The sequence below is a fragment of the Rosa chinensis genome, chromosome 1, assembly GCF_002994745.2.
Source record: "Rosa chinensis cultivar Old Blush chromosome 1, RchiOBHm-V2, whole genome shotgun sequence".
Lineage (NCBI taxonomy): Eukaryota > Viridiplantae > Streptophyta > Magnoliopsida > Rosales > Rosaceae > Rosa > Rosa chinensis.
Genome location: NC_037088.1, coordinates 41,890,727 through 41,962,815, shown reverse-complemented (window position 1 = coordinate 41,962,815; position 72,089 = coordinate 41,890,727). Strand labels below are relative to the sequence as shown.

General features: G+C 39.1%; 3 protein-coding genes, 1 long non-coding RNA gene and 1 other non-coding gene across 9 annotated transcripts; 2 read left to right on the top strand and 3 right to left on the bottom strand.

The window, feature by feature from the left end:
• Positions 1 to 18,024: 18,024 nt before the first annotated feature.
• Positions 18,025 to 20,307, bottom strand: LOC112182744 (zinc finger protein ZAT1). 2 transcript variants are annotated; one of them, XM_040512657.1, is made up of 2 exons: positions 20,071 to 20,307; positions 18,026 to 19,836 (listed from the first exon to the last, which is right to left on the bottom strand). In XM_040512657.1, the coding sequence occupies exon 2, from the start codon at positions 19,762 to 19,764 to the stop codon at positions 18,340 to 18,342; it is 1,425 nt and encodes a 474-aa protein (XP_040368591.1). In that variant the 5' UTR covers positions 19,765 to 19,836; positions 20,071 to 20,307; the 3' UTR covers positions 18,026 to 18,339. The 2 variants fall into 2 exon arrangements, with proteins under 2 accessions (XP_024177050.1, XP_040368591.1); XM_024321282.2 differs by lacking the exon at positions 20,071 to 20,307 and having other exon boundaries at positions 18,025 to 20,022.
• A 19,674-nt stretch (positions 20,308 to 39,981) lies between these two features.
• On the bottom strand, positions 39,982 to 42,364 carry LOC112167077. Its single transcript, XM_024304041.1, has 2 exons — positions 42,348 to 42,364; positions 39,982 to 41,119 (listed from the first exon to the last, which is right to left on the bottom strand). The coding sequence occupies exons 1-2, from the start codon at positions 42,362 to 42,364 to the stop codon at positions 39,982 to 39,984; spliced, it is 1,155 nt and encodes a 384-aa protein (XP_024159809.1).
• Positions 40,430 to 40,536, top strand: LOC112183166. The gene has a single exon (XR_002929757.1). It is a non-coding gene; the product is annotated as a small nucleolar RNA R71 (small nucleolar RNA).
• A 5,622-nt stretch (positions 42,365 to 47,986) lies between the features above and the next one.
• Positions 47,987 to 64,212, top strand: LOC121050643. 4 transcript variants are annotated; one of them, XR_005803566.1, is made up of 4 exons: positions 47,987 to 48,671; positions 49,149 to 49,238; positions 54,367 to 60,546; positions 64,157 to 64,212. It is a non-coding gene; the product is annotated as an uncharacterized LOC121050643 (long non-coding RNA). The 4 variants fall into 4 exon arrangements; XR_005803567.1 differs by lacking the exon at positions 64,157 to 64,212 and having other exon boundaries at positions 54,367 to 54,452; positions 54,836 to 60,861; XR_005803568.1 differs by lacking the exon at positions 64,157 to 64,212 and having other exon boundaries at positions 54,367 to 58,677; positions 58,764 to 60,861.
• Positions 64,213 to 68,871: 4,659 nt separating this feature from the next.
• On the bottom strand, positions 68,872 to 70,277 carry LOC112181846 (expansin-B18). The gene is made up of 4 exons (XM_024320243.2): positions 70,016 to 70,277; positions 69,802 to 69,914; positions 69,463 to 69,656; positions 68,872 to 69,291 (listed from the first exon to the last, which is right to left on the bottom strand). Exons 1-4 carry the CDS (start codon positions 70,242 to 70,244, stop codon positions 68,967 to 68,969), a joined length of 861 nt encoding a protein of 286 aa, XP_024176011.1. The 5' UTR covers positions 70,245 to 70,277; the 3' UTR covers positions 68,872 to 68,966.
• Between the last annotated feature and the right edge of the window lie 1,812 nt (positions 70,278 to 72,089).

Genomic DNA, 72,089 nt, shown 5'->3' with positions numbered 1-72,089 from the left:
CTAGTCTAAATAGGCATGTAATAATTATTTCAAATGTCATACTCTAAATCTTTTTTTAAGGGGCTATTACATAGAGAAACATTATACAACGGGAACATAAAGTGATAAAACCAGAACCCCGTATAAAAAAGTTTACAAATCATCTAAAATGATGTCTTCTTGCATTTCTTGAAGCAAAATCATCAATTATCTTTTTCATAGTCAACATTTGCTAACATATTTCTTTCAATGGTTAAAATAGTTAATCCATTCAGCCTATCTTGAGTCATGTAGTCCGCATATAAGATTTTAATAATTTTAATTTCAAAAAACTTGATTTTAATAATTTTAATTTGAAAAAAAATTCTTTCAACTGATGCTACCGTCATCGGTATAGTCAATAAAATCATGTAGACAACCATAACACTTGGAAACATATCCATTTTCTTTGCAAACTCCATAATTTAAATGGATGTCCAAGGCCTATCTGTTTCATATGCCTCATTTGGCATCATCTCCTGCAAAATTTGTAACTCCATAAGCAAATATTTCGCATCAATATTAAAACCCTCACCACTTCTCAAAGCAGTTTCAAGATTCAAACAACAGCTTTTCAATTTTGATCGAGACTAACTTGCAAATCTAACTTCACCTAATATTGAAAATTTAAAACTGATGAATGAGCAAGTTGTTAGAAATCACTTTGAATAATAATTGATAAACACTGGAGCATAGAATAATACTTGAAAATCTGAAATTGAGTAAATGTTGCAACCAATTTAAAGAAAAAATTTGTTGGGTTTCAAGATTTGGGACTTGAGAGAGAGAGAGAGAGACTTTTGCCGAAACTATTCTTTTCACTAGCTGCTACGATGAAGTGAAGAAGAAAGAGGAGGAAGAGGAGAATCTGGAGAGATGGAGAAGAATGGTTGCGGGCTTGCGGCTAAGTGGAAAGAGATGGGAGTATATAAAGTATACTTAAATTATTAAAAAGAAAAAAAGAACAAAGAAAGAGAAGCGATTAAAAAGATATTATAGGAGTGTATAGGGTATGTTTTGTATTTTATTAGAGAAAAAGATTTTATATAGCATAAAGTATAATTAAAAAGAAAAAAAGAACAAAGAAGGAGAAAAAGATGGGGTAGTACGGTGCTGGCAGAGAGACATAGAGAAATGGGAGTGAAGGAGTCCATAGGGCATAGGCTAGGGTTTTGACTGTTTTGTATTTTATAATAAAAAATTTATTAGAGAAAACTATAGTATAGAGAAATGGGAGAGAAATCCGGTGCCCCATCATTCTTGGGCCCTGGGCTGTCGCCAACATTGCCCATGGGCAAGGCCGGCCCTGCTGAGTACCCATTTCACCTTTGGTATTCAAAAAAGTTGCCTATAAATATTAATGATTGAGATCCACTGAATTTGCTGATTCACTTGTACTGCTGATGCATATAATAATTTTAAACAATGGGAAGTGAATGACATTGTCACATTTCTTTTCTTTGTCAAACAATGGGAAGATGTTTGTTAATCAATAATCAACAATTACATCATTTTCATTTACTTGAACCAACCAACTCAAAATAATTGTTCATTTTTTTTTGAATCAATCCATAAATGATTGTCATTACTTACGCCAAAATAACCGTTACATACCCCTCTGCTGCCATTAACTAGACAGATAAGGGGTTTGGGGGTACCACGATGGTACATAGGTATAAACCATTCATTATACATTCAGTGCTCACTTAAAAATAAGCGAGCCTATAAGCTATCCTAACAAATAGGTTAAGTAAAACTATTCTCATTAGCGTTTTGAAGATGGTTATTGCCTTTGGTCCCTAGGGAATTATTAGAAAGAAGACAAGCTAACTAAATTAGGAATCCACTATGGCCTAAAGGAAAGGATAAAGCCCAAAGCCCAAAGCCCAATAAGGCTGGCCTTGACCATTCCTAGCCTTTGCTCCTCTGCGCAAGACTGTCTCCATGCGACGCTACTCACCCTCATCACGGCAAAAATCTTTCCACTCCTACAGACGAACCGCCACCACGTTGCTTTGATGCCACCACCAGAAAGCCTCCATAGCACCTACGTAGTAGTCACATATCCAAACGGATTCAGACCCCTACATACCAACCACCAGTCGGCTTTGACTCTGCCGTCCTTGCCGCTTCTGCCTCCTGGAAAAATTGGAACAATCCAACTCGCCATGCCTCCAACCACAATCCAGTTACTAGTATCAAAGCAAAACGACATGTCTTGTGACCGAGCTGCTTCAGATCGGAAAAGATGCCAGCCCATTCACTACCGACTCTAAGTTTACCGATCTCCAACTGGAAGCAATAGCAATTCCCATCCGGCAGCAATACAATGACAATGAGGCCACCGCCACACAGATGTTGATCACCACCTGACGAGATTATCTAGATCTGATCGCTCTCTAGCAGTGCACTATGATGCTAGGGTTTTTTTTTTGAAAAAAAAAAAAAAACTGATTGTTCAATATACTAAATCACGTTGAAGATATAATGTTTGCATTCAAATAATCAATTGAATTGGAAACCATTTAGTTATCCAATTGTATGAAACGAACAAGCAAATGAAAGGAATCAAGAAGATATTTGTTGAATACTGTTAGCTCCCGTTTTCTCGGAGCACCCAGGCCAAAACTCTAGGTTTTATGCAGAAGCACGGCGGCGGTTCTGAGGATCCTTCGGTTGTGAGAAGGATGCTTTGGCGTCGAGTCTTCAGAGCCTGTGAGTGAAGCAGCGGTGGTAGATCTCGAGCTCAGCTTTTGGCATTACGTACCCTCGGTTTTTGGGTGAGTAATCACAAGAGACCTTGCAGTGGAGAGGTAGTACTGATGCCTGAGATTGGAGGCCCTGCATTTGTCTGTCGGAGGGGCGAGCAGATCTTCCTTCACTCGAACTAGGTCGTGTTTATAGCGGTGGAATACCAGAGATTGGAGGCAACCTGAGATTGGAGGCGTTGCGTTGGTCTACCGGAGGGGCAAGTGGATCTTCCTTGACTCGAACTAGGTCGTGTTTGTAGCGGCGGAATACCAACAGGTATGGTACGCAATATGGAGGCTGAGATTGGAGGCGTTGAGTTGGTCTACCGGAGGGGCAAGTGGATCTTCCTTGACTCGAACTAGGTCGTGTTTGTAGCGGCGGAATACCAACAGGTATGGTACGCAATATGGAGGCCATGGCTGTTAGGGGAGGACGACTACCGGACTAACTCGACAGTAGCGGCGGCTCCGGCAGTATCATTAGGGTTCCGGTTCTAGCTGGTCTGGGTGTGGGGGTAGTGGGTTGGGCTCTATGCTTCGGCTCATTTTTCCCTCCTCACTTCGGCCTGGGCTCATTTGGGCTAGTTTTCTAGTTGTGCTTGGTGTGGGCCGGCCTAGTACTTAGCATTTGTTTTAGAGTCTGGTGCTATGTAAGTTAGCTTCTCTAGTTGTACACCAATTGAGGTCTCTAGACGAGTAGGGTTGCTATAGTAAGAACTTAGATAGTTTGGGTTTTGAACATTTAGCTAGGCACTTTAAAAGTGTGCATATTTTACAATGAGGGTCACTTGTCATTTGTTTGGTGGTTTGTGCCATCTAGTATGGTTGGTATGAAACAACATGTGATGTATGTGCCTTCTGGCCATGGATAAATTAATGAAGTTATTGTTCAAGGAAAACCTAATTTGTGTTTAGCCCAAACTCTAGGTTACTTGACCTAGTGGTAATAGGATTTAATTAGAAGGATCTAGAATCCTAATCAATGTAGAATTACTTTCCTTGTATGATTGAGATTCTATGCATTGTAATCCTCTATATAAAGAGGCCCCTATTATCAATGAGAATACACAGCGATTATCTCTCAATTTCTGATTCCCTAAAACACGTTATCAGCACGAGCACGAGCCCTAACCCTAGCCCTAAAAACCAAAACTCTTCTCACTAAAACAGCCGCAAGCTCCTAGCCCTTGCTAGCCATGCCGTAAGCTGCCCCTGCAGCCCTTGCGCACCCATGTGCCACCTACTGCCCATGCAGCATTGCGGCACTCCTGCTGCCCCTGCAGCATAGCAGCTCGCTCGTTCTTGTGCAGATCAGCCTGCTTTCACGCCCCGAAACGTCTTGTTCGGGACCTCTGATCAAAATACTTTATTCATCAAAGTTGTTCATATATATCTCCTCTATCTGACCTCAAAATTTCAGCCCTATTGAAAATTTTTTGAGACCTGTAAAGTATTCAAGGTGGGAGCTGTTCAGCATGCTCGTTCCTGTGCATATCAGTCAGTTTTCAAGCCCCGAAACTTCTATTTCGGATTTTCAGATCAAAATTCTTCCTTCATCAAAGTTGTTCACCTAGGTCTCTTCTTTCTGACTTCCAAATTTCAGCCCTATTGGAGACATTTTGTAACCTGTACACCAATCGGAGTGGGAGCTATTTAGAAGCGAATCTGCTCCGAATTTCAACAAGTTTGATTCGCCTAGAACTGAAGCTTGTTTGCAATCCTACAATGAGGATCGAATGCGATCCGCAATCCTAAGAGGTATGGTTTACTAAAAGTTCCCGTTTTTGAGTTTTTATTTCAATTTCTCTTCTTTTTCTCGGGGACTTGCAACCTCCCTTCTTCTACCCCCCTTTCTTCATTATAGGGGAGACCAAATTAAGCCGAACTGTGGGGGTTCGTGCTCACTCCAAGCTTAGAGCTTGTTGAGATCTCCAAACTTAGAGTTTGTAGAGAATTTATGATCGACCACTTACATCATTGTTTCGATCTAATCCAAAACCTCTCTTGGAATCGGATTTTCCTGGAAGCGACTACGCTCGGAAAAATCCCTAATTTCTTGGAAGCGACTACGCTCAGAAATTTAATAAGTTTTTCGTGGTAGCCCTTTTCGCTCCGAAACTAACCCTAATTTCTTGTTCACTTTCAGGATGAGTAACCTGAACAAATTGGACTTTGCTCCATTGGGAACAACTGGTTCTAGATATCACAGGTGGGTTCGTGATATCCGCCAGCATCTCAAGGCTGTAGGAATCTTGAATATGATTCTCGAGCCTAGCCAGGACGTGATAACTGTTGAGCAAGCTCAAGCTTTGGAAGCAAATAGAGCAGCCTTAGAGGCAAATAAGGCGAAAGTCATCATCCTAATGACTCGTCATATGGATGATTCGCTCCAGTATGAGTATATGAATGAAGAAGACCCTAGAAGGCTGTGGGTCTCACTCGAAGAAAGATTTGGCAACGTCCGTGACTCCTTGCTTCCTGACCTAGAAGTGAGATGGCATAGCCTCCGCTTCTGTGATTTCAAGTCAGTTCTTGACTATAACTCGGAAGCACTTCGCATTAAATCCTTAATGGAATTCTGTGGTAAAGAGATCACAGATGCGATGTTGATTGAGAAGACTCTCGCTACCTTCCCCGTCTCTGCATTGATGGTTGCTAAGAACTATCGAATCGATGTTTATGCAAGACGGATCACAAGGTTTCATGAGCTCATTGGAGCTATGAATGTCGCTGAAAAGCATGACAATATCCTTGTGAAGAACTATAATTCAAGATCCGCGGGAACAGAGCATATTCCGGAATCCAATTATAGTCGCACCTCTAAGAGAGGGCGCCAAGAGCGAAACCCTAATCTTAGGTATGCTTCTGGACATTCTGATCCATATAATCGCTCTACTTGGGAAGGTAACCGCCAAAATAGGCGAACATGGAACCGAAGAGGTAAACGTGGAAAGAGAGAGGGAGGCAACACCTCTGGCCATGTTGGTGGCGCCACCAACACTAAGAGCCATCTAAATGACGCTTTCAAAGTGCCTCAATCAATGGAGTTCGAGCAAAGAGATGTATGTTCTCGATGTGGAGTGTCTGAGCATTGGGCACACATTTGTAGAGCTCGTGAAGAACTTGTCACCGCCTACAAAGCATATTGTGAAGCAAGAGAAGCTCACTATGTGGAACAAGAAGATCAAGAAGATGATCTAGAGTGAAGGGTTGCAGACTACAAATCTGGCTGGAATCAATAGATCGCCAATTCTGTTTAAGTCTTTATTTTCTAAGAGATGTAGGCGATTGCCATATTACCTTTATTGGATTAGATTTTCTTTGATCATAGAAACGATGATGTACTCCGTTGGCTTATGAATAAAATTTCGAGTTGTTTCCATTATGACTCCATTTTGATTCTGAGCATATGACTTTGTGACTACGATGGCTAGGCCATCAATATTAATTCAAGGACATGGAATAGCCCAAGTTCCACTTGCCAAATGGCACCTTGATTACAGCTGTCACATAAACTCTCTACGCTCTTAGGGCAAATCGTACCCTATGAATAGCCAACGAATTCCATGCGACAATGCATGTAGAGAACGGAAATGAGTTCCTTTGCATTGCCTCTAATGATTGCGAACAAAGACGCATCTTAGAGAAGTTTATGTGTTTCTCTAGTGGACTCTATGTCACTATTCGAGCTATTAATCCAATAAAAATTATGAGAGAAGATCTCTCGGATTTAGACACATATTGGCTTTGTCACGACAGGATCGATCATCCTAGTCATGATATGAGGATCCGTCTACAAAGACTTCACACAGACATCTTTACAAAGCCCATTCCTTAGGGAAATTAGGACTGAGACCGTCCTCTGCAAAGGATATGACAATACTCATTCTGTTCTTACAAATAATCCGTAGGGATTTTGTGGATTGATTCAACCAACTTGCGGACGCTTAAATATTTCATGATATTGGTTGACACGCAAACACGCTGGTCACGTGTTGTGCCATTGTCCACCTATAAATGCTGCTTACGCTACACTCCTAGCTCATATCATATGACAATGGGCTTACTCCCCAGATCATCCTATTCAGTCAATTGGATTTGACTATGCTAGAGAGTTTACATCGAAAGACTTTCGATGGATATTGCAATGGGCTTGATGTTGGACATCACATTCCCATGTACATACCCAATTGGTCTCGCGGAAACGACTACGATGGTAGTCCGAACATTGGTAATGCGCACCAATCTTCTTACATCTGCTTGGGGTGATGCAATATCGCATGCAGCTATGCAAATTCGTCTATGACCTACCGCCACTCAATGTACCTATGCGTTACAGCTAGTGACTGGGTACACATATTTTGTACTTACGCACATTTGAGTGAGCTATTTATGTGCCCATTGCGCCGCCACAGCGCGCTATGATAGATCCTTACAGACGAATAGGCAACTACGTTGGATTTGAGACTCCAACCATCGTCCGCCACTTAATACCCTTGCTAGGCGATCTCCTTATCGCTAGATTTGCGGATGTCACTTTGATGAGACAGTCTTCCCGTAGTTCGGGGGAGATAAGAACACGAATGGTCAACAGAAATGACAGAAATTGTCGTGGCCTGTCCCCACTATGTCTCATCTCGATCCCTATTAAAGTGACGAAATCACACAAATATGCTGCAAACATGCCTGCAAGGAAGGATGTCCCTACGAGAGGACGTAGCGCCACCCTACACAGAGGTAGGCATGGCGCCAACGCCAAAGAGAGTGGCACTCTGGCGTTACAGGCCATGGCCCCAGCTAAGATGCTTGGGAGGTCCGTGGGTTCGAAGGATACTTTGGCACATTCCAATCCTTTGATCATCGACACTCAAAATCCGTCTCATGAGTATCTTCCAGGTTATGGTTATCGTTGGGGGACGCCTCAACGTCAGAACCTATTCCTGAGAATATAGAGCTCTATGAAAATTACACTAGTGTACATGAGACGTGGGATAGAAACTCCATCATAATTGGTGATGTAGTTGCGTATTTTGTTGCGCATGAGTTTGTTGAGTCAGATGATATCGAACCACGCTCAGTTGATGAATGAATACCAACGTAGAGAGTTTTTGGCCTAAATGGAAAGATGCGATCCAGGTTAAGATGGATTCTCTAACGAAGAGGAAGGTTTTCGAGCTAGAGATGCCAACACCTCCTAACATAAAACCTGTTGACTAATGGGTCTTCGTTAGAAAGCGTGATGAGAAAAAGAGATGGCAATCTCGCCTTATGGCGCAAGGCTTCTCACAAAACGCCCTGGAATCGACTACGATGAGACATATTCTCTCGTAATGGATGTCATTGCACTCCACTACCCTGTCAGTTTGGTAGTTTCCAAATAACTGAACATGCAGCTTACAAATATGGTCACTACGTATCTCTATAGGGATCTAGATACAGAATATACATGAAGGTTCATGGCGAACTTCATTTACCCAAGTCAAGTGGCTCTAGACCATGGAGCGCGTTTACAATAAGGTTGAAACGCTCACTAAAGTGACTACTTGATTGGGAAGGGATATGCCCACGCGTTTCTATGACAAGTTTGGGATTTTATCGCGGTTCATGTTGGACATGATCTTCATTAGAAGTCTTTAAAGAGTTAAGGGAAACCGCTGAACACTTGAAATCCGAGTTTGAGATGAAGGATTTTGGGAAAACACGATTATGTCTCGGTTTGGAACTTGAGCATCATGTCGATAGATGCTTAGGCATTTTGACAAGGTCAAGCTTTCAAGCACACCCATGATCGTCCGTAGTCTTGATCCTGAAAAAGATCCTCTTCGTCGAAAGGATGATGACGAAGATGTGCTAGAGGCAGAAGTGCCTTACTTAGTACAATAGGCGCATTATTGTACTTATCCCAATGCACAAGACTGGACATCTCATATGTTGTGAACTTGTTAGCTAGATATAGCTCTGCGCCAATGCTACGCCATTGGATTGGTGTAAAAGATATCTTTCGATACTTGAGATGTATGAGTGATATGGGCTTGTTCTATCCCCATGAAGAGATGATGGATTCGGACCCATCACACACCAGGTACGCCGCCAACCCTGGCTTGCGTCCACTATCCCCATCCCAAAATGACATGTGTTTTGGAAGGTTTTGCTGATGTTGGGTATCTCTCTGACCCACACAAAGGTCATTCCTAATCCGGTTAAGTGTTCACCATGGGAAAAGACCGTGACATCTTGGAGGTCTACAGAATAGACCCTAGTCGCTATATCTTCGAATAATGCAGAGATCATTGATCTTCATGAAGTGGTTCGTGAATGAATATGGATTGGATTCATAGTTACGCATGTTCGAACAATTGTGGTTTGAAGTCTACCACAGATGAGCCTACGAGCATTTAGGATAATGCTGCTTATTTTGAACAAATGAGGCAAGGCTACATCAAAAGCGATAACACCAAGCACAATCAGCAACAACAGACTCTCCTCGAGATCAAAGTGAACTAGATTCAATCTGAGGACAGTGAGGCAGACTTGTTTACTAAGTCATTGCCCAAATCTACGTTCGAGAAACATGTGGCAAGAATTGGCTTGTGGAAATTATCTGAACTCCCATGATCGTAGTCATCAGGGGGAGACGCAGACATCAGGGGGAGATGTCTACATGTTCACCTTGAAACGTGAAGGGTGTGTTGTGCTCTTTTTCCCCTTCGACCGAGATTATTTTTGTCCCACTGGGTTTTTGTTACTCGGCAAGGTTTTTAACGAGGCAACGAGAGAAGCACCGCGTTTGGGCAACACAAGGGGGAGTGTTTAAGGAAAACCTAATTTGTGTTTAGCCCAAACTCTAGGTTACTTGACCTAGTGGTAATAGGATTTAATTAGAAGGATCTAGAATCCTAATCATTGTAGAATTACTTTCCTTGTATGATTGAGATTCTATATATTGTAATCCTCTATATAAAGAGGCCCCTATTATCAATGAGAATACACAGCGATTATCTCTCAATTTCTGATTCCCTAAAACAGTTATCTATTTCCCAAAAAAAAAAAAATCTAATTGTATGAAACAAATGAACCGTCTGTTATAAATATCATATTAATTGCTACCAAAAATTACTTAATTGATTGAAACATTTGGGTGACTAAATGATCTTCATTTGATTATTGTTCCATGGAGATTATCTCTGCATTAAATAGTAATTCCAAAAATATATAATTTTTTTTTACGACATCAGGTTCCATAATATTACGACGTCACTACGACAAGTTAGAGGGTTTTAAGAAACCACTCATAGTACAAATTTAAGCACAATACAGACTACGAAAAGCAGTCCAAATCTCCTAACCAGAAAAACTAAAAACCTTAAGGAACTGCAAGGAAAAATAAAACTTCGTAATCCTACACCATCCAAGAATGAGAACATTCAAGAAATAGATAGAGGACTAGGAAGTGAAAAGCAAAAACAAACAAGCTAAACACCAAAAGAGAAAACGAAAATACAGACCTACACAACCCGAAACAAAGCAACTATAATGAATCATTAATGCCTAAAGATCCAATGGTGTACGTCTCTGCAAGTGTCATAGCCAAAGCTTCTTCGAGTCAATGTAGATCTATAACCCTAGCCTTCTTGAGGTAGGGCATTCAGCCCCTCTGATGACGGCCTCCTAGCATCCACCACTGAAGTGGGAGTAGATACAAGCTTGGGCTTGTTCTGATGACCACGAGGTTTGCCCTTCTTCTTTAGAAGTTTTCCATCAGTTACTGGGACCTCGATTAAGCCATCAGACAGCTTCAGACGCTTCCCGTCCTCGAGCTACTCCTCCTCACGAAGTCTTCTCACACCTTAAACCCTAGATGGGTGCCCAAAAAGACCAGCAACTCCTATAAGTCCAACTAATCCAGAGCCCAGTCCAACAACACTAGTCAACTCAGCAACACTAGACAACCCAACCCAATAGCACATACTAGCCCAACAGCCTTAGTCAAACTCGGCCTAGCAGTCAACCCTAATTTCCTAATTTAAATTTAGGGTTTCCAACCGAAAATCTCAGGCTAGCTTTCTTCGTCCCCGTTGTCTGCATTGCCACAACCTGCAAGACACCAGAAACCAGCACCAGGTCCATCTCAGCCGAACTAGACTCCGGCAGTTCCACAACTAGACCCGATTCCTGCACCGCCATCGTCGTCATCACCAGCTTCCTGTCGCACTCACCACCACTATGGGTGAAGCAGATCCACGACATTTTTCATACTGGAATTCGAGTTCCACCGAAACCTCCAGCAAGAAGCAGACTTTACGCCTAGCCCAGATGCGATGGCGCACATCGTGGATTAGCCTGATTCTTTGGGTGGCTTCCTTGCATCGTAACACCCCTTGATCATCCTTGATAAAAGTACCTAACATGTTGCCAAGTTGGGTGAGAGCCCGATCGTTGCTCATGGCCACTCTCAGACCCTTCATTGCCACCCACACCTCCAGAAAGTACAGAGACACCTCTGCAAGAGCCCCAACGTACACCATCATAATCTGCTAGCAATAACATCGAGTTGCTGTAGTACCATGGGCATCCATGAAGACCACGATGCTTCACCTTTTGCTCCTTGAATTAGAACACGAAGATCTTCCCCCTCATCTTCATGGATCAGGACCCTTTAATTCATCCTCCATGTTCCAGACATTGCCGCCGAACACCGAATAACCATCGGCTTCTTGTTAGCAGATGTCCACATAGGTAAAAAAATGGGTCGCAGATCGTATCCCCGCCCCCAACCAGGCTCACTATAGCCTCCTCCGACAAGGCAAGAGATGCCACCATCCCTTTTGCCACCATCGCTGCACCAATCTCAATCAGTCTTTCAACTAAGAAGAAACTCCTAGCAGAGAAAAAGTTGACTTTAAATACAAAGACTACTTTTTTAGAGAAGAGGCTTTGATAGTCAAACTGGGTGTTATAACTGTTCTTACTAAACTATAACCTGGATATATACATACATATGACAGAGAGTTCGAATGGTGTGTCTGAATTCTTGTTGAATCAACATTTACAGCTATGATAATATGGAAAGGCTATGGACCTAGAGATTAAGTATAAACATGTCGAATTCAGAAGTATCGCAAGCAACCTTTGAAAACGAAATTGAACTAGTTGTCAGTAGATTTCTTACATCTAGGATCGATCCTAAGATCCTTTTGAAAGTGAAAAAAGAAACAAGAAGAGAGGAACTAGTTGACCTAAATTAAGATGCACACGTTAAAAAATTAATGAGCGAACTAGAAGAAAGGAGACAACTTTAATCACATTATGTTGATGTAATAAACAAATTAAAAAAATATATAGCAATTACTAATTTTGCTATTTTTTTTTCCTCTCTAGCCGCACAGTTTTTCCTGATATCTTAGCTACACCAATCAGGCATTAGTCAAGCAGTGTTCGTCCGGTGGAATCCCAGAGTCAATGCAAGCCTTTGGTTGCACGGACGTTGTGAGGCTATTGCAAGACGGGTTGTGGTTACTGGGGTTTTCCTTTGGCCTTTGGGTTTGCTTTGCCTGGAAGGTTGACAATGGTGGTCGTAGGCGTCCATTTCTAGTTTGTTGCAGCTGTGAGACAAGTGAGGTCAAGGGCACCGATTTACGAGACAGAATTTGGTGACGTGGGCTGGGTTGGATCTCCGCTTCAAATCTACACTAGGTGTCAAGGTGGTGATGGTGGTGTTCTTTGCTCTGTGGTGGCGACAGTGGTGTGCACTTGACAGATCTACACAGAGGGGCATACGCTGGGCTAGGCCAACTGTTAGGCCTTGGGCTAGAGCTCTTTGGAACATGTTGGCTGCTGCCTGTTTCAGTTTTTTTTTTTTAATAATTTTTATCTTTCCAATAAATTCCTTCCAATTTTGGGGAGTGTTAGTAGACTTTGGACCAGTCTATGCATTTTGTGTGTGTGTTTTTTCTTTTCTTAGTTAGGTGACAAACGCTTCTGTTTGATCGAGTTTGTCTAGTCCAGCCTATTTGAAGTTCTTATATGAGTCTTCTTAAAATTGTTATATGTTTTCCATACCACAATTGCATGCTCGGTGGACGTAGGTAATAGTCTATATTTTTTCTTCCACGAAGTGCTTTTGTCTAGCTAAACTCAGAGCTTTATTTCTTAAGGAGTAGTTATGTACCAATGTAGGCTTGCATGCCTGTGTTCCTGTATTGGTGAATGTATTGTTCCGAACAATGGTACGTTGTTTTCAATGATAAAATGAACTGTAATTAACAAATTAAGTTACCTTATTGAATCTTTGATGATATATCTCACTCACAACATACATAGTCTTGCTCTAGCTTGACCTCTGAAATAATTTTTTGCATGACAATTGAGTCTTGCTTTTGCCTAAATTGTTTATTTAAAAGGTTTTGCACGCGCGTGCACACACACTAAGGGGGATGTACTGTATATGGAATTAGTGGAATTTTTAAAGAAATCTATGGAATTTTTAAAGAAATCTATGGAATTTAAAAGTCTGAATGTATTCAATATAGACTTTTAGCAGTCCATGAAAGTCTTGGGGTATTCAATTAGGATTTTTAAAGATTTCATGAATTCCACCAAAATCTAAGAGCATTTAATTAGTACTTTTAAAAATGAATGAAAGTACATATGTATTCAAAATATCATTCATATTTATGGAATTAGAAAATCATGGATAATTATGGACTTTGTAGTGTTAACTATACATACCAAACTTCAATAATTTTCTAGTCACCAAACTAAAGATTTGAAAAAGTCTATCAAAGTCCTTCTCTCTGAATTAAATTGGTCCTCCATCATCTCAACGTTTTTTTATACCCAACATGTTCATTGTAGTTGTTGAATGTGATTTTTTTGTTTTTCAATTGTGATACTTAGAACCCTAATAGCAACAAAAATAATTTATGAAACTCTAAAACCCAAATATTGTGGTCTACCCCTAAAACCTTGAATAGTGTTGCTATCAAAATTAAACTAAATTTTGTCTTGTTAATTATTCTCATCGATTTGAATTTATATTATAGTTCAAAGAAAGTTTTAACAATTGAATTTCAATTGATTGATAATAGATCAAGACATTATATTCATGTCTACTCTTTTTATTTTAGTAAGTTTCAATAATGTCAATACTTGTTCTTATTTTACTAGCGGCGCTCTCCTCTCCTAGGGTTTGGTCGAGCACAGAGAGGACTTCCGTCAAGTGTTCGACGGTCTTCTAGCGCTCGTGACATGTGGATATTGAGTTTCGATTTTGTACTGGTTGTTTTCTCGGTGCGCTTGGTGATCGGAATTTAGGTGGAGGTTTCCTGATTCTAATCGGTAGGTGATTGGCGTTGTATACGCTAGTAACATCCGGTCGGTGGGGAGGAGCCCGACACAACAGATCTAGTCTTTGGTGGTTCCGGCTTGGACGGGGCTTGACTGTGGTGGTCTCGGTTGTGGCCAAATCTTGAACCGGGCGGCGAATGATGCTGTGGAAGGGACGCCCGTCGGAAGTCTTGCTGGCAGTGGAGGCATGGCAGGAGACGGCCTATGTTCCTGCTAGGGTTGTTTGTGTGTGGGTTTGGGCCTAGACTCACATATGGGCTACTTGGGCCTGATCTATGGGCTTTGCAGGAGGCTGTATTGCCGCCCTCGCTTATTACTTAGTGGATTGGGATGGCCTGGCCTAAGAATTAGACCTTCTTGGGCTTAGGTCGATTTACGGTCTGCAAGTGCCTATCTATTCAGATTAGGGCTTCTATTGGAGTTGGTAAATATCTTGAATGGTAAGTGCACCCTAAGCGGCTTATGGACAAGGAGTTGCTTCTATTTGTTTTGCTAGGAAATGGCATTCTGTTGGTACCACAATGGCGTGATTGGCTAATTGGAGGTTAGAAGATGATTTTGCCCTAGAAGACACGGAGTTGTTCTTTGTACTATAAGCTCGTTGCTATAGTGAGCTCAAAACAGATCTGTAATGAGTTTGCATTTGTTTGATAGAGTTCGGGATTTATCTGTTTCCTATTCAAGTGCATGTTAGACTCTAGCCCTTTGCTTATGGCTATTCAATCTAATGAAATCAATACCCTTTCAAAAAAAAAAAGATCAAGACATTGACCAATATTGGTATGATATATGTTAATCGGTGAAAACAAAATTGATGAGAATTAACTATAAACATCAAGTAATCTATATTGTATTGTTATGTTGATGGGAGATTAGAAATGTGAACAAACTAGCTAAATAGAGTAATAATTACTCATTTGAGTCAAGTTCTACTAGAAGATACTTGACCATTGAAGAGGGAATGAGTTATTATCTTGTTTTGCATTTGGGCTACATTAGTTTTGTTTTTTGTTTTTATTTTTTTTACTTGCTAGGAAATCTATAGAAGTCATTCATAATAAAATATATAGATTTTCATGAATCAACAAAAAGTCTGTTGCTAAAATAAAAGATTTTAAGAAATCAATAGCAGTCTATCAACTTTTCAAATATTATGTGGACTTTTCAAAAAGTCTGTCATTTAAAAGAAGTCTGCACAAATCCAAATACAATACATCTTCCTAAAGCTCTTATGGAGATTATATAATAGATTAAGAATTTCCAATCCTTCTTGCATTGAGAGGATCCGGCTATCTTTTAGCCCAGAAAGTTCATTAAATTGACTGATTCCATTAAATGACAAGGAGTACTACCAAGGCCCCGAAAATATTGTTGATATTGATTCCAAACTTGTAAATGGAATCTTTTGAACCCTAAGTCTCAATTAGTACACTCTCAACATAAACTTTTACTAGGAGTTTTTTGGTTCGTGTACCATTTGTACATGGTATGAACAAACTTGTACTGGCTACACAGATATACCTCACATGCATGCACAACCAAAGTTCATAGAATCTATCTACCTAAGTAGGCGGCCTCACAACCGTTTCGATGAGCAAGAAATGATGCACATATATAAGATAATTTGGCATTTTCACGAGCAAGAAATCATAAATGTTAAATAATAGTTCATCCATCGATTCCTTAATGAAAATGGCTTATTTTTCATTATGATGGTATGTTTACTTTATAAAAGGTGGTCGTGAAGTGTTCCTATTGAAAAAGTCATGCTTCTAACTTCTGAGCAGTGGCATGCAGTTTTCCTAGGTTGATTCCATTCCAAGATTGGACCCATTGAGTTATGGGAACAAATCCTCTCATGAGCTACCTTCTTACCTGAGCTACCTAAGCTTTCAGGTAGATTATGACACGTGTATAATGTCATATCTAATGTTCTACAATAAATTTAATTTTCATTTTCCTTCTAAAGTTCACTTTTCCTTTGCTATTGCCAATCTCTCTCTCTCTCTCTCCCTCTCCTGCGCCTCTTTCAATTCTTCATTGCCGGAGATCTCTGGCTGCACTGTAAGAAGATGAAGAGGTAGGCTTAGGTTTTGTTAGAGACTGCTAGGCTTCATGGGAGGTGGTTTGGTTTTGTCTGGGATGATTGAATTTGGGATTATGATGAAGACGACGAGCACATGACGCTCCCTATGTTTCTCGCTTCTTCAACACCAACGCAGCAACGCCCCGAGGACCAACTACGATGACGATGATCAGAACTTCTCGGCTGACCGCAACACTAGCAACTCCCCCTCTTAACTTATGTTCTTTCAATTATGTTAAACCTCAATTGAGTTTCTGTTAATGTGCGAAATCTCAGTGGGTTCCTATTAATATGTGAAAATCTCAATTGAGTTTGTGTTAATATGTGAAAATCTCAATTTGGTTTCTTTCAATTGTGTTAAAGCTTGATTGGTTTTTGATGAGGAGCTGAAAAAGTCTGGGTTTGAACTTGAAGAAGACGAAGAAGCAAGTACTTGGTCATAGCATCAAAGGAAGGATTGAAAAAATAAATTAAAAGTAGTGAGAAAAATCTTTATTTTTTAAATAAGGTCCAGTGCGGCTGCCCTCAAATCTTGATTAATGAAACCGCAGAATACATGAGGGGACATAGTGCCTATATCCCAAGTTGCATTAACAGAATTTCCTGAGATAATTATAAGAGTCTTCTCCACTAAAATAATGTATTTTAACAAGCACCAGGTAGGGTAGAGTGTTCTATTGGTTACTAAGTCTTTAATGATTAAGCTCTAGAAATTAAAGAAAAATCATGAATTTCCCATGTGAGCTTATATATAATATATATTGGTTGCACGTTTAAAATATGGTGCGCATGGATTTCTTACCAAGTGTGTTGAGATTAACTCGTCTGTGGTTGAAGAGACTAGAGGAGGACAGTGGTTATTAGCTAGACCTTTCCACAAAGCAGTTGGGGTAAAGCACAAGTGGAGCTAGCTTTTCCTTTTCTGGATAAGCATATGCAGCTAACTGATTAGTAGTCTCTGCAACTTAGTGATCTGCTTAGTAAGTTGATTCTAATTAATGTTAATCATATATATATGTTCAATGTTCGATCTCTTGTTGAACCTACCAATCGGAACAATTGATCATGTAAAAAGACATGTTATAACGTGCATCGTAAATTCACAATCTACCGACATGTAATATTGGGTTAGTGTGTGTCAGGTGCAATGAAAATTAGAATACTATACACATATTATATACATGCATGAATAAAATGTATTCAAAATCCGGAGCTCTTCATGGTATCTCTTAAGTGTACCAAACCCTAAACCTTAATTAAGGATGTTCGTTCTAATACTAAAATTATACCAAAGTGGATCTACTAACTGACTTTGAATAAGCGCGTTGAAAACAAGAACAAATTGTTCGCAGGCTTCAATTATGTTCGTAGTTTTGCTGATCAAAACCAGTTTGACTAATATATACAGTTAGGATCATCTGGTAGTTTAGCACAAGTCACAAGTGAATAGGAAAGTTTTGTCAATCATAAAGCTAGCTCTCAAACAATTCTGACGCGTAGAGACATTTTCTAACAAACGATTTGATTATGGACTACAAACCATGTCCAGTTCTCCAAATTCATTAGTTAGGGAGATAATATTCACAGTATTGTACGAAACATAGGATCACTTGCAACGCTGCTTCACAGGATCCATCACAATTTATCCCAGTTAAGTTTTACTCTGGAAAGTTATCTTCTTCTCTAGGAAATCCTAAGCAGTGTGTGGTATACGTAGTTGAATTGCGTTACACAAACACACACAAAAATCCAAAATAACAATGACTTTGAAGCTTTTTCGATCAACAAGATAATTATGTAATAGGAAATATCATTTGAATACAACAAAATTATAACATGCCTGAACCCGAAGTGGAATATAAGTACTCTGATCCAGTGATAGCTAGTGCACTTAATTACCTTGTTTTTCTCTCTGCTGGAACAGATAAATGTAGGGTTCCTGATGACCCAAAAAAAAAAAAAATGTACATTGAAAAAAGTAAGTACATTTGTAACAAGAATATATATGGGGACTATATATGATGAGCTTGTCGAGTTGATAATTACAGTTTCTTGATTAATACGTACAAAATATATAAAGAAGAAAAAGAGAGTGAGAGAAATTAGAAAATCTCACAGTCCTTGACATGATCAAAATAATTACGGGTCAGCTGCAACATTAGTTGTTGAACCAAGCCCCACTTGCAACCATGGCGAGGAACTCCCACTTGTGTTGATATCCTTTAGTTCACTTAGCTTTGCTAACTTTACCTTACTGTCTGCTTCATCCACCACATTCTGCATTGAGCCACTGCTATTATTGTTGTTATCAACATTATATTCGTCGTTGTTAATAATGTTGTTGTCGTTGTCAATTTGGTTGTGGGAGTGAAGACGATGATGGAGATTGTCCTCCTCTTTTGTCCCCACCCAAGACTGTAAAAAAAAATCTGTAGACACCTCTAGGCTTGATGGATTTGGATTTGTAATCGGACGATCTCTTCTTCCTCCTCCTCCGCCATTCTCATCCGCAGCGGGAGCGGGAAGGTTTAGATCAAGCTTGAGATCGAGTGGATCAGAAGTGGTATCAAACTTAGGCCTTTGTTGGTTCATCATTTGCTGCTCCATGCTTTCTTGAAACTCATGGAACTTGGCCAAAGTGGACGTGTCCGGGGCTGCGTTAGACGTGATCCAATGACACCGCTTGTGCCCGCCCAACGCCTGCCCCGAAGAGAAAATCCGGTGGCATATGGAGCACTCGTGCACCTTCGATTTTCTCTTGGAGGTATAGGCTGACGATGGGCCATTAGACCCGTGGTCGAACTGTAAACTTGAGTTTGGTTTCGAAGGGAAGAACTCTTCGTGGGTAATAACGTCGTCGTCTGCCATACTATCTTCGAGGTGGTCGAGGCGGGCAGCAAAGCAGCCCTTAACCTTCTTGTGGCTGGCCCTATGACCACCCAAGGCTTGATGAGAATTAAAAACTTTCTTGCATGCTTTGCATTCGAACAAACCTTTATTAGCGATCCCTTTTGCCTTGTTGTTGTCTACGACCACCCCACGGGAAATCGGAGCCATATAATTATTCATAGGGTTTCGAATTCGTTCTTCTTCTTTGCTAGCTGAAGCACAAGATTCTTCTGGTTCAGCTTCCATAGGATCAACGGTTGCATTAGATAACATCATTAAGCAGTTGGCTAGATCTTCTTCCTCACTTGATGGGCAATGTGAATTACCAAACGTACCCACTTTTGCTCTCAAGGATCTCTTTCTTTTAGACCACCCGCTGCACCCTCTCCTGTCGTCTTCGTAATCCGGTGATGAGACCAAAGACTCCGCTGCATCGATGGAGCTACTGCATTTTCCGTGTTCGAGAAATGATTTCCAGGATAAGAACTCCTTGCCACAATTTTCGCAATTCCGGCAAGTCTTCAAGCGATTAGGGTTTGTTCTTAAGGCGTACATGCATTTGTTGTTGGTAGAAGGCACGTTGTTGCCTCCGCCGATTTTGTCCTCCCAATCGCTGGGCGGGTCGTCGTCGTCGTCAATCTGGCCGCTCTCATCGCCGATTCCATGCGCCCTCATGTGCCCTCCCAGCGCTCTTCCACACCCGAATCCTTTCTTGCAGATTTTACAGAAGTGTTTGAAGTTTGATTGCTGGTCAACAATCAGAGCCATGAAAATTTACAAGGCCGAATTCACATAAGACCAGAAAATAAAATAAAAATTAAAAAAAGAAAAAAGAAAAAAAAGGATGGAGAAAGAAAGAGAGGGTAGGTATATATGCAGGAGAGGTATGCAGAAGGGTGAGAGGACTTTGATTGTTTGAAGTGTTAGAGGTGTTGTGGGGTAAAAAAAAAAAAAAAAAAAAAAATAAGAGGCTAGGCTTACTGAGTCCTGGTTTTTAGTTGAAGTGTTGGCTCGGATTGAATTTGGTGGATGAGAAAGTGAGCTGGTGGCGACAAGTGGGAGGTGAGAGACTCTTTCTGCTATTGTGGTGGCGCCGCCGGAGGGTCAAAAGCTTAATACAAGGGATGGACGCCCGTACATCCAGACCATACGTACATCTCCGTTCGAGTCTCTCCGTACATATCCACGTGTGTGTTTCTGGGAGAAACATATAGTGAGGGAGTGAGGGAGTGAAGGAGTAGTGAGAGAGATAGAAGGTAAGGCTCTCTCTCTATAGAGAAGGGAGTTTAGTGGTTCTAACTGCCATATACCTATTCATATCGCTTCAATTGCAAGCCAAGAAACAAAGCCAATGCTTCTCCTTGTCTGTCGGTTGGTTCGAGCAGCTTTTTCCACACATTATAAGTAATTATCATTAATTATAGATAATTTTTTATTTATTAACCTACTTTCGTTCTATTTTTGATATATCCAAAGACAGAATATTCCTCACGTAAATTCTATACATACTGTACGGATAATTTTTGTTCATCAAAACCGTACTGATAGTTGACTAGATATATAATTTCATTTTCTAGAGTTTATATATATATATATATATATATATATATATATTTCAATCCACAGATAGATGGAGTCAATAAAGGACGAAGTGGTGTTAGCTCAGTGATTAGAGCACCCACTACCTATGTACGAAGTCATGAGTTCGAATCACCATATGGGGGCAGGAGTGAAACTCTTTGATCATCTTTTACAAAAAATTAAAAAAAAAAAAGATGGAGCCAATGAAGAAACGAATTTTTATCTATAAATTATTTATGCTTGGAGTATTATTAGGATCTTTGAGCTTGTTCTGAGTGTCGGTTAGAGTATCAATTATTCAACTGAACTTCCAACTCATTAATCTACACAGACACACGGTCATCAACTACTAGTTTTTGAAAAAAAAAAAAAAAACTAACTCACATCCACATACATACCCTCGTCTAACTATTTTAAATCTGCTGTTTTCCTTGAGAAAAAGTTAATTAGGTAGCTTCATATTGACAAAACAAAAGATTTTAATGTGTTAGAAACGAGTCTATGATCTTACATTAGCTTAACAAAAAAAAAAAAAAAAGTGTGATTGCAAACATGCTACACTTTCTCAAAACTATTATATAGTATTATGCATTTGAGTTGTGTGATCTTCTAACTCTTTGTTAAAGTTAAAAACAGAAAAAAGAAAAAACATAATTTATGAAAACGTCTCACTTGGCTTAAAGTTAGTTTGAGTAAGAAATCAAATAATTAACCATTATGCATGAATGATTTTCTCAACTTTATTATTTATAGCATTCCAATAAATCATGGAACAAACGGCTTTTTGAGTTTTATTTGTCCCTTTTTATCTTTTAGACTTGCTTCCTCAATAGTTGAGATCTCAACACTACTTGTGGGTCTATGTAGGTGCACTAACTGTTTCAATTAGTCAGTGATCTCCTAGTTAAGCAAAGACATTGCTTTCATAAGTGAAGTGCGTTTAGTCTTTAATCAATATGATTCACTTTGTTTTTGCTTTGATTCAAAGCATATTCACAGAAAGAACTGGCCGTGAGTAGCTAGTGAGAGTGATTAAGCAAACAACACGCTTGGTTCAGCCTAGGTGAAGCAACTCTTATACTTGACCAACTTAGCTGCACCTTACCTGCAAATTAAAGCTCTAAGATAAAGTTCGATAGTCTATTAATCATAAATTGTATGATAGAAACTGCCTGAAGTTACATTTAAAGCAAGGAAGCATCTGTAAACTAAGGCCATGTTTGTTTCCCGGAAAATTGGCATTGGGAAAGGAAACACTTTTCTTTCCTGTGTTTGGGACAGCCATCGGAAGGGAAAGTGTTTCCCAAATGAAGGGAAAAAGTGGAGGAAATTCATTCCCTCCCCTCCCCTCCGGATTCACTTTCCCATGGGAAAGGAAATTGATTCATTTCCTTTCCACCAACCAAACATAGCCTAAGAGTTTTGATTGTTAACTCTGTAACTCATAGGGGTCCCAGGACTTAATTTTTTTTTTTTTTTGTTAAATGCTCTATAAAACAAGAATCAGTTGAAGCGAAAAGAAGTTATAATTTTGGGCCACGTACACTTGACAACCATAGTAAGTAAATAAGTAAGAGAATTGAATTCAAGAAGATTGCGCTCTCGCAGATGCCGGGCATGCCATATAATTCATATAGTTCTGTCCTACTGTAAATTAGTTCAATCAAGTCTTTGTGATTTGATTTGCTTGGTTCTTAAAGAAACCAAGTCTTGCATGGGTTATCTCGTAGTAATATTAATCGATCGATGCTTTGGTCGATCGTGTCATCACATGTTGGGACAAATCAACCAGTACAAGACATGGGTCGACGTCTAACTGGCATGGTCTTTTCAGTGGGAGGTTATTCAAAGTCATGAAGGCCTTCAAATCAGAGCCATTGCTATTTCCTAAGCAAGAAGCTTGAAACATCTCTATTCTTGCTCTTGATCGAATTGTTTGCTATTATTCTATCAATAATGGACTTCAGTTTGTTCTAGACGGTTATTTTCGGCCCCTTATTTTGGAATGTGAATGTTTAAAAGCGGTCAAGCTAATTAATATAAGGTGACCTTGACTACCAACGGATTCAAATGGGAAAAAATTAGGCGTTTGTTGGTGCAATCAGAGGTCTAGGAGGTTCATCTTCAGTCTCGTGAGTACATGTAAAGGTTTGTGCTGTCTCATATACTAATATGAGTTTCACAGCTAAAATCAATTAGTTATAGTTGAAGATGCCTAAATTAAGATCTCTATTTTTCAATGTGGAACAAACATTTTACACTCATACAAAGAAATGACCAACATGTGCACTTCACATTCTAAAAAAGAAATGGACAACATGAGCAAGTTGTCCATTTTTTAAAATTTTTTTTTGTGAGAATGAGAGGTTTCCGAAAGCTAACACTAGCAAAAAGATAGCTGTCCAAAGTATAAGAGAAAGTAGTCGCAAGGTGCGTAAAGAAATCTCTGGGGTTTTTCTAGCTTCTGAAAAACGCATAATATTTCAAATATAGAATAGTGACCAAAAAAATTGGAAGAAAATTAAAGTTCTTTTACATTGGGTTTGAATAAAATGTGACACCCAAAGAAGAAACTTGGGCTTTCTATTAGGTTATAACCACGCCCAAAAAGAAATTTGGACAACATTTTAGAATATTGGAAAATACATTATTCATACATAAAATATCAACAAAACTTGTATTATTGAATTCTTGTTATTGGCACACACTTAAACTATAATATTGAGAAATATATTTTTGCGGGGGTCTCTTTCTCTCTACTGCGCTTGCTGTGGTTTTCAATTAAGCGTTTCTTCCTCCGCCCGGCGGAGCGTCCATTGAAGCTATCGTTAGATGAGCTCTGTCCCGTTGTGGGTGATCATCCTCGGTGTTTGTTCTGGATCACCGGGGATTTGTGGAAGTTGACATGGGAGTTTGTGGTGGCTGCTGGGCTATGGTTTAGCGACTGTGGGTCGGAGTTGCGGATCGGAGGGGGGGCCGGGGTTGTTGACAGCTGTAGCTGGGTCGAGATCGAAGGAGATTGCTCCGGCGGCTATTTTGAGTTGGGACAATCGGTGGATCAAAGGTTTTCGGTTACGAAGCCTTGATCTATATGGATCCTTCTTCTTCTAGTCACTAGGTGGCGGACGCATAAATTTTTGTGAGTGGGGGCAAAAAAAAAGATTGAACAAACAAATATAAAATACTACAATGAATGAAACATAATTTTTCAATCTTTCGACATGGATAATATTTTCATTGAATACATATTCTAACTTCCTAACACATAAACTAACTTTAAATCAATATATTTATTGACACATATTTTATTTCTATCTATTTACCATAAAGTACACTTACTATATTTCCTAGCAAAACAAAAAAATGAAAATACAAAATCATCATGCATTAAAAAGAAACCCACTGTTACCTTTGATAGAGCTCAGACTCCTGACCTCTCAAATGAGAGACCAAAGCCTTACCACCCCACCTTATTACAATTTAATGTTAGTGATCATCATGTAGTTCATAAAAAAGAAGAAGTTAAAACTGATTAATTATGAAATCATGCACATGTGAAACTCTTATAAAGTAGAAATATAAAATTAAGAAGAGAAAGACTTGTGACTTGTAGACAAGTCAAATGGTAGCATAAATTTACACGTGTAAGTTTCCTTAATTTAATTGCATTAATGCTGTGACTCTGTGAGGCAGCATATTACACAATAGTCAAGTCATGGGGCATCATATATATTCCTCTTCTTCTGGGGGAAAAATCGACGAACATAGTATATATATATATATGAAGATGTTGAGCAAATGAAAAAAATTCACTGGGGGCAGCAGCCCCCGCTCGTTCCAACCTGAGTCCGCCACTGGGTGGCGAGACTGTGAACCAATCTACTCCAGTTTGGATCTGGTGGATTCATGCTTTCATCGCTGTTATCAATTTTATCCTTTTGCTAGTACGGGGGAGGCGGCGGTACAAGGGTGGAGGCGGTCCGACAGAGTGGGCGGTGCATCGGAGGCAGCTATGTGGTGGTGGTGGCTCAACAGAACCTGGATTATGTTTGGTTGGTAGGCTGGCAAACTCCCCATGTTGTCTTCCTCAATAGTTGGGCTTGGGCTCTATGTTGGGTCCTGCTTTAGTTTGTTTTAGCATTTTTTTTAATGTTTTTCTGTTGAAATAAGTCCCTATTATTATTGGGTAGGGAGAGTCAGGCTGAAAGTCTATGTGTGCACTCAAAGTGCCTTGTCTGTCCTAGTGAGGAAGTGAGTTCTTATCAAATGGACACAACCTCCTAGTGGCATGATGAAACGAGGTGTCGCTAGAGGTTATTTTGGATGGCAACATAGTGAGAAAGCAAGTTTAATTTTTTTTATGGCTTTGTATGACCTTTACCTTTCTGGTATATCACCGTTGTGAATCAAACAGAGTTGCCCAAATATCTGATATGTCAACCCTTGTTAGTTGGTGTATGTTTGAATAAATATGATTAGTGGGAGTTCTCGTTATTATTCAGGATGTTCTCTCCTTACTAATTGTTCGGAGTTTAGGCTTTACGTCCCACCCCCCCCCTCCCCTTTTGTATTCAACAGTTACATTAATGAAGACTTAAAGACAGCTGCACAAGCTCTTATTTTCAAAAAAAAAAAAAAAATGTCAACAAAACTTAACTATTGCCATGATAATGGAGCGATGCACATCTTGTGAGCCATTACATTTAAAATATAATTGCCAATATATATAATTTTAGTGGGACATCATATTATATATAATTTTTTTATACATCTTGTGAGCCATTAGATTTAAAATATTCAATTTACTGGATTTGTTGTTTGAATAAGGTCAGCACAACTCCAAGTGATCGATGTAGAAAATGAGATGGCATTACATCTTTTCATCACAATTATAATTAGATTAAACTTTTATTTATTAAAAGAAAAAATAAAATCAAAATTTAGAGAATACTCTCATTAGAATTCTGAATGATCAAAAGAGAAGAAAGAAGAAGAAAAATAGCAGAATAATAAGGATGCCAAACGCCATGGAATTTAGATGCTGAAATGATGAGGGATAAAGATGAAGGAGAATATATTCGAGGTGCGGTAAACATGATAGCAGATTAGGTTGCCTCTCTTTCCCACCGGCAGATGTCTTTCTCCGACCCTATCTTCTTTGATTGGTGTAGTTTCCCACAAGCACCCGTCGAGTTGAACCCTATGGAAGCTCCTAGTTGCTAAGATATTCAACCAGGATGGTTCTTGTGTCTTAGCTCTGTGCTCTTATTTCTGAGCAATTTGAATTTTGGAAGATGCTTCGTATTCTGTTGATTATCATTGATTGTAGTTGTCGGGGTCTTTAACCTTAATTCAAACAAAAGAGCTCAGACTTTGTTGCTCTTAAGCATTTAACCCTTTATGTTCAATCATTGTATTCATAAGACTTAGTATCAAGAAATTCAATTTCTTGTTATATTGTTCTCCAACAGCATTCAAAACAATGCGAGTATGAACGAAGTGTTAGAATCAAATATGGACGTGTCACACATTAACATTAAGTATATTGATAATTGAGTTTTTGTCCATTTACCCCATTTCTAGGGATTTTTTTCCCACTTACTCCATTAAGTTTTTTTAATTCCCTCTTACCCAAAACACTCTAAGAGAGTCTTCCCTAATACTCCATTAAGGTTTTTTTTTGTTTTTATTTTTTTAATACCATTTTATCCTCACCCCTTTATTCCTTAGAGAAGAGAGAGAGAAAATGGAAGAGTGAGAAACCATAGGAGACTTCACCAGAGCCCGTCACCACTCACCGGCCTCTGAATTTTGGTCACTAGTTGCCGGATTTCGGCCAACTTTCGCCAGATTCCGGTCACCAGTCGCAGCCCACCGAATTTTTTTGAAAACCTTTATTGGCCCCAATAGACGTCTATTGCCTCCCAATAGAACTTTCAATTAAAAGAATATGAACTAATCTTCATAAAATTAGACAAATAAAACTTTGATTAAAGAAAAAAAATGAAGAGATTACATCAATTCAAAACGTCTATTGGAGGGAGTCTATTGTAAGGCAATAGACGTCTATTGCCCTCCAATAGACATTCAAAACTTTTTTTTCTTTCCTTCTGTCCCATTACTTAAAAAAAAAAAAAAAAAAAATCTTGATTTGGGCACCTAGAAAAACGATCTGGGCACCCACCTCTCCTTCTCATTCCAGTTGCAGCCCCGGGATCAGAGTTGTCTTAAAGCTGTCTTACCGGAGCTGCACGACTCCTAGCTGCACAAAGTCGCAGCCAGTGGCACGATCCATGGCCCCGCCTCACGACGATCGCCGGCTTCTGGGCTGCATCTCCGCCAGATCGGGTCCTCACCAGATCGGTTCTGCAAAACGATGGCAACTGGTGGTTCTGTGTCGTCGATGAGGTCAATCGGAGCAGTAACGACGAGTGGTTGTTCTGTAAAATGATCGAAGCGGCGGGTGGTTCTGCAAAACGATCAGAGTAGAGCTGGGAGCGTCGTCAAGAATTGCCTCCAGGTTATCTAGTCGTTTTTTGGCCATTCTGGTACCCTTCGAGCATTGACGATGGGACAGAGAAGAGAGAGACATGCCGAAGGAGAGAGAGACATGGCTGGAGGAAGTAAGGTAAGTAATCCAGTTCTTGGTCTGTAAGAAAGACTACAATGAAGTGTTACAGTAAGAATCTAACTAGGAAACCTAATCCGATAAGGAATGCTTTAATGAGAAGCTTCTTGAGGTTTAAGTCTCCTATATATATGGATGAATTGGTCCCTGTTGCCACCATGATTATTGCATTAGTTCCGTCCATTGAGAAGCAAGGTTGGTAAGCAACAAAAGGCTATATTCTAGTGATCGCTGTTGTGCAGTTGCAAAGATGGAATCCATGCCAGTAATTGCTGAAGGTAAGTCTTGATTCTTATGTGATTATTGTCAAGCTTGTATGCATATGATTGTGAGCATGTATATGGTTTTACACGAAGCTCCACTTGGGGGTGGGGGTGGATCAGGGCAGGTTCAAAGACTGAGTAGGGGTACATAATGGCGCAGGTTAGATGTACAAGGTGCAAAGTGCATACACAAGGAATGGAGTAGAGACACGGGACACATAATAGATAGGCAGAGTAGTACGGAAGCAACAATAGTCTATGGACAACACCTCATGGTGAATTATCCTCCTCATCCCGGTGCAAGTGATCATTGTGCAATAGCAAAGTTTTTTTCTTCAGATTTCTGGAAGAAAAAGTTGGAAATAAAACTGTTAAAATTATGGAAGGTCCACATATCCTTTGAGGAGGTATGAATAGAATCATTCCAATGTATAACTTAAAGAAGAAGATAACAAGGAAGTATATTCTTTTCGAAATAAAGTTCAATTTGGGATAGACTATATTCTTTCTAAACAATCTACTTTTTGGGCCCAGGACCGGCCTTTTTTTTATGGTTCGAGCCCAAAACCCGTTTTACACCTAACATGGATCGGCCAGTTTCATTTCAGACCCGGCTTCTAGGTTTTCGGGCCCAAATGACCTTAAGGGAAAAAAGAAAAAAAGAATGAAATCGACATCTGTGTTCAAGTAAATCCAGAATATGTGTCTGCCCAAACTCTAGGTTACTTGACCTAGTTGTAATAGGGTTTTGAATTAGAGATATTCTCGGAGATATTCATAGATATCCGATTAATTGTACGATTATCTTTCCTTGTACAACTCTGATTCTATGTCTTGTAATCCTCTATATAAAGAGACCCCTATTATCAATGAAAGCATGACTCAATTCTCTCCTAATTTTAGTTTTCCTTGAACACGTTATCAGCATGACGCCTTAACTCTAAAACCTAATAGCCAAAAGGCTAAATCCTAATACAAAACCTTGAAAACTTTTCGGCCCCCGCCGTACACTTTGAAGGCCTTCACCTCAGGAGTCCAGAACCGGTGGAAGAACAACTAGAACCAGTCGGAAACCTACTGAACCGGCCACCGGAATCTCCAAACCATCCGCAGGAAATATTCCACCGGTTCACCAACTTCTAAATGTCCAATTGCTACTAAATTTTGTCAACAGTAGCATCTTAATCCCAAAATCCGGGAACCGGAAAAACTTTTCCTTGAATTGGTCTTAAATGATCTGAACCGGCAGTCAATAGTAGCTGCACCTTGAACCGGCAGAGAGAAGAAAAGAAAGAGAGAAGAAAAGGAGGCGGACCAGTGAGAAGGAAAGAACACGGCCTAGAGAGAAGAAAGGGACGCGGCCCAAAGAGAAGAAAAGGATGCGGCCCAAGCACTTGACGTAGCCCGAAAGCCCACTGCCACGTCAGCAAGCCGTTAGCAGCCACGTCATCACCGGCGACAGGTCACCGCGTGCAACTTTTCCAGCCACTTTCTGAAGACTTTTCCGGGAACTTTTTCCTGTCAAATTTCCGGCGACCTATTTCGAGGTATTTTTTTACTAAAATTTCCCATTTTTGAAGTTTTTATTTTTATTTTATTTTTTTTCTCGGGGACTTGTAAACTCCCTTCTTCTACCCCCCTTTCTTCATCATAGGGGAGACCTAATTAAGCCGAACTGTGGGGGTTCGTGCTCACTCCAAGCTTGGAGCTTGTTGAGATGTCCAAACTCAGAGTTTGTAGAGAATTTATGATCGACCACTTACGTCATTGTTTCGATCTAATCCAATACCTCTTGGAATTAAATTTCTTGGAAGCGATTATGCTCAGAAATTCCTAATTTCTTAGGAGCGATTACGCTCAGAAATTTTATATGTTTTCGTGGTATCTTTTTTCGCTCAGAAACTAACCATTCTTCTTGTTCTCTTTCAGGATGAGTAACCTGAACAAATTGGACTTTGCTCCATTGGGAACAACTGGCTTTGGATATCACAGGTGGGTTCGTGATGTCCGCCAGCATCTCAAGGCCGATGGAATCCTGGACACGATTATTGAGCCTAGCCAGGACGTGCTAACTGTTGAGCAAGCTTAAGCTTTGGAAGCAAATAGAGCAGCCTTAGAGGCAAATAAGGCGAAACCCATCATCCTAATGACTCGTCATATGGATGATTCGCTCCAGTATGAGTGTATGAATGAAAAAGACCCTAGAAGGCTATGGGTCTCACTCGAAGAAATATTTGGCAACGTCCGTGACTCCCTGCTTCCTGACGTAGAAGTGAGATGGCATCGCCTCCACTTCTGTGATTTCAAGTCAGTTCTTGACTACAACTCTGAAGCACTTTTCATTAAATCCTTAATGGAATTCTGTGGTAAAAAGATCACAGATGCGATGTTGATTGAGATGACTCTCTCTACCTTCCCTGTCTCTACTTTGATGGTTGCTAAAAACTATCGAATCGATGTTACTACAGGACGAATCGCAAGGTTTCATGAGCTCATTGGAGCTATGAATATCCCTGAAAAGCATGACAACATCCTTGTGAAGAACTATAATTCGAGATCCGTGGAAACATGGCATTTTCCGGAATCCAATTACAGTCGTGTATCAAAGAGAGGACGCCAAGAGCGAAACCCTAATCTTAGGGATACTTGTGGATGTTCTAGTCCATATAATTGCTCTACTTGGGAAGGTAACAACCAAAATATGCGAACACGGAACCGAAGAGGTAAACGTGGAAAGAGAGAGGGAGGCAATGCCTCTGGCCATGTTGGTAGCGCCACCAACACTAAGAGCCATCTAAATGATGCTTTCAAAGTGCCTCAATCAATGGAGTCTGAGCAAAGAGATGTATGTTCTCGATGTGGATTATCCGGTCATTGGGCACACGTTTGTAAAGCTCGTGAAGAAATTGTCACCGCCTACAAAGCATATTGTGAAGCAAGAGAAGATCACTATGTGGAACAAGAAGATCAAGAAGATGATCTAGAGTGAAGGGTTGAAGACTACAAATCTGGCTGGGATCAATAGATCGCCAATTCTGTTTAAGTCTTTATTTTTCCAAGAGAAGTAATAGGCAATTGCCATAGACTTTGTAGTAAATGTCATTGGTTTAGTTTTTCTTCACATAGGCTTAGCCAAAATGAGTATGATGTCTAGGAAGGTTTTGAGATAAGTGGTACTTAAGCATGCTTTGCTCCACCGACATCTCTCTACTCAACTGGTCATATTTACTTAGGAGTTACCGAAAGAAGTCAAATGACTACCTTTGTTTTGCATTAACTAGCATTTGGATTAGATTCTCATAATGGTTAAGAGACAATGATGTAACTCTAATTGCTTATGAATAAAATTTCGAGTTTTTTTCATTATGACACCATTTTGATTCTGAGCATATTACTTTGTGACTACGATGGCTGAGGCATCAGTATTAATTCAAGGACATGGAATAGCCCATGTTCTCCCTACCAAATGGCACCTGGATTACTATCACAAAAACTCTCTACGCTCTTAGGGCTGATAGCTAAATTTATAAGCTATTGATTTTCCTTATTCTCCTGCAAATATGTCAATTGTAATATAGGGAAATAAGGGTCTCCCGCAGAGGATTAAGTTAAACTAAAAGCTTCAACAAAAGTCACAAAACGTGACTGCAGTTCCTACTGAACAGAAGTCGAAAAACAAACTAAAAACCTAACCAAAACAACCCAGAAAAATATGAAAATTTACAGAGACGTACTAAACACACAAAGCGTCCAGCACACAAAATTTGGGAATTTTTGGAGTTTTTTTACTATGAGAATAAAATACGTCAAAACAGAGAACAGAAAGAAAAACGAAATTGAAGCAGATTTGAGATTGGTTGATATCAAGATGGTGAAACTAGCTAGGAAGGAAGTATCCACCTCCAAAAATCACACACAACACACTTTGTCCAATTTACTTCCAATTAACTTAGTTGAAGACGCTCAGATTGGCTCGGTACGCTTGAACACAACCTATTACTCTTTCTTACTTTGCACGCTAGGCAGGAAGTGCTCTACACCTAGACTATTCCCAAGCAATGCAACCTAAAGGTACGTTTATTAGATTAAACATGCAGAGATCATTAAGTTTGAAAAGAGTTTGAGCAATCACTAGGCATCGCAAATAACTTAAAGCCTTGCTAAACCTAGGGTTTTGTTTACTTGCTAGTGAAAACTACCAATTACTTCTCTAGACAATTTGAGGAATCCAACTATTGATCCAGGCATCAAACAATCAAAGTATTAGAACCCTAGCATGCATACTAAGTAGGCCTCCAAAGCACACAAACATAGAATTCATCAATGAGAAATCGGTAAACAAAACCTCAACTTTATTAATTGGAAAACAAATTGAATATCAAAGCATGTTATGGATCATGTCTAGGGGCTTCAACTGCCCCCTAACTACTGGAAATTTAGTTACACATAATTGGAATTAAAAACACAAAATAATGAAAAAGGGAGGAAGAAGAAGAGCCAGCTGCTGCAGATTGATCTCCTTTTATATGCTTAGAGGTTAGGAAATCCAAAATCTAAAAGAATTAGGGTTCACGTGCTTAGGTGGAGTTTTCCTATTGGCTCTTGAACTTGATGACTTATTCTAACCATTCACATCGTGCCATTTGTCCATCATGAGTCGGAATATGAAGCACAAACTCGTCTCGGGCTTCTTGGTGTGATTTGGGCCTCGAAACATAAATTCCCGTCCAACCTCAGATTCACGCGCAGCCTGACCTCTTGTACTAAATCTGCCATAACTTTCTCTAGAAAAATGATATTGATGAGCCGTAAAAAGATTCGGAAACTAGACATCTGAGGCTATCCATCAATATAAAGACCATTCTCTGGATCGTTCTGAGCTGGTCTCAGTGCTCTGTCGAATTTAACTGATCTGCACAGGCAGATTTCCCGATTTTGCTTTTCAATCCCTCTTTTACTTCTTTTCTTCTTCTTTACTCCAAGATACCTATAAAACAAATAAACAAAGTAAATAACCAGAAAATACACTAAACTAACAAAGAAAGTATGGAGATTAACGCTATTAACATCGCATAAATATGCTCTTATCAAATACCCCCACACTTAGACTTTGCTAGTCCCTAGCAAACAAAGAACTAACTAGAACAAAAGATACAGACCTAATATCTTCCAAACATCTCAGAGAACTTATAATGCCCACAAGTATGGTCAACAAAATTCACACAACCACATGTCAGAATTCATAACCTCACTTAAAAGCTAATTTATTTTGATAACCATAGTGCTTAAGTTGTAACGTGAACAATCAAACTAGTGCAACAAAGGAGAACCAACTTATTCATGGGTCAAACAAGCGTCAACTCAATTTCTCACAAAGATGCTCTCAATTTCTTTTCACTCATGATTTTCTGACCTAATGTATAAGCATAGATTTCACTCAAGTTATATGTGAGAGGAATGATATAATAAGACAAACAAGTAGCTCACATATGATAACAAGAAAGAAAGGCTTTTTCTGAAATTTTTTTTACATATGATCCCATGATTGGAATGCCAAAACTCGGACGAAAGGCCAGTGACACCATATGCTCACCCCTCCACACAAGTCTCCACAAATTGAATGCACAACTTCAAAGATCAACAAGGTCTTTATTCAGGGTTGTAATGGGGCCAAGGGTTAAGGTTAGAAGAAAGAAAGGATAGGAAATTCAAAGATCCTGAAGAACCTAGTGGAGCGCTAGAAGAACATAAGAGATAAAAGAATCTTGAAACTCTTCAAGGTAATCAATCTTTGAACATGAAGCAAATAAAATTTTTTTTCTCCAAGGCCAGATGTCATCTTTTTGGGCCTTTGCTTCATTCTAACCTTAACAGCTACAACATGAATGTATCAAATCCAAGGAAGTATTTTGCTTTTCGATTCTTTTGATTTTTCTTTTCAAGCATTCTTTCTCTTTCGTTTTCCTTTTTCGGCTATCACATATTTTTTTCTTTGTTTTTTTTTTCGACAGCCATAAACACATACTCTTTTTTTTTTTTTTTCTCTTCCTTGGATTGATGTACAATGAGCTCTCCCACACTTGCTTACAAAAGTACCTTGAACATACATATATCTCTAAAAATATTTGCTCCACTAATTCCTTAGAATAGGGTAAGGATAAATCTATACTAAGCTTAGGGTTAAGGAATTTGTGGTGATGAAACAAAAAGGCTTAATGTAGGCACAAGGGGGTTAACTAGGGGATTGCACATCTTGTATGCATAAAAGGGACACAGGTTAATTTGGCTATGGTGGTAATCCTAGTGCCTTTATCCCTTCCCATCCATCATGCAATTCAACCATACGCTTCAAGAGGCTTTGGGGCAAGTTCTAGCATTTGTCCTTATAAAATATGCAAGTCGAATCCGAGTCTCAACCAAGATGAATAAAAGATGAGATCATGCAACATCCTCGTCAAGAAAATAAGATGATTCTATACTAAGCACTCAGAAAAGAAATAGCACATATACAAGCTCAAAAGCTCACAAGGGTTTAAATCAAGTTTAACCTGTCATAGCATGCATCCATCAATTCTCAAGTGTTACATTAATCCAACCATCAATGTATATAAATCAAGCACAATAATCATCAAAATCTATTAACAATTATTTGAAATCAAGAATCTAACACATGCCTGCAATCCTCTTTTGACCAAAATATAAATCCGAAAGTTCATGCTCATCATAGAGTTGGAAGACTCCTAAGACTCATTGAAAAATAAAACCTAAAACTAGAATGACTCAAAAGCAAATTGACAAATTTGTATTTCCCTCCCCCACACTTAAATTAGACATTGTCCTCAATGTATGGCAATATAACGAACAATGTACAAGGAAAGCATAGAGAAAGAAAAGACAGAAGAGGGCAAGTGAAAAAATAAGAAAGGTTATAGAAAAGCTCCCCCTTGTAGACCTCCCATTGCTCACGACCTTTGGAGAAGACCGAAATTAGACACCATCTTCAAGGCACAAGGCCTTGACTTCCAAAATGTAAGCTCCGTGCTATATGGGCTCCAAAATAAGTGATGATGGGGTGAAATGGAGAGAACAAAGGAAAATTGCACTTTCCAACTTCGCAATTTTGCTTCATGAGGCCAACTTCCAGCCCTTATAACTTCTGCAGGGATAGCCTGATGCATGAGCTGCTACTGGGAGCTGAAAATTGGTGTTACAAGCTGTCTGTACATATGTGGCACGTCTCCTAACTCCAAATAGATTGAAAATGGCAGCCCTGCGAAATTAGAAGAAAAACAGAATTTTGCACAGAAAAGCTGAGAAAATGACCTTTACCCATGCCAACCTCAATTCTGAAGGGTTACGGTGCTCCAATGGAGATGATGCTCTAGATAAATTTTGAAGTAGACATCTCAAGCTTCAAGTACATATAAGGTTTATCCTCATTGGACCCCCGAAAGTATTTCCTGTTTTGCTTTTTATATGACCCAACTGCACAAGTTCCTGTTTTGCTGGACTGACCTTACTGTACTCAAAGTGGAACTGGGAACGCATAAGAACTCCGAATCCAGTTCTGTAAAAACATACAAAAACTAGACTCAGAGATCTTTCTATGCATATATGGTACGTCTGCTGGTTCCATCGGACCTAAAAACGGCAGCCATCCAAAGTTGACTGACTACACAGCCGGCACTCTGTTTTCGAGCAGGAAAGTGCAACTTCCGAGCCTTTCTTAATGGGTACACCTGCACACTTACAAAACACATTAAAACGAACTAACAAGAATAAAATTAAAAAAATAAATAAATAAATAAAAAAATAAAAAGTTTGGGTTGCCTCCCAACGAGCGCTTGTTTTAACGTCTTTTCAGCCTGATGTGTACCAAGAAATTTACTCAAGGGAAGGGGGTTCATGGAGGGGTACATCCTCCACTTCTTGCTCCACAAAGGACTCATAGTAAGGTTTGAGTCGATGCCCATTGACCTTGAATTTCATGCCGGTCTTTTCACTTTGAAGTTCCATTGCACCATGATGAAACACATTAGTGACAACGAATGGACCAATCCAACGTGAACGAAGCTTACCAGGAAATAATTTAAGGCGGGAATGGAAAAGAAGAACTTTTTGTCCAACAACAAAAGTCTTCCTCATTATCATCTTGTCATGAAATGCCTTAGTCTTCTCCTTGTATATCTTAGCACTCTCATAAGCTTCATTGCGAATTTCCTCAAGCTCATTCAATTGAAGTTTTCTATGCAAGCCCGCAACATCCAAGTCCATGTTAAATTTCTTTACCGCCCACCATGCTCGATGTTCCAACTCCACGGGTAAGTGGCATGGCTTGCCATAAACAATTCGGAAGGGTGACATGCCAATGGGAGTTTTGAAGGCAGTCCTATAAGCCCATAGAGCGTCATCCAATCTCAAGCTCCAATCCTTCCAATTTGGCGCCACGGTCTTCTCCAAGATTTGCTTGATCTCACGGTTGGACACTTCTGCTTGCCCGCTTGTTTGAGGATGATATGGTGTAGACACTTTGTGAGTAATATTATACTTTCGAAGAAGAGCTTCAAAGGTCCTATTGCAAAAATGCGATCCTCCATCACTGATTATGGTTCTTGGAGTCCCAAATCTAGAAAAGATGTTAGCTTTAAGGAAATCTGAAACCACTTTAGCATCGTTAGTCCGGGTGGCTTTTGCCTCCACCCATTTAGACACATAATCAACTGCAAGTAAAATGTAAAGAAAGCCATATGAAGAAGGGAATGGACCCATGAAATCAATGCCCCAAATATCAAATATTTCAACACTTATGATTGGAGTTTGAGGCATTTGATCCCTTGGACCCAAGTTACCTGTACGTTGGCACCTATTGCATGTCTTGCAAAAGAGATAAGAATCCTTGAATAATGTAGGCCAATAGAATCCACATTCAAGGACCTTCAAGGCAGTCCTTTTCGCTCCAAAGTGTCCTCCACATGCATAAGTATGGCAAAAGGTTAGTATAGAATGAAATTCAGATTCATGGACACACCTTCTTACCAATTGATCTGCACAAAACTTCCATAAGTATGGCTCATCCCAAACGTATTGTCTTGCGGTTTTGATCAACTTATCCTTTTGAACTCGAGTGAAATTATCCGGAATTAGCTTGGTGGCCTTATAATTGACGATGTCCGCGAACCATGGCTCAAAAGAAGAAGAAGAAAATGTCGGTTGCCCAGCTAGATCGATCGTTTTTCCTTCTGATCCCAATTCTTGTACTTCAAACAATTGCTCGTCCGGGAAGGTTTCCTTCAATGGTAGCACATCTTCTTCCTCCTTTGAACTATGCACAAGCCTACTCAAATGATCAGCTACCACATTCTCACATCCTTTCTTGTCCTTGATCTCCAAATCGAATTCTTGAAGGAGGAGAATCCATCTAATTAACCGAGGCTTTGCTTCCTTCTTTGTAAGTAGGTACCTAAGGGCTGCATGATCAGAGAAAACAATAACTTTAGTACCCAAAAGATATGAACGAAACTTTTCCAAAGCAAAAACAACGGCCAATAATTCTTTTTCTGTGGTGGAGTAATTGAGTTGGGCATCGTTGAGTGTCCTTGACGCATAGTAAATAACATGAGGAATCTTTTCAACTCTTTGGCCCAAAACAGCTCCTACGGCATAATCAGATGCATCACACATGAGCTCAAAGGGAAGACTCCAATCCGGTGGCATGATAACAGGGGCCTCAGTCAACATCTTCTTTAGCTTTTCAAACGCCTCCATGCACTCCTTGTCGAAGACAAAAGGTACATCTTTTTGAAGTAATCGACATAATGGTCTTGTGATCTTCGAGTGATCCTTGATGAAGCGTCGATAGAAACCTGCATGACCAAGAAAAGAGCGCACCTCCTTCACGGATGTGGGAGGTGGTAAAGAGCGTACAAGATCTATCTTTGCTTTGTCTACTTCTATCCCTTTAGCAGATATAATATGACCCAAAACTATACCTTGTTGCACCATAAAATGACACTTTTCCCAGTTTAAAACAAGGTTAGTTTCTTGACATCTCTTAAGAACTAAAGATAGATTAAATAGACAAGAATCAAAAGAGTCACCGTAGAGAGAAAAGTCGTCCATGAAGACTTCGATGATCTTTTCAACCATATCAGAAAATATGCTCATCATGCACCTTTGGAATGTCGCAGGGGCGTTGCATAGGCCAAAAGGCATCCTCCGGTAAGCGAATGTCCCAAAAGGACATGTGAAAGTTGTCTTTTCTTGGTCCTCCAGATGAATAGCAATTTGATTGTAACCGGAGTATCCGTCCAAGAAACAATAATATGCATGACCTGCAAGTCTTTCCAACATTTGATCAATAAAAGGCAAAGGAAAATGGTCCTTACGTGTAGTAATGTTGAGTTTGCGGTAGTCAATGCAAACCCTCCAACCAGTTTGAACTCGGGTAGGAACCAATTCATTGTCTTCATTCTTCACAACTGTGATGCCAGAACGCTTAGGTACAACTTGGACCGGACTCACCCATTCGCTATCAGAGATGGGATAAATGATGCCCACATCAAGGAGTTTGAGAACCTCTTTCTTTACTACCTCCATCATAGGCGGGTTGAGACGTCTTTGAGCCTCTCTTGATGGTTTAGTGCCCTCTTCTATAAGAATCCGATGCATGCACATGGAAGGGCTTATTCCCTTGATGTCCGCTATGCTCCATGCAATTGTTGACTTGTGTTCCCTTAGAACTCTCACCAACTTCTCTTCCTCAATCATAGAAAGATTGGCTGCAATGATGACGGGCAATGTCTCATTCTCTCCCAAAAATGCATACTTCAAGTGTTTGGGCAATGGTTTGAGTTCTAATTTGGGTGCCTGAACAACAGAAGGGACAAGTTTTGTATCAGTTAGTGGAAGAGGAATGAATTTAGAACTAAACTTAGCTGGGATATAAGGTGGAGCATCAAGGGCAGCAGCTATTTCAAGCAATTCCTCATCAAAAACCATAGAAGAAGAAGCAGCAACTTTTATGGCAGACGACAAACGATCGATCGCTGCATTCCCTGTGATCGATGGCTTCTGGGAGCTTAAACCAAGTTCCAATGTTTTCTTGAGCGGGTCTTCCCCCACACTCGCATCAAAGGTGTCCTGCACTAAAAATTCAAGAGCATCAATAGAAAAACAGGAATGAATGTCACTAGGGTACCTCATTGCTTCAAAACTATTGAAGCTTATAACATCTCCATCAAATTCCATGGTCAAGGTTCCTTCAAAGACATCTATCTTTGTGCGAGCAGTTCTCAAGAATGGACGACCAAGAATGAGTGGTAAGTCATATGGCACAGGCTCGGGTTCCATGTCAAGCACAAAGAAATCCGCGGGAAATATCAAGTGATTAACTTGCACGAGCACATCTTGCACAAGTCCCTTAGGAAGAGCTATTGAGCGATCCGCTAATTGGATAGTTACCGGTGTTGGTTTGAGCTCACCTAGATTCAAAGACTCATAGATAGAGAAAGGCATTAGATTAATTGAAGCACCCAAGTCTAATAAAGCCTTACCAAACCTTTTATCCCCAATGGTGCAGGGGATTGTGAACCTTCCAGGATCCTTCAATTTTGGAGGTAACTTTCTCAAAAGCACAGCGGACACTTCTTCACTTAAAGCAACAGTTTCCTTCTCCTTGTACCTCCGTTTGTTAGTGCACAACTCCTTAAGAAATTTAGCATATCGCGGTATTTGCTTTATAGCATCCAAGAGAGGGATGTTAACTTGGACTTTACGGAAAGTTTCCAAGACATCCTTCTCTTCTTGATCTTTCTTAGAGCTCATGAACCTGCGAGGAAAAGGAATACATGAAGTAACCAACTTAGGAGGAGTAGGATCTTTTACCTTTGGAGGGGAAAAAACATGAACATTCTGATCAGCCCCCGTGAGATCGATCGTTTTTTCACCAGCGATGATTTTCTTTTCCTCCCTTGTACTTCTTTGCTCCTCCTTCTCTTCTTGATCTTTCTTGGATGTTCTTTGGTGCCCAGAGACTTCTTCCAATTGTCTACCACTCCTTAAAGTGATTGAATTGAGCTCAGCCATGCTCCCATCCTTAGGATTTTGAATGGTTGTGCTAGGGAGGGTGCTAGGAAGTCTAGTTTGCATCTCTGTTGCAAGTTGCCCAACTTGCCTTTCCAAATTCTTGATAGATTGGCCATGTTCCTTAAGTTGAGATCTTGCCTCTTGTATGAAGGATGCAGTATCCTTTTGGAATGATGCAGTGTTTAGAGCCATCTCCTTCACTAGTTCTTCCAAGGACTTGCTTGAGGATTGTTGAGGAGGGTTTTGTTGATAGACTTGCTGCCTAGCCCCTTGTTGGAATTCAGGTGGTGCACTGTAGACACCTTGGGTGGGTCGAACCACGTTGTCATTACCGCCTCAACGGAAGTTTGGGTGATCCTTCCATCCCGGATTGTACGTGTTTGAGTAAGGGTCATATTTGGGCCTTTGTTGCCCCATATAATTCACCTGTTCCTCATACAAAGAAGACATAGGACATCTATCAGTAGTATGATCAGAATAGGAACAAATAGAGCATACCTGAGGTGTTGCCTTAATGCCATTGCCTAAGGCATTCATTAACATGTCAAGCTTTCTTTCCACAGCCACCATTTGGTTCTGTGAATCGACTTCATACACTCCACGTCCTCTTGTACGTTTATCCCTTGTGTAGAATTGTCTATTGTTGTCGGCCAAATCATCAATCAGATTATATGCTTCTTGACCGGTTTTATTCATGAAAGTCCCTCCACATGCAGAATCAACGCTGCCCCTATTAGCTATGTCCAATCCATCATAGAAAAATTGGACAAGGTCATTCAGACTGAAGTTGTGATGGGGACACTTCCTCTGCAACTCCTGAAATTCCTCCCATGCCTCATATAGTGTATCTCCATCCTTTTGTGTGAAGTTTTGAATCTCCCTCCTTAGTCGTTTTGTCAGTTGAGCGGGGAAATATTGTTTCAAAAACTTCTTAACCATTTCATCCCAAGTTATGATGATACCTGCAGGTAACGAGTACAACCAACGTTTTGCATCATCTTTTAAAGAAAAGGGAAATAGAAGTAACCTGAGTCCTTCTGGTTGGATGTTCTGAATGGTTTGCAGCTTGCAAATATCTAAGAATTCCCTAATGTGAACATTAGGATCCTCAGATGGTGTGCCAGAGTACTTAGGTAGTGAGTTAAGGAGCTGCACAGGAATGGAGAAGGCTTGATTGCCCGGTGGTGTGTAAGCTATGCATGAGGGGGATTCCGAAGCTGTCGGAACAAAAGCATCCTTCAATGCCATGTCGAGTCTTAGGGGTTCCTCTTCCTCCTCGTGAATTGAAAGTGCAGGTGAGTTTGGTGGTGTTTTCTCGTCCTCCTCCCCTTGTGAAGAAGTAGAACCTGCCGTTGTGTCGTCAATTGGCAAACTAGTTTCTTTCGTTTGCTTCCTATTCGACTTGCAAGTGCGTTCTATCTCTGAATCCAATGGGGTAAGATTGCCTTGAGCAGTTCTACGAGTAAGCATACACCTGAAAACACAAACAAAGAAACACTAAGTAAGAAACAAAAACAGAAATCAAATTAAACAAACTAGTAGAAGCAATTAGAATAAAAGTAATCCCCGGCGACACAGCGCCAAAAATTGATAGCTAAATTTATAAGCTATTGATTTTCCTTATTCTCCTGCAAATATGTCAATTGTAATATAGGAAAATAAGGGTCTCCCGCAGAGGATTAAGTTAAACTAAAAGCTTCAACAAAAGTCACAAAACGTGACTGCAGTTCCTACTGAACAGAAGTCGAAAAACAAACTAAAAACCTAACCAAAACAACCCAAAAAAATATGAAAATTTACAGAGATGTACTAAACACACAAAACGTCCAGCACACAAAATTTGGGAATTTTTGGAGTTTTTTTACTATGAGAATAAAATACGTCAAAACAGAGAACAGAAAGAAAAACGAAATTGAAGCAGATTTGAGATTGGTTGATATCAAGATGGTGAAACTAGCTAGGAAGGAAGTATCCACCTCCAAAAATCACACACAACACACTTTGTCCAATTTACTTCCAATTAACTTAGTTGAAGACGCTCAGAATGGCTCGGTACGCTTGAACACAACCTATTACTCTTTCTTACTTTGCACGCTAGGCAGGAAGTGCTCTACACCTAGACTATTCCCAAGCAATGCAACCTAAAGGTACGTTTATTAGATTAAACATGCAGAGATCATTAAGTTTGAAAAGAGTTTGAGCAATCACTAGGCATCGCAAATAACTTAGAGCCTTGCTAAACCTAGGGTTTTGTTTACTTGCTAGTGAAAACTACCAATTACTTCTCTAGACAATTTGAGGAATCCAACTATTGATCCAGGCATCAAACAATCAAAGTATTAGAACCCTAGCATGCATACTAAGTAGGCCTCCAAAGCACACAAACATAGAATTCATCAATGAGAAATCGGTAAACAAAACCTCAACTTTATTAATTGGAAAATAAATTGAATATCAAAGCATGTTATGGATCATGTCTAAGGGCTTCAACTGCCCCCTAACTACTGGAAATTTAGTTACACATAATTGGAATCAAAAACACAAAATAATGAAAAAGGGAGGAAGAAGAAGAGCCAGTTGCTGCAGATTGATCTCCTTTTATATGCTTAGAGGTTAGGAAATCCAAAATCTAAAAGAATTAGGGTTCACGTGCTTAGGTGGAGTTTTCCTATTGGCTCTTGAACTTGATGACTTATTCTAACCATTCACATTGTGCCATTTGTCCATCATGAGTCGGAATATGAAGCACAAACTCGTCCTCGGGCTTCTTGGTGTGATTTGGGCCTCGAAACATAAATTCCCGTCCAACCTCAGATTCACGCGCAGCCTGACCTCTTGTACTAAATCGGCCATAACTTTCTCTAGAAAAATGATATTGATGAGCCGTAAAAAGATTCGGAAACTAGACATCTGAGGCTATCCATCAATATAAAGATCATTCTCTGGATCGTTCTGAGCTGGTCTCAGTGCTCTGTCGAATTTAACTGATCTGCACAGGCAGATTTCCCGATTTTGCTTTTCAATCCCTCTTTTACTTCTTTTCTTCTTCTTTACTCCAAGATACCTATAAAACAAATAAACAAAGTAAATAACCAGAAAATACACTAAACTAACAAAGAAAGTATGGAGATTAACGCTATTAACATCGCATAAATATGCTCTTATCAAGGGCAAATCGCACCTATGAATAGCCAACGAATTCCATGCGAAAACGAATGTAGAGAACGGAAATGAGTTCTTTTGTAATACTTCTAATGATTGCAAACAAATGCACATTGTAGAGAAATTTATGTGTCTCTCTAATGAACTCTATGTCACTATTCGGGCTATTAAATCCAATAAAGTTATGAGAGAAAATCTCTTGGATTTAGACATATATTGACTTTGTCACAACATGATAGGTCATCCTAGTCATGATATGATGATCCGTCTACTAAAGACTTCACATGGACATCATTTCTCTCGAGCGAAACGAAGCATGAATCAAAAGTTGATTCCTGGACTAAGTGTGACCGCCGCAGTTGCCTCTGGCACCGTCGCAGTCCACCACCAGCTTAGGGCTAGCACAGTCCCTATCCATGATGCCATGGATGGCGTCCATCATGGTGATGGTGCCCTAGGTGATGCTGCAATCACCAACTTTGCTTCAAACAGCGTTTCAAATGCTGAGGCCCAACCAAAATCCTCATTGGTTGATTCTAAAGCCTCTCGCTCATTTACAAAGACTGTTCCTTTGGGAAATTAGGACTGAGACCGTCCTATGCAAAGGATATGAAAATACTCATTCTGTGGATTGATTCAACCAACCTGAGGACATTTAAATATCTCATGATGTTGGTTGACACGCAAACACGCTGGTCACGTATTGTGCCATTTTCCACCTGTAAATGTTGTTTATGCTACACTCCTAGCACATATCATATGACAACGGGCTCACTCCCTGGATCATCCTATTCAGTCAATTGGACTTGGCAATGCAAGAGAGTTTACATCGAATATTTTCAATGGTTATTGCATTGGAACTGATGATGAACATCATATTCCCATGAACACACCCAAACGATCTCGTGGAAATGACTACGATGGTAGTCCAGACATTGGTAATGCGCACCAATCTCCTTATATCCGCTTGGGGTGATGCAATATCGCATGCAGCTATGCTAATTCATCTACAACCCACCGCCACTCAATCCACCTCTGCGTTATAGCTAGTGATTGGGTACAAGTATCGTACTTATGCAAATTTGAGTGTGCCATTTATGTGCCAATTGCGCCGCCACAGTGCTCTATGATGGGTCCTTTCAGACTAATGGACAACTACGTTGGATTTGAGACTCCAATAATCATCTGCCACTTAATGCCCTTGCAAGGCGATCTCCTTACAGCTAGATTTGCGGATGTCACTTTGATGAGACAGTCTTCTGGTAGTTATGGGGAGATAAGAACACAGATGTTTAGCAGGAACGACAAGAATTTTTGTGGTCGATCTGTCCCCACTGTCCCCACTATGTCTCATCTCGACTGTTAAATTGATGAGATCACACATCTGCAGCAAATATGCCTACAAGGAAGGACGTCCATACTAGAGGACGTAACACCACCCTACACGGAGGTAGGCATGGTGTTATAGGCCATGGCCCGAGCTAGGATGCGTGGGAGGCCCGTGGGTTAGAAGGATACTTTGACACAACTTAATCATTGGATCATCGACACTTAAAATTCGTCTCATGAGTATATTCCGAATTATGGTGATCGTTAAGGGGCGCCTCGACTTCAGAACCTATTCCTGAGAATATAGATCTCTATGAAAATTGCACTAGTGTACATGAGACGTGGGATAGAAACTCCATCATAATTGATGATGTAGTCATGCATTTCGTAGCGCATGAGTTTATTGAGTCCGATGATATCGAACCATGCTCTATTGATGAATGAATGCCAATGTAGAGAAAATTGGCCTAAATGGAAAGATGTGACCCAGGTTAAGTTGGATTCTCTAACAAAGGGGAAGGTTTTCGAGCCAATGATGCCAACACCTCCTAACATAAAACTTGTTGACTAATAGGTCTTCATTAGAAAGTGTGATGAGAAAAAGAGATAGTAATCTCGCCTTATGGCGCAAGACTTCTCACAAAACGCCATTGAATAAACTACGATGAGACATATTCTCTTGTAATGGATGTCATTGCACTCCACTACCCTATCAGTTTGGTAGTTTCCTAATAACTGAACATGCAGCTTACAAATGTGGTCACTACGTAACTCTATGGGGATCTAGATACAGAATGTACATGAAGGTTCATGGTGAATTTCATTTACCCAAGTCAAGTGGCTCTAGACCATGGACATCGTTTACAATAAGGTTGAAACGCTCACGAAAGTGACTACTTGATTGGGACGGGATATGCCCATGCGTTTCCATAACAATTTTAAGATTCTATCACGGTTCATGTTGGACATGATCTTCATTGGAAGCCCTTAAAGAGTTAAGGGAAACTGCTGAACACTTGAAATCCGAGTTTGAGATGAAGAATCTTGGGAGAACATGATTATATCTCGGTTTGGAACTTAAGCATCGTGTTGATAAATGCTTAGGCGTTTTGATAGGGTCTAAGCCTTCAAGCACCCCCATAATCGTCCGTAGTCTTGATCCTGAAAAAACATCTTCTTCGTCCAAAGGATGATGACAAAGATGTGCTAGAGGCAGAAGTGCCTTACTTAAGTATAATAGGCGCATTATTGTACTTATCTCAATACACAAGACCTGACATCTCATATGTTGTGAACTTGTTAGCTAGATATAGCTTTGTGCCAACGCGACGCCATTGGATTGGTGTAAAAGATATCTTTCGGTACTTAAGATGTACGATTGATATGGGCTTATTATATCCCTATAGAGAGATTGATATGGGCTTATTATATCCCTATAGAGAGACAATGGATTCAGACCCATTACACACCAGGAACACCGCCAACACTAGCTTGCGTCCTCTATCCCCATCCCAAAACGACATGTGTTTTGGAAGGTTTTGTTGATGCTGGGTATCTCTCTGACCCACACAAAGGTCATTCTCAAACTAGTTAAGTGTTCATCATGGGTAAGACTGCGATATCTTGGAGGTCTACATAACAGACCCTAGTCGCTATATCTTCAAACAATGCAGAGATTATTGCTCTTCAAGAAGTGGTTCGTGAATGTATATGAATTAGATCTATAATTATGCATGTTCGAACAATTGTGGTTTGAAGTCTACCACAGATGAGCCTACATGCATTTAGGATAATGCTGCTTGAAGTAAGGCTACATCAAAAGCGACAACACCAAAGATAATCAATAATAACAAACTCTCCTCAAGATCAAAGTGAACTAGGTTCGATCTGAGGACAGTGTGGCAAACTTGGTCACTAAGTCATTGCCTAAATTTCACTCTCGAGAGACATGTTGGTAGTATCGTTTGTGGAAGTTATCCGAACTCCCATGACCGTAGTCATCAGGGGGAGATGGCTATATGTTTGGTCTCGAAACGTGAAGGGTGTGTCGTGATCTTTTTTCCCCTCGATCGAGGTTATTTTTGTCCCACAGGGTTTTTGTTACTCAGCAAGGTCTTTAATGAGGCAAAGAGTTGTTCACCACGTTTGGGCGACACAAGGGGTAGTGTTCAAGTAAATCCAGAATATGTGTCTGGCCCAAACTCTAGGTTACTTGACCTAGTTGTAATAGGGTTTTGAATTAGAGATATTCTCGGAGATATTCATAGATACCTGATTAATTGTACGATTATCTTTCCTTGTACAACTCTGATTCTATATTTTATAATCCTCTATATAAAGAGGACCCTATTATCAATGAAAGCACGACTCAATTCTCTCCAAATTTTGGTTTTCCTTAAACAGTCCTATATTTATTTTAGTTATTTTTTTTACAATCATTACAATATGAACTCATATAACATGAATAATTTATTTAAACAATATAGTCTTTAATTAAAATTTTAAAATAAATTTATTATTCTTAAAATAGGTGCCCCTCCACTCAGATGAAACCTTAGTGCGTCACATGTTTGTCACTCCATTCAGACCATTTTTGTGTCATCTAGCGAGATTGGATATGCCAGTCTCCTCTTGGCGTGTCACTTCGGTCATTTTCTTTTTCCAGCCACATAGACTAGGTCTCACACTGGCCCAGACTCAATTTGAGACTGGGTCTTGGATTCAGTCTCATTTGGAACGGGTTTTGAGCCCAATCTCATCTTGAGACTGATTTCAATAGGGTTCGAAATCCAATTTTTCTTAGCCCATACCCATTTGGCTTTTGGATCTAGGGTTGGAGATGCCTTTATTTATAGTTGATGTTTGTTCTCAAAACCTAGATAGCATTGTAACTTCTGGACCAAATCATAATATATGTTTATTTTCCTCAACAAAAAAAAAACATAGCATTGTAATATCACCTAATTCTCTCTTCTTCTTCTTTTTTTTTTTTTTTGTTGAGGAAAATAAAACATATATTATGGTTTTTTTTTTTTTTTTTTAAAGATAAAGAGACACTATCACTGGTAGAGCCAAAAACAACATATTACATCAACTCCACGACTTGGATCATGTCCCTTAAACCAAGCAAACAAAGGCAACACTGATCTTTAAGTCTATTAAGCTTGTTTATTAGAACGAACTTGCAAGTAAAAAAAAAAAAAAAAAAAAACTGGTAAACTAGACACTAGTACAAAATCGAAAATAGACAATGTTACCTAGATAACGGTTTAATAAAAATGTTGTGGTTTTTTTTTTTACAACGGTATAGTCAAAACCGTTATCTATAGATATTAAAAAAGTGTTGGTCCTTTGGTTAGAAATTTTCTCATTTTACTTGTACAACGGTGTGGTCGAAACTGTTATCTATGGATAGTAACAAAGTGTTGGCCCCTTGGTAGAAATTTATGAATTGAACTTATACAACGGTATAGTCAAAACCGTTATCGATCTAAAAATATTAAAAGTGTTGGTCCCTTGGTTAGAAATTTGTAAATTTAACTTATACAACAGTTATTAAAAGTGTTGGTCCCTTGGTTAGAAATTTGTAAATTTAATATACAACGGTACGGTCAAAACCATTATCAATTTGTAATTATTAAAAGTGTTGATCTACGATTAAAAATTTGTTTATTTAAAGAATTTTATTCTAATTCATCAAATCTAAGAAGTGAGAAACAAGATCCCAACAAGATCAATCCTAAGCTGTCATAAAAAAAAAATTAAAAAAAACAAGATCCCAAGCTATTGCGTTTAATTATGCTTTAGCTAGGCTTTTTATCCACCAAATTAAAAAGAAAAAATAGGGCATGGTTTAATTAGCTAGGCCTGAAGTCATCCACTAAGAAACAAAAGATAAGGCATAAATATAAAAAAGGCATAATTATTATGCTTTAGTTGCCACCTAGTAGCCTTATTGTAGCTTAGGCGTGATAGCAAACAATTACAGAAGTTAAGAGGTGTAAGAAGGAACAACTTTCCAGAGCCAATTGATATATCGAGATGGTAGCGGCGAAATTGGCCAAAGCGAATAGAGCAAAAGACGAGGCTTTGCAGTAGAATGATGAGATTAAGAATCAATTGGATGATTTCGCTCTGGAGAAGGATGGGTTCAAGGCTGAGATTGGGAATTCCACGCATATGCTCATGTCTAGGATTGTTAAGATTTCAGGTAAAGTTAGTAATTTTAAGAATTTGGCTGCCTGGGGATTGCCAGAGGTCGAATAAGCATATGGGGGTTGTCGGCGGTGGCTTATGGGGGATTGTCGGCGGTGGCTTATGGGGTAGAGGACAAATGAGATTGAGGAAGTTAGATAAATTGAGGCCACTGCCAAGTCTAGGAACGAAACAATGGAGCAGATGGATCAGAGGAACTACGAGATTTTACAGTTGGATGTCACCGAGATTTCATAGTTGGATGTCACCATTCCTTATCTAATGTGTGAGGAATTGCCATGGAAGGTGAGCCACCGGCCTGCAAGACCTCCCTAATTGAGGTAAGAATTTTTGCTTTCTCAATTTCTTTTTTGTTCAATTGCTTTCTCATGAAATGGGAGGCAATACTTATAAATATAAACGTGTTTTGATCGAAGATATATAATGAAATTTTCCCTCCACATCTGTTTAGTTCCCTCCCTTTTTTTCCGTTCCCTGTTTCTATACACGATCAAACACACTACTCTTTATGCTCCTCTTGCCTATTAGTTAAGAAAAAAAAAATTCCTCTCGTCTGAATCAAAAAGTTCTCCCGAGTAATTGTGTTTCAATTGAAGGCTAATTTAGGACTGGGTATGTATGTTTAGAGTTTGGTTTTCAATTTGGATTGAATAATGTTGGCTAAACTATTAAATATATAGTATGGTTTAGGGTTTACTAGTTGTCTGCCACTTTATTTGATTGACATTATTTGTTTCTATGAATATATTGAAAGTTTCTTTGTTGCTATGAATTAATTGAAAAAGTTTCTTTTGCAGGTACAATATGTTCTTTGTGGGGTTTACCATTTGACGATGCCAATGGATTAGTTTAGGATTCTGGAATCACTTATCTGGATTTTGCTTTGGGTATGATTTTCTAGCTTTGTGTTTTGTTTGTTCTCTATTTCTATTAATGATGTTGATAATGAGAAACTTCATTGTAATTCAAACTTTGGGGGAGTAAGATTGGTACTAGTTTGTAAGCTTATGGGTTCACATCATCCCTAAAGTAGATGAAAACGACACTAGAAAAAAGAAAAAGATCTGGAAGGGAGGATGCCAATGCTTAAATGGCCACTTAATAATATGAACTCGGGTTATACTTTAGTTGAGGAACCTTAGTTGGTAATATGGTATTAAACAAGGTTCTAAAAAATGCTAGGCGCTAGTCGGGCGGTGACCCAGGGACTAGCGCCTAGGGGCCTAGGCGGTTTTTTTTTTTTTTTTTTTTTTTAATTTTTAAATTATTTTAATGACATATAATAATATAAATGATAATATTTAAAGTCTAAAAATTAATTATAAATATAAAAATAGTCAAAATATAGAATAAATTAGGGTTTATGACCGCCTAGGCTCCGCCTAGAACCGTCTAGTCCCAGCCTAGTAGCCCAACGCCTAGGCCAAAATCGGAGCGGTTCCTTGCCGCCTAGGCCGTTTTTTAGAACATTGGTATTAAAGCAGGGATTAGAATCTTAGGGAAAGTTACCTGTGGTGGCTGAAAAAACTGGTGGTAGTTCTAGAATTGTAAGAATATGACGCAGTCGGAAAGATCACATAAGGTTTACAAGTAATAAACCTAGAACAAAGTTTCTGGAGTCCACCAGAGATAGAGAGATAAATCTCAATTTAATTGAATATGATAAAAGATGCGTTCTGTAGCCGCTTAAGGCGCTTAAATAAGAGAAAATAAACCCTAGGGCGACTAACAATGAAATCCTAAAGCCCATTGGTAAAAACGAAAACAATCCAAAATAGACTAGAAAACCAAAATTCGGAAAAAATAGAAAAACTGCGTTTTGAGGCCCTAAAAAATCCCGAAAGCCCGAAAAAGCCCACAGCTCATGGCGATACCATGAGTCTTGTTCCTGGCGCGAATCCCTTTCCGGAAAGCTATGGCGCGCCCCAATCGGACACCGAACTCATTCGTGGCTACTAGTACCTTTTCGTTTCCCCCCTTTTGCGTGATCAAACTGCTCCTCAAATCGGGCTACCATCCATTCTGCATCAGAATATACTGAGTAATTATGTTGACCCCTTTGTTTTCATGGTTCAGATGATTTCTTCTCTAACATCTGTTAGTTTTATGGTTGCAAAGTATAATTTAGGAAGGGAAGGTGGTAAGACTAGTAGCTATTAGTAAGCTACTGGTAGTTCTAATGTTGCCTCACTTTTTCTATATTGCTTAATTGATTTTGCTATGCTTTAGGTTTTGTGTGGTTTGATTTCATTTGAGGGATTAACGTGTCAACAATTAGATCTTCATTTTAAATCATAGAGAAGAATGTTCTGTTTAGGGAATTTTCAATCTTGATTTTTATAATTTGCATGTAGTTTTCCAAATCCTCTTTAGTTAGGGAATTTGCTAATGAACAAAGTGTGATTGATTAAGAATTTCTAGATTCGAGGCACAGGCTATTGTTCTTGTCAATGTAGGTTTGCATATAAGGCTCAACAATAGTAGATTAGATAGAAGTGCTGATATAATGTCCAGCTGCCATTTGTTTTGGTGTTTTTGGCATATTTTACTGATAAACTGTAGGATGGTTGATACAGGTGGATATGAGTATGGATACGGTGGGATTAGAGTGATAAAATATTAAGAAATCGATTGCGTTTAGTGTAGTTGGAATGTTAAAAAAAGAGTCAGGAAAGGGTAGAGGAGATACCAAGCCTTCAACAACGCTTTATTTATCTAAAAGGCTCTACAGTGGAGACTTCTGGTTGGACTCAAAGGCTCTAGTTTGAAAGCTGGACGATGGGCTTAGAAGAGGGTACTTCTTCTTTACCAATATGTGGCAGTTGGCTACTCTTTATCTTTTTTTAACTTGATTTAGTAAAGTATAGAGCTGGAGCAAGTATAGAGTCATCTAATTCACTGTGTTTAAGGAGTTTGGAAATTTGAGTTTAAGTTTTCTACAGTTTGTTAACTCATCTTTAGTTTAGAGTTAGAACTGGCTATCTCTTCTGCACTCTTAGGAGTAGAAGAACTCGCCAAATGGTTGGCAAAAGATGCAGAACCACAACAAGATTTGTCATTTGAATTGTTTGTCGTGGAAGCGAATTTACCATAGGAGTTGCCAATTGGTTTTCCCTTGCTTGCAATTGCAATGTATTGTTTTTATATGCTTCCTCCATTTGGTAAGCAATCTAGAGTCTGGATAGCATCATTCCTAGTGTAGATTGTGCTTGTTGCTAACCTGAAGAAATATGAGGATTCAATCCCTTGTGGAATAAAGGTATCACGTTGCCTCATTCCCATCTGATTTTGTGGCCAGGAACCGATTGGTGAATTCTTCAACTGATAGAGCATCATTCAATGAATTGTAAGTGACATCATTGCTGCCAGTTAGTTGGTACAATGTAACTTGTCATAGACATTTTCATGTCTTCCCAAGTTCTTAATAAGTTGAATTTGAGTTTCTTGGTAATTTTACTACCTAAATCTAGTTGTCACCTTTAGTTCCGCATCTCGAGAACATTAGAATTGAACAATGTTCTGTTATGAGGATCTTCGTTTTACTCACTATGACCACAACATTCCACCAACCTTTCTTTCTTTTGTACACCATCTCATAATAACTACAATTTATATACCAACTAATTAGTGATGATCACCATCTTGTCATTGTTGTATATCTCTTCTCTCCCTACATTTGTGTGTGTGTGTGTGTGTCTATATATATATATATATATATATATATGCAGCATAGCAGCAGCTATTCACAACTACTTCCTTCACAATTAATCTGTATATATGGCAGTAGTCTCAGTAATGAATGAAAGCTTCTCTATCAATTACGAAATCAACTATGACCTTTATTTCAAACCTTTCCCCTTCCATCTAAGCTATATATGAACTTCCCCATTGTTTGACGGAACTAAATAAAATGTAAAAGCTATGGCTGGTAATAGTGTACCAGTCTTGATAAAACAAAGAGGGACCCAAAAAGTTAACATGTACTTATGGTTATGCACTTTTGAGAGCACCTTCAAAAATAAAAATAAGTCATGTTTAAATGATTACGAGTATTTCTCAAGGAGTCTGTGATAATTGATTTGTTTAGTTCAAAATATTTTTGGCTAATCATAGCACACAGGATTGGTCTTCCTCATTTTGTCTAATGTGACTTTAATTTCATTCTCACTTGTCGTGTACATTTAGTGGTTTAATTTGATGCATCTTCAGGTTTATATCCTTAGTACAACATATTATATATAGTCTAATGCATATATAGGATTTAGACATATAATGATGCATAGTCTAATGCATATAGTAGCATACTAGCATTATATATGCATATATATATATAGTCTAATGCATATATATATATATATATATATATATATATATATATAGACCTATCACTAAACAAAATTAGACAAGACAAATAATTGTGCCCACAGATTGCGAAGTTTATGATAGATTTTACTCCTTATCTTGTTTAGTTTTATATGTTCTTCATCATCAGTTGAAAACTCAAAAAACAACCATAAAGCTCCTTTGTATATTTTCGATGATAATAATGTGAGGCTTACTGTAATATCGGTGTTGACTGGTGTGATCATTTAACTTTGACCTCACCTTATGTGTTGGGACTTTGGGATATTGTATAACCTATATCTAAGTACTTGAATTCTACACATCTGGAAGAGTTTAGTGTGCGAGACTTGTTTTATCTATGTATAATCTCACTATGTTTACATAATATTAATGTAACTTAAATAATTAAGTCCCTACAAAACTAGTTTATCTTAGCTGTAAAGACCAGTGGACACATAACTGTTTCTATGGTGCTGGAGTTATTTTCTTTTTGTTTCTGACTTTTATTATATCAAGGACGCCCACAATTTTTCATTTGTGTGTTAATGCCTCTTCACATGGGTTGTTGTACACTTGTACTGCTATTATTTTACTTAAGCTCTATATCCTTGATTGGTTTCTCTATCCGCTGATTTTGAACATTTATAAAAGCTGTTGGCAAATTCTATACATTACCTGCATTGGTATTGTTATCTATCCAATTTGCTAATGTTTGAATCTATGTGCTCTGTCTTCATGTTTTGATTTTAGTATTAGTAGGAGGTACAGAGGATGTTCTACCTTTTCTAAGGATCTTTTTGGTGCGTTAACACTTAAGATTTATGCATATAAATATATTAGCTTAAACACAATGATTTCTGCAGTTGATCAAAGATCTCTGTTCCAATTTCTTCAATAATTATGGATCTTATTTAATTTTGGTTTAATTTTGTTTTCATGGTTTCCAGATATGAATCTTATGTTAAAAGTTCTTGTAGTCCTTAATCATATACAATTTATTTTTCTTGGGGATTTTACTTTTGAAAAGTTAGATAAGCTTTTGGTGCTTCTTCTTTTGTAGTCGGTTGTTTCTGTAAAGTTGTATTTTTTCTGTTCATTCTTTAAAGTTATGTCATTCTGAGAATTTGTAGTAGACTGGTCATTGAGTATTTGATTCATTTGTGAAAGCCTCAATTTTAGTGGCAGCTTATTGCCTTCAGGAAAATTTGTTTGATCATCGTGTGTTTATACTGGTCTGAATTTGTTGAGTTTGGGTATAGATCAGTTTCCAGCAATTGGTTAGTTAAGGTTCTTCTATTTGTTTTTGCCTTGGGGTGTATAATGGAGTTTGTTTTGAAATATCAGATGAAATGTTAGCCATAAGAACGGCTTTATTTTTAGAGTTAATGTCAGCCATCCCATCAACGTACCCTTTTAATTATTTTGCAGCTGTTGCATAATATTAAATCTGCAGTAGCTAGCTAGAGCTTTGTGTTACTTTGATTGTTTTCTGCGCTCCTTCTAATTCCAATCCTTTATTTTCTCAATACACTTCTATAGCAATGCAAGCATCAAATACCTCTCTAATAATTCTAATGGCCAACTCGCAAACTCTTCTTTGATGTTTTCATGGATTAAAATAGATTATTTATATTTTTCTTGGAATTGATCAGTTCACCTCTTCATGGGCAGGTACAATTTCTTAATCTGCTGGGTTTGCTATTTGGGGATGCTACTTGGTTGGTAAAAGGATTTGGATTACTTTGATTCTGCTTAAGGTAATTACCCTTTGTGTTGACTTTTTCCTTTTGTTTGTGTGTGAAAGCTGTGTTTAAATATGCCTGATATGTTTGTTGATATGTGTTTAATTATCCCGACATGTTTGTTAGCCTGATATGTTTGTCGATATGTATGTTGATATATGTTTAATTATCCCGATATGTTTGTTTAATTATGCCTGATATGTATGTTGTCCAAATATGTGACTCTTCTGCTTTATTGACATAAATCATTAAAGAAACTAATGATGTGATTTCTCTACATGTTGATCTATATCTGTTAGAAGTAACACTTTTCTGTCTATCTATTTAGTTGTTTATTTTTGCTTAAGATAAAGTATTGTTTTGTAAATGGACCTTTGTTCTTGTGTAATAATCTTAAGATGGATAAGTCATGGATGCTTGAGGATCGAAGATCACGGGCATATGAAATAGGGGTTGAAGCATTCTTAAAGTTTGCAGTAGAAAATACTAAACAGGTTTTGGAAAAGCCCCAGAGTGGCCCACCGAAAAACAACAAGTCTGAACAGGGGGGCTCTAAAGTTGAGAAGAAAAAGGGGTTTAAAGTATGAGGTAGTAGATATCCCAAACAGGGAAAAGGGACTGGGTCATCAATAAAGTTCCACAAGTTACATAGTGTACTCATGAAGAAAATCGTGATGGGCTCCGGTTCTAAGGCCCATCACGAGAAATGATCGTATTGAGTTGGAACGTGTAGGGATTGGGGACCCGCACAAGTTTCACGCTTTGAAAGCTCACAACCCTGATATTATGTTCATAATGGAAAAAAAGAAAGAAGGAGATGGAGATGGTACGGGACTGCAACTCTTTGGGTTTTTCTAGGTGTTTTGTGGTGGAAAGACAGAGGAAATATAGTGGAAGATTTGTATTAGCTTGGAAGGATCATATTTAGTTGGATGTGATTGGACATTCTATTGGTCATACTGATGCATTGCTAGTACAGAACAACGTGAAGACAAGGCTCATTGGCTTCTACGGGAATCCTACTATACAGTTAAGACGCTTTTCATGGGAGCTGCTTAAGAAGGTTGTTAGTAATGCAGACGGTCCAGTAGCTGTATTCGGGGATTTCAATGAGATTCTGGAGGTTGATGGAAATTTGGTGGAGAAGATCGGTCGATCTCCCAGATTAATCATTTCAGAGCTGTGATTAATCAGTGTAATTTAACGGAGGTGAGTTTTGAAGGTCCGGTGTTTACCTGGAGTAATGGTTCTGTGCTGGAAAGAATAGATCGAGCTTTTGTTAATGGAGCAGCTTTTGGGTTCTTTAACAGGCTGCATGTGGTTTACGTCGATTTCGCCCTCTGATCACTTGCCTAACTTTGTTACAACTAATGGGGAGGATTTGGTGCGTAGGTGAAGAACAAGAAGAAAGATGTTTGAGACTTTTTGGGTTAAAGAAGAGGGGTGCAAATATGTGATAAAGGAGTGTTGGGAGAATGACATCTCTGAGGGTTTGGGAGTAAGTTCAAAGTTACTTAAATCAGTTAAAATGTATGGACAGAATAGTTGGGTGGAGCAAGAATAATGTTGGCAACATTCCCTGACGAATTCTTGAACTAAAAGATAATTTGGCAGATCTCCCTTTTGATAGTACTATGAATGGCGTCCAAGAAAGGAGGAAAGTGGTGATGAAGGAGCTGCATAAATTGGAGAGGCATGAAGAGGAGATTTGCAAGCAAAGATCTCGGGTTACTTGCCTTAAAGAGGGAGATAACAACACAGCTCTTCCACAATTATGCAAAAAACAGAGGAAGTCGGAATCGGGTCCCGGGGTGTTTAATGATGAGGATGTATGGGTGCAGGATAGCACAGTGATTAAAGGGATGTTTGTGGAGTTCTTTACTGAGTTAGTTACCTCAAGAGGATGTGTTCATTATGAAGTGATTTTAGAAACGGTTCAGTGCTGAGTCACGGAGGACATGAATTAGAAGCTTTTGGTTCCATTTAGAAGAGAAGACATTGGACGGGCTTTGAAACAGATGACAGCCTCTAAATCCCTGGGCTACGATGGTCTCCCTGCGCTTTTTTACAAACAGTATCAGGATATAGTTGGTGATGAGGTCTGTGACTTTTGCCTTTGAGTGTTAAATGATGGTCGACAATTGGAGGATGCTAATCATACTTTAATCACACTCATTCCTAAGATTCTTGAGCCGCGGAAGATGTCGGATTTCCGGCCTATCAATCTGTATACAGTGCTTTACAAACTGATCTCAAAAGCCATATATAGTGAATAGAATGAAGGGGGTGCTTGATAAGGTAATATCCCCCACTCAAAGTGCTTTTGTGCCAGGACGGCATATACATGACAACGTGATAGCGGCCTTTGAGACTATTCACTCTATTAGGAAAAATTCTGGGAGTGGTGCTGCAAACTTGGTGTTAAAGTTGGACATTAGCAAGGCCTATCATAGAGTGGAGTGGCTTTTCCTGAAGAAGATGATGGCAAAGTTGGGTTTTGCAGAGAGTTGGGTGCAGTTGATTTTGAGGTGTGTTTGTTAGACTTCCTTCTCTGTTCTTTGGGAGGGACAGGCAACTGGCCTTTTCAAACCTTCAAGGGGATCCCCTTTCTCCATATCTCTTTCTTCTGTGCTCCGAGGGATTATCGTGCTTATTCTCCCATGCAGATATGATGGGATTTATCCATGGAGTTCAAGCCAGTAGGAATGCACCATCAGTTTCACAGTTACTTTTTGCAGATGATAGCCTAGTGTTTGCCAAGGCTGAGATGCAGGAGGTTGTCAATCTAAAATAGATTCTACTAATCTATGAATCTTCTACTAATATATGAATCTGCAGCAGGTCAAAAAAATTAATTTTGACAAATCGACATTAGTTTTGGGCCTGGGATGAGAGCCAATGTGAAGACGGATTTGTAGCAGATTTTGGGGATACAAATTGTGCCATTCCATGAAAGACATCTTGGTTTACCAACTGTGGCTGGGAGAAATAAGAAAGAGATGTACAAAAAGGTGGAAGACAGGTTAGATCACCATCTTGTGGGATGACAGAGTAAGTTTCTCTCTAAGGCAGGTAAAATGATCCTTGTGAAAGCAGTTGCCCAAGCTATTCCAACGTATACGATGAGCATATTTCGGCTTCCGAAGGGGATGCAGAAGGTGTTTCAATCAAAGATTATCAACTTTTGGTGAAAAAAGGGGGAGGGAAAAAGGGTTTGCATTGGTGTAAGTGGGATGTGCTCTGTAGAAGTAAATGGGAAGGGGGGTTGGGATTTAGAGATTTGGAGTTGTTCAATCAAGCGTTGTTGACAAAAACTTATTGGCGTATAATGCAAACTCCACATTCCTTGCTGGGCAGGTTACTTAGAGCCAAATATTTTCAAGATGTTGAATGGTTTAATGGAAGGGTTCGTAGTTGTGCTTCGCTAATTTGGAGGAGTTTGATTTGGGTAGAGAGATTTTGGAATTGGGTATGATGGAGGTGGGGAATGGTGTGCTGATCAACGTAAAGTCTGATAAATGGCTTCCTTGGCCAACTACTTTCAAGGTCATCTCTCCTACTTGTTTTTCTGGGAATTTCAAAGTTGCTGAGCTCATTAATTTGGGTCATGAATGGAAGGTGAATTTCATCCATAGCCATTTTTTGGAATTTGAAGCTAAAGTCATCCTTTATATTCCTTTGCCTAGGAATGGGGGCACAGATAAGTTAGTTTGGCATTATAACAAGAATGGGATGAGATTCTCGGTGAAGTCTGGCTAGGCCTGGGCTCAGGTCGGGCCGGGCCCGAAAATCAGTAAAACCGAGACCGAGACCGAGAATTTCGGTTCGGGCCTGTTCGGGCTTTTTTCGAAATGAAAACCGACTGAAACCGAACCGGTTCGGGCTTTCGGGCTTTTTTCGGGCCCAATTTCCAGAAACTATATGAAGCTGCTGTAAATCATTGTAGAAAAATGTACGTGCCCTTACCTGACTTAATCATATAGTATCTAATAAACCCCCAAACTGGAAATTGCCATGGCAAACAGTACATGAGAATACATTACACTTTAATACTCAGCAAAAACCTTGCCCCCCTCCCTTCCACTTTTCTCTAAGAAACCAACCAACCACCCAATCCGGGGATGCGATGCATACAAAACAAAACAAATCAAAATCCGAACAATCTGATGCACGAAATTCACAAAAATCGACCGACGAAGAAATGGACTCTTTCCTCTCCACTGTCGATCAAATCTACCAGGTACTTCTTCCTCCTCCTTCACCTCTCAGTTTCTCAACCGTAACAGAAACTAAGCTTTCATTCTGATTGAACTCGGAAATTCTTAGGATTTCAAGGACGGCGTAGCGGAAATCCAATCGGTGAAACCCGCCTGCAATGCCGAGGCGAAGAAGCGAGAAGCTCTTGAATTCACCTGCAACAATCTCAAACAAGGTCCGACATCAATTGCTTCCTCTAATTCCCAATTTCATTTTTTTTTTAATTAAGACCAAATGAACAGAACCCAGAATTGCATTTGTAATTCCAAGTCTAAATTCTTCAAAAAAAAAAAAAAAAAAAAGGGCTTCCAAGTAAAACCTTGCTGGGGAGCAGCAATGGATGCGGTATATGAAAAAGTAAAGAGAAACCCAGATCGGTAAATTTACCTCGCTTGTCGACGACGTCGAGGGAGCAGTGGACGATGTGGTGGAGAGAGAGAGACTGGAGAGAGAGGTTGAGACTGAGATTTGGGGCTGAGTCACTGAGATTTGGGGCTGAGAATCTGAGATTGAGATGGTATCGAGTATCGACGGCAAAGAGATTGAGATGGTATCGACGGCAAAGAGAGGGAGACTGAGGGAGTATCGACGATTCGACGGTATCGAGTATCGACGCGACGACGGCAAAGAGAGGGACTGAGGGACTGACGAGTGACGACGGCAAAGAGAGTAAAGGCCTCAGTCCTTTAGGAGTAGGGTTGTTCACTTGTTTAAATATATTTTTTTATATTTTAACTTATTATTATAACACCCAATCATAGACTGACATGTGGCAACTGCTACAGTATTCGGGTCGGTTCGGGCTTTCGGGCCCTGAAAATATGGAACCCGAGACCGAACCGAAAATTTCAATTCTAAAACCGAACCGATTCGGGCTTTTTCACTCGGTTCGGGTCGAGTCCTCGGTCTTTCAGGTCCGGACGCCCAGCCCTAAGTCTGGCTATTGGGTCGCTGATCAGGAGAAGTTAAGGAAGGAGGGTAGGCTTATTTCTAGAAGTGGCTCAAGTGGTAATTAGAAGGGCTGGAGATTGTTGTGGGGATTAAAACTACCCAATAAGATCAAAGTGTTCCTCTGGAGAGCTTGTAATAACTTTCTCCCATGTGCAGCAAACTTGATTAGAAGAAGGATATGTAGGAATGGGTGGTGTGAAGGTTGTTGTTGCAGTGAGGAATGTGTGCTCCATGAATTATGGGAATGTTCTATGGCCCGTAAGGCATGGAAGCATACCGGCCTTCCTGGTGGATGTTTGTAAGGTGTGGCATGAGGGAAGTTTCTTTGATCTTTTTTTTACATGTTGCTATGGTGGCTCGAGAGAACGATCTGGAGTGGTTTGGCGTAGTAGCTTGACAATTGTGGCATGAAAGTAATAAGAGAAATCATGGACAACAAGCTTTATGTGATGTTGAACTTATAACAAAGGCTGCTGCATGGTGGGATTTCTTTATTAATTGTGATACGTTGGAGTGTGATAATGGGGTTGGTAGTGGCAGAGTGGTGGGTAGGGGCATGATGCAACCACAAGGGATGTCTAGTATGAGACAACACATATGGGAGAAGCCAAGGGCGAGGGCCATTAAACTCAAAATAGATGGAGCGTTGGAGGTGAATAACAGGGTCTATGGTACGGGAGCTATCTGTAGAGATGAAAATGGTGTTTGTGTTGGGGTTTTGGTGGTGCCAGATGTGGGCTTTCTGAGTGCATAAACCTGTGAGTTTATAGCCTTGGATTTTTGTCTTCAAGATGGGTTTACCCAGGTGGACATTGAAGGAGATGCTATAAACATTTTCTCGGCTTTAAATTCTGATCAAGAAGATCTAAGTCCAGATGGAGCTCTAGTTGATGAAGCCAAGGTACTTTTAAGTTTTTTTTTTCCAGTCTTGTAGTTGGGTTTATATCCCTAGAGAGTGTAATAAAGCTGCTCATAGTGTAGCAAGAGCCGCGCTCACTTTACCTTTTTCTACTTATTGCTGGAGAATGGCGCCAGATTGGCTTCTTCCCATTCTAGTTGATGAGTCTTTGTAATCGATGTCAAAAATGGAGTGTGGTACTCTTCCTAACCAGTTGTGGTGGGTTTAATGAGGCCGCTATACACTCCTTGATGTAGTCTTATTTGATGAATGAATCACGTTTTGATAAAAAAAAAAAAAAAAATTCGTTTTACGATTCCTGACCAAAAGATCTCTGAAAATCAAGTAACTTCTACACTACTGTCGACATGTATATGGCAAGTTCTCCAATGGTAGAGTAATAATTCTAATCAATTCTTTTTTTGGGTTGAATTTCAAGAAGAGATTTCATTGAAATCTGAGTTGTACGCCATCCTCCATATCATCTTTATGTCTCTGGCTTTAGAGATTGAGATTGATATGAACTTTAACTTGATTCATTCAGTAAGTCTAATTTTTTTTTTTGGCGAAGTGAGGATCAATTAAGCTGCCTCAAGCTAGCCCAATGGGCTGTGAGAGGAATACACCGAACCAGTCTGATGGACATGCCCATACAGACAAATACTTAAACCAAAAATTAATTTCCTCCTGGACTTCAAGAAATCCAGTATTAGAAAATTAATCCTTAAAATAATAAAAACTAAAACATAGGCCTGATAAAAGACCCAGCCCACTACCGAAACCCTAGTTGTTGTCCAGATTGCGACATGCCGAGGAGCCGCCTGAAACAAAACACCTAAAAGTTTCGTCGTGATAAACCGATGCCCAAACAAATTCCAAAACACAGATCAAGAGAGAAACAACAACCAATGGGATGAAATTCCTCACACAAGAATCATTCTCTCCACCAACAAGACCAAGAAAAAACCATGGCAGCCGACAAGGATCCGAGATCCAGGGCATAGAACCAGAACAAGAAACAAACCAGTAACAATGGAGAATGAGGGGTGAAAAACCCATGCGTGAGCACCCATACTCGCCTAGATAAGTGACAAGCACCTTGTAATGGCAACCATAAGGACCCTCTTGGAGGTTCTCGGTAAAGAGAGGAGATGTGTAGTGTGGTTGATTGAATTTTGACCTAGAAACATATGGGATTGTTTGACAGTGAGAAGAACAGAGCAGAAAAACCGAAGAACAAAGTCCTCCTATGTGATGACCTGGTTTTCTGTTATTTAATTTTAGTAATTAATAATGGACCAGTTGTATGAATAATTGTTATTGTGCTTTATTCGTAGGTTGTATGTGAAGTGGAATAGTTTTTGTACGTATAATTATTCGAATTTCACAGTTTAGGGGGTCGTGTGAAGTTTGACTTTTTATATGTTGAGATTCTCGGAAAACTTCCTTCACAAAAGTTGTAGAGCGCGTCGATACGAGTTCGTGGACATGTGGAACGCGTAAATCGGAGTTCGTATGAGGAAGTTATGGCTATCGGAAGAAGTTTCCGTTTTAGTATAAATAGGGGAAATCAGAAATTATTTTCATTTTCCTCATTTCCTTTTCCGGAAACCTTCCTCTCTCTCTCTTCTCTCTCGGTCGATACCTTCCGTATCGAAGATTTTTGTCTGACCCGACCCGAAACCGGTCGACCCGACCCGACTTTTCCGGCGGATTGCGGCTGTCTCCGGCAACGAAACTTTTCAGACAGGTTCGCCTCCTCCGTCCGGTCATCCCTGTGGTGTTCTCTAGCGACAAGATCCACCGTGTGCGGCGCTGCAAGGCCGTGCAGTTAGTGTTTTCAGACCCGGCCGGAAAACACAACTCCGGCGACTTCATAGCTTCATGCTTCCTTGGTTGAGTTCAGAATAGGCTTCCTGATCGATCTATGGTGTTTGTTTTGATCGATTTACGTGGAAATCGGTTCAACTCAGTTTGAGCAATAATCCAAAGCTTGTGAGGTAGTTTTCGATCCCTTAAGCTTGTTTTCTGACTTTGATCCAGTTATGAAAGTTCACAAGCATGCTTAGATGAAGCTTTTTGATGTTGGAAGTTTTGTGAAATATTGAGTTTTGGCCGGCGGCGGTGCGCCACCGCCTGTGGCGGCGTTCCGGCGGTGTTCCGGCCATGTATGGGACTGTTTGTGGTATTATATATGTTCTAGTCGTTGATACGAGCGTTTCGATATATAATATGCAAATTTTGGAGTTCGTATGAAATTGTTATGATTTTTACAGTTTCATACCAATCAATTTATTCGATCCGTGAGGATTCGAGCGTCCGATCGACTTGTGGTTTGGTCACATAGATCGTGGACGTATTCCGAAGACTTTGGGAGGTCTCGGATGTGGTTTTGCCTCGATTGGCGCCATTTTGGGGGTTTTAGTTCAAAACAGGGGGTTTCGAACTTAAATCAAATGTAAATCGTCACTAAATTGGAAACGTATGTGAATAGGTACTTGACGAAGTACAGTGGACGATTATTTGTGAATTGAGGGCTTTGTGTTTTGTTGAAGACGCAGCAGGAATTCGAGGTGAGTAATCTCACAAGGTTCTTTAAGAACAGAAATACCATTATTGTTTCGGCGTTAATCATTTAACTGCAAACTATAGTTGGTATTAGTAGGCATTCCTGAGCGAATGTCTACGTATATATATATTTACGTGAAATATATATATCATTGTGGATGATTGTGATGAATAATAATATGCATGATGATGTTCATATTATTGTTGAATGTGGCTTTTCAGGAAACAATATTGTGGAAAAAGATGTTTTCTATTGTTTGAAAAGTATTGAGCTTGATGTTACATTTTTGAGTCAAGCGTGACTCATTTTAAATGTATTGGTCCTTGTACCAAGGGTCACAGATGGTGAGCAGGAGTTAGGAAAGCCGAAGCTAGATGTTGTAACGTTTTTAGGTCGGTTGCGACTTATTTAACGTTTAGCTTTAAGACCAGATAGGGTCTAAGAAGATTTCATATCACAGATGGTGATAGGTTGCAGACGGTGACCTTGACGTTTGATTTCATGACCAGACGGGGTCTGAAGATCATGTGTCACAGATGGTGACAGAGCACAGATGGTGATAGAGCACAGATGGTGACCTAAATGTTGATTTGAGACCAGACGGGGTCTGAAATCACATGTCACAGATGGTGACAAAGGCAGGAAATAGGTAATCACGTCTGTAGTCGGACGAGTGATTACAATTTCAATAGAGTTCTAGTTATCTGCCATGATAGCTTATGAGAGTAACGGTCGAGGTTGCTTGAGACTCATAGGTACGTAGTTTAAAGGAGAGTTCCGATGGTATTCTTCTTTAATTGTCTAGATGAGACTTGAATTGCTACTTGATGGTTAAGTTAGCAAATAGAGCATGGTCATAGAGGTGACTCATGTTGTCCTTTCTTTGGAAAGGATATGGAATGTTAGAAGGAATCATGGCTGCATGTTTCCTTAAGTAGATTGATGTGAGTTGTTGATTGATGTTCATGAGTTACTCATACGAGTTTTCATAAACTTACCGGGTTTTATTGTGTGGAAACCCGGTGCACCATTCTTTTGGTGTAGGGGTTAATCATGCAGGTCAGGAAAATCGTGGCTGAAGCTGAGGTAGCTACAGGCAGTTGAACGGGTAGGAAGCAAATTTTGTTGGATTTGCCATTGTTATGACTTCCGCTATGTACTAAGCTCTGAGGAGCATTTACGCTTTATTTTGTGATGGCAACTTAATTCGTAAATTTGTGTAATATATGACTCTATGGAGCGAGTGCATATTAACTCGGATGGTTTCAGGGCATCATTATGTACTTGTTATAAAGGAAAGATGTTCCAGGTATTTGTATTGATGACTGAACATTCACGCATGTATAATTATGGGATTATATATATATCGATTTTCATGTGTGTAAAATCAGGGGCGTGACATGCTATGCTGGACATCGCCAGAGGAACACCACAGAGGGTGACAAAATCACCACAAGGGTGAGAAAGGAGCTGAAAAATCTTGATGAAGGAGATGAGCAGTGGGAAAGAAGAGAGATTGGGTAAAAGTCAGATCTGGATCTGGAATGGCCTCCCCCAGCTCTTCCACCGTCGATCTAGATCCGAAAGGATCAAGATCTAGGTGAGAGAGGAGGGGGAGGGGGAGGGGGAGGGGGGGGGGGGGGGGGGGGGGTGGTGGGGTGAGTTGGGTTTCAGATCTGGTTTCTCTCTCTAGGTTTGAGAGAGAGATGCTCTCAGATGACTTGCTATTCAGTAAGTCTAATAGTTGGTGTTCTCCTTCTTGCTCCAGCATTGGAGAATCTTCAATGCAATTTCTTTTCATTATATCAAAGAAAAAGAAAAATCAATATCAAATCAAATTTTTTTTTTTTCTGGGTTGAATTTCGATCAAGAAGAGAATTCATTGAAAATCTGGGTTGTAAGTCATCCTCCATATCATCATTGTGTCTCTGGCTTTAGAGATTGAGACCGATATAAACTTTAACTTGATTCATTCATGAAGTCTAATAGTTGGCATTCTCCTTCTTGCTCTACCATTGGAGAGCTCAAGTCTCTTATCAAATCAGAAATTTAATTATTAGAAGCAGATGGGAAGAAGAAAAGAAAAATTACATATTCAACCATCCTTGAAAATTTAAGGTGATCTTCATTTTCAGAGAGCAAAAGAAATTTGGGATTGATTTATTTTTAGTTTATAACGGTGAGTTAACAATAAACGTCTAATATTTGTACTTAGTGGCTGATGTGTAATAATTATACACATATCGTAATTTAACTAAAGTGTCAAACCACATGTTAGTGCCGTAGCACTTAAAGATTTCTAATCGTAAGGGATATTGGCTCATAATTTAATCGAATCACAAGTGACAAATTCCTTCATCAAATCAATATGAATTGACTATCATGAGCACTATAAAATGAAAAAGAAAATGGAAAATGAATCTTCATATATATTGTAATTGCAAACATTCCCTTCACGTTTATTCATCATTGAGGTTCAATTCCAATTGTGTTTGGATGCATGGGTGTGCTATTGTCTTGGCCTCGTATAAGTTAGAAGACATGGGTATATATATTGCCATTATATTGCCGATGATATCCACAATTGTTGGAGTATGGAACTCTTGCGCTCCCGTCCTTCATCCAAACCCTCGATGGTCAAGGATTTTTATATTAAAAAAAACCCCCCTGGTCTGTAAGTACTGAATGACTCGAATTTGAGATATTTATCAATGGGGAATGCTAGGCTCAACGGCAAGGTGCGGTTGGGTCAGCCACACGCCTCAATCCGAGTCCGCCACGTGTTGCTTTATTTTCTCATTTTGTCTCTTTATATTAAACAATCTTATCTCTTTCCTACATTGCCATCTCCCTCTATCGTCAGATTTCTCAACTTCTCCTCTCTCTCTCTCTCTCTCTCTCTTCCCCCCCCTCTCGCCCTCCCTTCCCAGACACCTGAATCCTCTGCAATGTTTTGCTTTGTCTTCTGTTCTTTAGTGAATAAATTTCAGATTTTCAGTCCTCATCGCCTTCACATTAAGCAAGCAAAACCCAATTTGTATTTCATCTTTTCCTAAATCCCAAATTTTCAATCTTTGCAGTGCTCTCTTTGAATTTTCAAATCCCCATGATCTTCGCAATATCCAGAAAACAAAATCAACCTAAAACAATCTGACCAAAGAAAGACCCAAGAAACATAATCATCTAGAGAAAGAGAAACACAAGAAAACCGACCATTGCATGTCCTCCTCGCTCATATCAAGTTCATGAGCCCATACTAAAAAAAGAAAACTTACTCAAACCCATCTTACACTGTTCATTGACAAGTGATTTATTGATAGTTCTAATGGGTTTTGTGCTTTGATAACCCAGTTGCCTAGGTAGGTTTTGAGATTTTTGTTGAATAGATATATTCTTTGTCTAATACGACACAAATTTCAGATGAGGATGGAACATGGTTTGATGTTTGATTAAGATTGGGGGCCTAAATTAAGAATGGTTTTGCAAGGGATTTGATGATTTTGTGGATGTGTAAAACTCGATTCTTCTTATAGTTTGGTGTGTTAAATAAATGAGGGATCTCTGCAGATTTATTACTCCTCTGATCTTGATTTAGAAGTAGAATGATGGGTATGATGAAGAAGAAAAAACGATGGTGAGAGAGGAAGGGAGGAGTAAGGACATAAGAAGGGTAAATATGAAAGAGAATTCATTCAAACCAACTGCTGTATTTCTAGATGGATTTAATATTAGGAAAATTTGATATTTTGCCACATAGTTGAGTGTGGCTAACACAGTCACACACTCAACTGAGTGTGTATGTAGCACGGGAAATCTATTAATTTATTGTTCAGAATAAAGTTATAGATCTTAATCATTAGATTAAATGCTAATTGGCCTAGCTTCAAATTATTAATGAGGGAGGAATGTGTCTATTGATTAAATATTAATAGTTCTCAAGTAACTGAAGGAAAGACTCACATTTTCTCTATGGCGCGCATAAAAGTGAAACAACGCCCTTCTCCCGCTAAAAAAAATTAGTAGCACTAAATCCAAAAGAAGAAAGATTAATTTTGTACACAGTTGCTTTAATTCATGAGTTTAGAAGATTTAGGCCAAAGTTTTAATTCACGAGTTGGAACATCTATCTTTGCCTCATTTGTATGCTCCATGTGTCATATTTAGTATGGATATCAGTAATACGTGTGACAAAAGGGGTAACCCATCACGCCACGCAACTTGGAGAATAAGAAAAATTGTGTCAAGTGTAGAGTTGTAATAGTAGGTCTCCCAGAGTGAAAGAAAATAAATTAGTAATCTATTGAATATTGCAGAGATGTTCTGCCATAATGAGAATGCGAGTATATGATGCCATATATAAATTTAGGCTCCCTGTGAAACAAACCATATTAAAGAGAAAATAAAGAAGCAAAATTAGTTTCACTTAATGGCTCTGTGGACAGATTTGGAAGGGGATCAGATTTGTACTTTCTTTATGGCTCTGTATAGAACGAAAGGAATAGAGTGGTGCGGAAGGGGCCGGGGCTTCTTTCAGTCCCCTGTTTGCAGCTCAATGGGCAGTAGACTAATTGGAGGAGTTTCAAAAAGTTGAGTATAAGCCCGCTGTGAAGCAGAAGAGAGGGTTGACAACTTGACACAATGTAAACGATAAATTTAACATTAATAAGAGAGTTTTTCGAGTTAATTAATTTTAGATTTAAGATTTTATTTATTTATTTTTTAATATTTTTTTTTATAGAGATCATACGGTTCCTTAAAGGTTTTCTAGGCTCAGAGACTAATCCGTATCAGTGGATCATATCAGCATATATTGGGACTTAACTCCAATAAGCGTCAGCGGGATTTGAACCCGGTTGTAAGGTTCTACACCTAGAGACTCTTACCAACTTGACCATCTGTGGTGATTAGATTTAAAAATATTATTTAAGGGGGGCGGATCCGTGACCACCTAAATTATAGTTAAGATTATATTACACTCTGATTCTAGACCATTAGATCATATAACAACTAATGGTTGAGATTAAACAAAATATGTTATTTGTTTTTTAAATAATATATTCTATTATATATCTAATCAAATAACAAGCCATTAATTTCTTTCCTATTCTCCTTCAAATTCATTAATTACAGACAACTTAAAAAATGCGCAATAATTACAGGATCTATTTCCTCAAATTACTTTCTTCTTTCTCTTATTCTCTAAATTCATTTGTTGTAGGAAAAATAATTAATTAAGAAAATAAAGTTGAATTTTTTTTTTCCATTTTGATTGATTTGCAACTCTAAATAAAATGGAAGAATTTGTTGTAGGAAATGGAACAAATAACATATTTTGTTTAATTTAAACCATTAGTTGCTATATGATCTAATGGTCTAGAATCAGAGTATAATCTTGATTATAATTTAGGTGGGTCACGGATCAGCCCCCTTATTTTTATTTTTTTTTATTTTTTTATTTTGAAGGGGTTTGGAACCTAGCCAAACTGGGAGGCTCATCCCCACCCCTTATTTAAGTGTACCATATTCGTATCAAGCATTGATTTGCTGAGGAAATGTTACTTCTAGAGGAGAAAATATTAATTTCCAGCCACATTATTCTCTAACAAAATTTTTGTATATTTCTGATTTTCCACCATCTAAGAATGATATGATCAAATTGACTTGATCTTTCTAAAATCGTCCGAGATTAAACTTAAAAAGTCAAAAGAAAGCAACAAAAGGCAAGATAACAAATTTTCCACTCTTGGCATCTTACTGTATATTGAGAAATGATATTACATGATATGGTTCGTATATGTTACCTAGAGTGGTTATTCAGTATACTATCAATCACAAATACAGTTTTATAAAGGATCTAAAAGTTCACAACCGAGCGATAAATTTGACCGGGCTGCCAGCCAGCCGGAATCACATCATTTACAACTAGGGTTTGGCCGGAATCTGCTGTTATTCTAATAGATAATGGTCCCTGCAACTGTGAGCCGGAATTAAATTTCCAATCTGCACCCCAAGATTGTTGCATGGGAAGCCAGACTGAGTCACCTCGACCTTGTTTAAGCTCGAGTGCAGATAGGGCACCAGGTCCAGCTGCATATTCTACTACAACAGCGAGATAGTAAGGGTTTGAACCCAAGTCCACTCTGAAGGTTATGTCCACACCAGGATAAACGCACGCCACTCTGAAAATATATGGACATGTTTAATTAGTCATTAAGCTGACAATCAATATTATAAAACAGAAATGGAATGTTGAAAAAATGTTACAATGACCAAATAAATAATTCAGTAATATTAGGATACTATAAGCCTCACGCTTCATTGACAATTAATATTTTTGTATGTACATATACCTTCTATGCTGAACGTGAAGGACTCCAGCATTCCGTAGTTGAGATTCTTTGCCAGAATTGGCCATGGCTCCAAAAGCATGGCCACTCAAATCAAAATGAACAGCATTAGAAGCGCACGGACCTCCAGGGCAATTATCGGTTATAACAACAGTCACAGGATTCCCCGAGCACGCAGCATTACCGGTGCACTTGACCTGAAATTTGGGACAACCCAGGAATTGATTTATGAGGGTCTTTAATAAGATACTGCTTAAAAGCTTAGATATACACAAGTAGTAGCCATTAACATCTATCAAATCTGTATACAAACATGCATGATACTATGCTACTATATTTGACCTCATAACAAGCTCCACATCCTTTCCCTGATTTGAACAATGAGGCCCCTCCGGCAGAAACAAATTTAGAAAACGGAGGCTGATCTACAGCATTGGCATAAGCACATGCACCTCCTACACAAGACATTTAAAAAATTTCAAACAACTATACTTACTAGTATCGTATAGATAATAAATCCAATAGGGTATTGCCAATAAATTCGATCTTTACGTACCATTACTCCCACCACCCTCAGGGTCTCCATACCATGTTGCAACAGCGGGTGCCCAGTCCGAATAAGACTGAGTTGTTGAGAGAGCCGCTTCCCAGGTCGAGTCAGTCTGAAGCCTTGAGACATTCAATAGTTTGGGGTTGAAGCAAGAACTTGGGTTTAGGTTTAGTAGAACTAAAAACAATGTCACAAGAGCATAGATAGGCAACGAGCGTGGAACAAGAAGAGCCATTATCAAAGAAGCTAGAATTCGCTTAATGAGTTTGATGGTTAGGGCTTAATGGAGTGAATTTACAATTGGATTTGCTGGTATTTATAGAGTTCGTGAAACTTGATTACTTTCAAATCCATCCAACTGATTTTTCAATGGCCACGTGTGACTTTGGTTTCTCGTTTCCTTGAGGGTAAAAAATTAATTATACTATTTCAAAAAAAAAATTAATTAATTATACTCTTAAGGCCCTGTTTGGTTGACCGGAATGTTATGGTGGGAAAATGAATTGTACTAATTTTCCTTTCAAGGATGGAATGGAATTGATTTAGCATTTCCATTTGTGGTGTTTGGAAGGATTCAAGACTTGAGATTAGAAAATGGTTTGAGAAAATTAATTTGTTAATGATTTTTCAATAATGCCCAATCAAATTAAATATGGAAGATAAAAAATGAATGAGTGGAGATAGGAATTATTAATTGACAAGATTTTATGAGGGGCTAAACAAGTAAATTTTCAATTCCATTGAGTGAAGGAATTGAAATACCACACCCTAAATGGTATTTCTATTCCTGGAGAGAATTGTATGCACCGACAGTGCAAGTGTGTATGTTATTTTAATCTCTAAAAAAATAACAGTCACTCATCTAATCTACTCCTTTATATATTTTAATATCAGAAAAATTACATCCATTCATATTGCATGTACCCATGCACTGACCCTTCTATTCCGCCTCTTTTATGGAATTGAACTCCGGTCAACTCATTTATTTTACTTTCCTTTTCAGACTTATGATTTAACCAAACACGACAATTTAATGGAATGAGAAACTATTTCACACTCCAGATTTGATTTCCTGACTAATAAATGGGGCCTTATGATTATAAAGAGAACATTATGATTATGAAGATAATCACGTGAAGAGAATCATACGAAGAGAATATATGTGAGAGAATTGCGCCCCTTAAGAGATCTTAATTGAAGGATTAGTAAGGGACATTGGCTCATAATTTAATGGAATCATAAGTGACAATTAAATTCCCCCATCAAATCACATCTAAATTGACATGGACTGTGTCAAAATCTCCAATCATTAATTACCTTTTATGAGAACCATAAAATGAAAAAGAAAAACGAAAATGAATCTTCATATATATTGTAAATGCAACCATTCCCTTCACTTTTATTCATCATTCAGGTTCAATTCCATTGTCTTTGGCTAGCTGGTGTGCTATTGTTTTGGCTTCGTACAAGTTAGAAGACATGGGTTTATATATGAGAAAATATTTCAAACAGTACCCGAACTTAGGCCGACTCCTAACTTCAGTACCTGACTATGCAAAACTATCACTTTGGTACCCCAAGTTTGAAGCCTGACCCAACATTCATACACGCCGTCCGTGATGGTGTTAACTAACAATCCACATGCTAAATTTGGATTGGCATTTGGGTCATTTCGTTACCCAAACCTTATTTTACAGATCCTTCTTGTTCTTTCTTTATCTTTTGCAGAGAGAGAGAGAGAGAGAGAGTGAAGTAAAGAACAAAGAAGAACAGAGGGGAGAGAGAGAGAGAGAGAGAGAGAGAGAGAGAGAGAGAAGAACAAAGGGGAGGGGGAGGGAGAGTGTGTCTATTGATTAAATATTAATAACCAAAAGAATGTGTCTTAGGTGTCACATTTTCTCTGTAGCGCGCAACCCTTCTCCCACTCAAAAAAAAATAGTAGCACTAAATCCAAAAGAAGAAAGATTAATTTTGTACAAAATTGCTTTAATTCATGAGTTTAGAAGGCTTAGGTTTAAAATTCACGAGTTGGAACATATATCTTTGCCTGAATTATGTGCTCCATGTGTCATATTTAGTA

Bases quoted from the DNA above. Each gene is read 5' to 3' on its own strand.
- LOC112181846 (XM_024320243.2), bottom strand. From the start codon at position 70,244: ATGGCTCTTCTTGTTCCACGCTCGTTGCCTATCTATGCTCTTGTGACA. The intron at 69,915-70,015 runs GTACGTAAAGAT...TGTCTTGTGTAG, and splicing joins TGAGGGTGGTGGGAGTAATG to GAGGTGCATGTGCTTATGCC. The intron at 69,292-69,462 runs GTATATGTACAT...ATATATTTTCAG, and splicing joins CTTCACGTTCAGCATAGAAG to AGTGGCGTGCGTTTATCCTG.
- LOC112182744 (XM_024321282.2), bottom strand. From the start codon at position 19,857: ATGGCTCTGATTGTTGACCAGCAATCAAACTTCAAACACTTCTGTAAA.